At 41.9% G+C, this 72089-nt stretch overlaps 1 protein-coding gene and 1 pseudogene across 1 annotated transcript; one reads left to right on the forward strand and one right to left on the reverse strand.

Annotated features, from left to right (window-relative positions):
- The first annotated feature begins 18902 nt into the window (after positions 1-18902).
- Positions 18903-58240, forward strand: PPP1CB (protein phosphatase 1 catalytic subunit beta). The gene is made up of 8 exons (XM_084828596.1): positions 18903-19244; positions 41004-41135; positions 44072-44302; positions 44569-44673; positions 51594-51665; positions 52969-53120; positions 55724-55858; positions 56543-58240. Exons 1-8 carry the CDS (start codon positions 19193-19195, stop codon positions 56645-56647), a joined length of 984 nt encoding a protein of 327 aa, XP_084684722.1. The 5' UTR covers positions 18903-19192; the 3' UTR covers positions 56648-58240.
- Positions 54359-55469, reverse strand: LOC146359986 (uncharacterized; annotated as a pseudogene).
- Positions 58241-72089: the final 13849 nt, after the last annotated feature.

A 72089-nucleotide genomic window follows, 5' to 3' on the forward strand; every position in this document is an offset into this window, starting at 1 on the left:
CATTTTTCTTTCCACAAAGACAGAACAGCTTCACAATGCCCTTTTGACTGGTAGTGCTAGGAACTGTCCCTCTGGAAGCACCTTGAAAGTACACAGATGTAACACCCAGCCACAATAAATTTCTTTGTGTTGCACTGTTCCCAGAGGGAAAATGGGAGCATTTTATTTGAATACATGACATAACTAATTGAAATTTGAAATGATGGGATGGTTACAGTTCACCATGCAAGTATAGAGTTGTGCAAGTGTGCCTTTAAAAAGACATAATGAGAAAAGGCACTCCCATGTGGAAAAGTTACAATTATAGCCAAAGCAGGAGATATCAAAGCAGTTATCTTATATTTTTTATGCCCCACAAATCCTGATGGCTCTGTGAAAGCATGCTGCAATTTGGGATGCGTAATCAGCTTTTAGAACTCTTGAAGTGTGGATACTGGAAACAAACAGCACAGCTTTGGAGAAACCCTCCCACAGTGTGTTCTCAGAAAACACCCCTCAGTAACATCACAGTAACAACCACACCCCCAGCAAAATGCCAGAAAGTTATGATACCGAACATCCAGAACTGTGGATGTGAAAAATTAACAGATTTTCTGTGTAATGAGAAAAGATGGAATAAGTGAGAGGAAAGCACGGGAAGGAGGATGATGACATTGCATGGACCCCCTGTAAAATCCTATAGGCAAGGCAGTAGTACTTTACAAGCCTTGTCTGGAAGTACTCTTGGTCTGAGCCATTTGCTCAGACATAACCTGTTCCTTAATTCTACTAGGTGTATGTCTGTCCTGACCCACTATTTTGTACCTGACCAGTTGGTAAACCTTAAGATTCTAGCAAAAACAAAGTAGTTGCCTGAAGTTTGCATACCTGTAGTATAGCTGATCTACCCCAGAGTAGCCTTGCAAGCAGGGCTTTAAGCATGCAGAAGTATTGATGGCATTGTGTTTTACCTGAAAAGCAGCTGACTCAAGTTATTAGGAAACTGTATATGCTGTTTGTTAATGGAGCAAGAGTTCCACATTTATTTTGGAATAATGGTATTGGGGCTTGCTTACTCCTTATTTAATGGTAGGTGTTCTGAGTCTTTAGCCTGACCCTAATTGTGTCTGAACTGTTCTTGGTTCTGCCACCCGCTATCTCAAATGCACTAGATTCACCCATAAGAACAAAACAGAAGCACCTAAAACAGCTTGCTGTGTTATGATTGGTGAGATGGACAGTGAACCTAGAACTGGCAAGCAAAAGAGCACACTCGGTGTAGCTGAGGTTCTCTAGTAACAACACACATCCTAGCATGTGTTAATTGTGATCAAAGTTCCAATTAGCTAAAGAATCAACAGTTGTAACATGCCCTCTGTTTCCTCCAATCCATCAGATAGGAATGAACACTTAATAGAAGAATGGCTGAACCTGCAGTGTCGATACAGTGAGAAGACAGTGCCATCAGAAGCCGAGGGATTGGGTGGGTTAGCAGCCTGCACTCCTTCAGGGACCTCTGAGTTATTTGGAATGGAGGCCCCCGAGAATTATTATTCTCCCCTGTCTCAGCTTCTTAACATTTTAATTCCAACATCATATCGGCTCCTGCCTAAAGCATTTTAATATGAGGAAGAAAAGGCCCATTATGTCAGAGGGTTGGGTGATTTAAAAACAACAACACACATTTGTAATATGCTCAGTTTTGTATGCAGTAGAAAAGAAGGCATTAGCTGTGTAATCCTCTTTTTCTCTTTGTCTTCACTAAAATCTAGACTTTGTATGAAGCTCTGCCCTAGGAAAGCCATGACTAAGCATGGAATAATTTGAATTTCTTTGTTAGCTTTTCAATAGCCCATTTCCATGCAATGCTCCCCCCCCCCCGCTTTCTCTTTGATTCTAAACAACATAATGAAATCCATCTGTGTGGGTACTTTTCACTGCCCAAGGCTTTCCTATGGAGATTTACTGCAATATTATAATAGTTCTTAATTGTATTATTGATAAAAACTATAATACCAGCAGGAACATAGTCTGTGTCTACTTCTGATGACATGCTATAGGGTTTTTAATGCAATAAAATATTTTGGTACAAAGTGTACAATCCAGCCAAAGTCAAGCACTTGGAGTCCCATTGAAATCAATAGTGTTTACTTCTAAATAAACACACAGTGCAATCCTATGCATCTCTCATCAGAAGTCTCACTGAGATCCCAGGAAAGTGTATGTAGGATCAAGTGTGCATCAGCAAAGCACCATAAATCCCACTGGTTTTCATGGAAAAGTGAACCTCATGCTTGAAACTCTCTCACTGAAATCAATGGGACTTAAAGTTTCAATTTTGCTGCATTATGCCAAAAAGATTTCAGCCCCAGGTACAGCAAGACAAATGGCTTTCTAACATAAGAAGATGCCTTATACCAACCAAGGGGGTGTTTCCAGAACAACAGGAGGAGAAATGAATGGAGGAGCACTGGATTTTTTTAAAAAGGAATCAGCTTTGCTGCATTTTAGTCCATGCAGGGCTCCATGAGCAAGTGCTCTGCACCAGTAAAAATTGCTTCATAGAACATACTTCTAAGTTGGGGGTGGGAGTGGAGTGAACGTCATCTGACTGGCAGGGGCTGCTCAACCAATAAGAGAGGGTTTTATACCATCCCCCCCCCCTTTCTCTTTTCCCCTGAAGCTCCAGATGCACCTGCATTTCAGGAGCAAGCCTCATTGACCACAATGGGAATTACTTCTGAGTATACACATATGCTTGTGCTGGGAAAGACAGGGGGACACAGGGATGGGAAACCAGCCCCCTTTTTAACCTAGTGCTACACAGGATCCCTATAACGAAAGCGTGAAGTAGTTACTTCCTAAGGCAATAAACCAAACAATGGAGAATCAGAGCCTCCAGATCACGCTTTACAACTTTTAGGGAATTTATGCTTTAAACTGTGCCATTTCAACTGAGGGGGATCTCTATAAATTCTGATGTGGGCTTTCAGGGGACAAGCTTCACTGAGCACAATGGGAGTTACTTCTGAGTAGACACTAATTGAATTGTGCTGGGAAACACAGAGACAGGAAACATCCCTTGACTGGGGTCACGGTGAAAAGCACACCCCTGGGCAGGGCTAGCATACCCAAGGTAAATGCTGGGGGTTGGGGCACAGAACAACTATACCACAGAGAACCTGACTTAAGGAAAAAAAGCGGACTTTAAGCAGTCTCAGGAAATCTGGTTTTTCCCTGATAAGCTCTGGGGTGGCTGGCTGCTGGATGGCCACGACGTCATGTATCCCTAATGACCTCCAAACCCAGCCAGCTCAGAGTAAATGGCTCATGGAGACACCCCCCAAGTAAGAACATTGGTCTATCTTGCTTAGTATCATCTACACCAGGGGTGGGCAACTGCTTTGCTCCTGTGGGTCATGTGGGGCAATGGGGTAGTGGGTCAGGGGCCACAGCTACATTCACACACACTCATGCATATACCCACCACACACACATACTCCCCCCCCCATGCATACACATGCCTGCACAAGCACTCCCCCTCCCTCCCATCACAGTGGGTAAGGATGGAGAGGTTTAAACCTCCCTTCCCTGCATGCTGAGATTGTGCCACCTCCTCTCTTGATGCTCCTGTGAAGCAAAATGTGCAGGGATGGATCTCCTTGTGGCTGTGCTCTCTTTCCCAGGAGAATCAGGTTCCTGCCAGCATTCATGGACTGGCAGGGGCCCAATTCTGCTAGGAAACAGGGCATGTGGGGAGAATCATCTCCCTGCACCCTGCTTCTCAACAGAATGGTTGATTCTGCTGGGAAACTGGGCATATGGGGATGACTCTCCTTGCATACCCTGGGTGGTGGTGGCAGCAGCTGAGTGTGTTCATGAGAATTGTGGGGTGGGGCAGGGCACCTGTGATGGGCTGCATAGGCAGCCTCTGAGGGCCTTATGTGTGCCACAGGTTGCCCACCCCAGTCTATATTGTCTGAACACACACACCCCTCAGACACAGTAACTATGTATGTATGTATGCATGTATGTATGTATTTACAACATTTGTATACCGCTTCACATCCAAAACAGATTCTGGAGCAGTGAACACAAGAAGTACAACAGTAAAAAAAGATAAAAGATTAAAACACCATATTAAAATTATTAAAATCAGAATGCCAATAAAAACTATGGGTGGTCATTTACTTTAACCTCACACCTGCACAACAGGGGCAAAATAGGGACATAGGATGCTGCCTTATTCTGAGTTAGACCATTGGTCCATCTAGCCCAGTATTGTCAACACCAACTGGCAGCAGCTCTCCAGGGTTTCAGGCAGGAGCTTTTTTCCTGCCATACCTGGGGGATCGAACCGGGGACCTTGTGCATGCAAAACATATGCTCAGTGCCCCCAATGGCAAAATAGCAACAGTGATTTAGCAGGAACAGATGGTAGAAAATATTTTTTTCTGGTAAATAGGAACAGTTGAAGCATGTGGAACTACCATTACATCTGCCTCATGGAAGTAGTTTGAAGTAAAATAATCTATCAGGATGTTCACTTTCAACATTATTCATATCCTGCCCCACAACAGCATTGTTCTTCTGTTTCTCTCTCTGCAATTTGTTAAGTAATCAAATTTCACACTCTCTGTTGACTGCCGTTTCAGATGTGTGATCAAAATGAGCTGCCAGCTTGTAGACCCACAGGAGTTCCTGCTGAAGACATATTCTTAAAATGTTAAATTTGGGCTAATTGGAGGTGCCACCCTTTAATTTAGCAGACTGGAGCTACTAATACAGTTGATGAGATAAAACATGGCATTAGAGAAGATGAATCCTGAGCCCCTAAGTGATATCATAACTTATAATTATGCAAGTTCTGCTAATACTGAATAATTAAAATCTTAAGAGATTTTTGTAGTCTAGGGGGCCATAGCTATTTCCAATTTACATTGCTGTTGCTAGGTTTCATTGGCTCCCTAGTGTTGCAGGAGGAAATAAATGTGCAAAGTTAACAGACAGGATTCAAAATACCGAATGTAGATGAAATACTGGCCAAGGAAAACACCACAAATACCAGACCATTGACTGTTGAGATGACTGAAAGTGCCTCTTCCTTGATAATAAACATAAGTTATCTACTTTATTGGTACTGGGCAGTTTCTCTTCCTTATTTTTTTAAAGTAATTGTTCAAGGTAAGCTCAGCAGCTACCCCTTTTTAAATGAAGAGGCAAGTGCTTATTAATACAAAATCAGGCAAGGCTGCACTGTAAGTGTTCTATGCTTAACCCTCCAGTACCGAAAACGCACCAGTAGACCATATATCTTCCTTATGACTGTCATTTTCTTCCACCCCAGGGCTGGTCCAAGAAATTTTGCTGCCTGAGTCAAAGGACAGGATGGCACCCTCTTCCATTTCACATACAGAAGCTGAATGGACTGTCAGTTCAATTTTGCTTTAGCACTGGCAATGTGAATGTGTCCTCTACCACATGTATTTAGGGGGTGCAGGACAGGCTTGCATCCCCAAGAGAGGAGAATGCCCAAGAGGGCTCAGGAGAAATGGCTTGGGGGGCTGTCACTATGGCCCCCCAGAATCTGCTGCCTAAGGTGGTTGCCTCACTCTGCTTAATGGTAGGGCCAGCCCAGATGCACCCACTGCTACTAATGCCACTGGTTCTAGACAGACATAGGTTCCCTTCACGTGAGCCTGCAGCAATGTGGGAGAAGGTTCCCAGTGCTGTAGGATTCCACCACAGAGGAGCCTGTGTGACCAAGCCTATGGTGTAATACAACTCTTCAAATATATTTCAACAGGCTCCAAAATTGCTATCTAGGAAAGCACAATGGCCCTGGGGAGCCTTCTATGCCCATTGTTTCTTCAAACAGAAGTGGGACCTGCAACAAAATGTTGCAGTGTGGTATGTTCCTTTTCAGGGTTCCAGCCAGTCATTCCCCTTCTAGGGTACTCCATTCCATTCCCCCCTCCCCCCTGGTTTTCTGTTTTTTCTCTCCATCAGTCAGTCAGTATTCTATGCTTTCTGAGCATACTCAGGCCTCATTGGGCTGTTTTAGGAGCCCCCACCCACCCCAGATTGTTTCCTGAAAAATGTATACTTCTGCAGAGCCTGCTGACACAGATGGTGCTGTTTTACATACATAAAATTCCATGCTCAGGATTAGTATAGGAATACACATCCAACCAGAGTGGTATGTGTGTAGCTAAGTACTGACAGTTAAATAACATCCCTGTCTTGATGGTTACTCCTTTCCTGCCCCATTTGCAATTAAGAAAACATTTGGAGGGGCCAGTTTTAGAACTAACATCCCCATTGACTGGTCCCAAATTTACAAGTGACACAAGTCCCTGACTTGCAAGGACTTAAGTGGCCAATACTCCTCAAGCAAAATTCTACCTGCAAAAGCATCCTTTGAGAAGGTTACCCCCGCCCCCCCCCCCCAGGAGCAAGTCACAACTTACCCAGAACTGCTGTTTGGCATATTGTATACAAAGATGTTAGTGTGCTGTTTTTAGCCTAGCTACGTTTTTAGGGTAAGTTCAGCAAATTTCCAACAAGGCAGAGCCAGAGAAGTTACAACCATTATTTCTTTTGGTTTCTTTTATGAATTACATGTATAGTTGGTGCTTTTATCTCTCAGCATTTATCAATAAAAATACCCATTTGGGTGTAAATGCTCTGCAAGTTCAATAGACGCTTGAGTAACTTCACTCGTTTGAAGAGGTGAGTGTTTGGTGAGGTTGGGAAGGCTCTGCTCTCAGAGAATGTGTGTGGTTAGATCACAAACATACAACATGTTTCCAAAGGGGATACCCTCTTTGGAGTAGAGATAATCCATAGGGGCCAGATGCAAATCTGTGATATGCCCACAGAGGGAGAGACTTTTGCCAGGCCTCACAAGACCTTGAGTGCTTCCAGATGAGGCTTATTTCAATCATTCACAGAATTTTACTGAGAATCCAGATTACGTTGTCTTCAGTTTGTAACCCTCGAGAGTTTTCCCACCACTGCTTCCCGTTCTTTTCTTTCGGCACAAAAATCCATTAAGGAAGAAAAGACAGAATTCTGTAACTGCACAAGGTCTTTTGCCTGGTAGTGCTAGGAGCTGGAAGCCCCCTGTGTATAAATAAAAAGCATGATGGTTAATTTGCCATAGGTGAGCAGGTTCATGATAATGGCAGCCACGCTAGCTGAGTTGAGTTGATGGGATCAGGGCGGGTGTCAAGGGTAGGCATGGTTGGGCACCTGCTGAAGGCCCACACCCCAGCAGGGGTCCACTGACAAGAGCCCCTGGACTTGCTCCTTCTCTTCACCATTGCAACCTGCTTGTTCACCTGCCTCTCACTCTGGCCCAGAAAATGGTAGTGTGAGGAGGAGGAGCAAGAGATGCCACTGCCTGCTTGCTCACTGGCTCTCTACCTGTCAAGCAAGCAGGTGTAAGCAATGATGAAAAAAAGAATGAGGACCAATCACAGCTGGTGACAATGGCAGTGAGAAGGTAGACTCAGAAAAGGAGGGGACCCACTGAGGGTGTCTTGCCCAAGGGAGCTGGTACTGTATGGATCTTTCACATGCAATCTTTGCCCAGCTGGGAGGGCGAGAGGACAATGATTAGCTAAAAGAGACCAACACAAGTTATCCTGCCTACAAGATTACTTGATTTTCACATTTACTCTTCAGGGTTGTTGTATCACAGCATGAGAGCTTCTTCCCAATGGTGTGATCCTACATAAATGCAAGCTATACTGGGATTTGATTCTGTCAGTCCTTGCATTGATTTCTGCTAGTACAGCTGGAATGGGACTAAAACACCCATGGAAGGCACTGTTCTAAGCAGGGGCAATAACACCTATGATAATTACTAGTTCTAGTCCTCTGGCTTCCCGCTGAAATCTTCAGCTCTGGCCAGAGAGTGTTCCTGAACTGAACTGAGGTTGGAAGGGGTGTCTTCTCTTGATCACTAGGATAATGTTGCAGGATGCTTTGCCCTGTGCTTTTCACTGGTTTTAAGTTTGATAGGTTTTTGTTTCATAACTGTTTTTAGTGGCTGTATCATAAGATTTTATTGTATATTGTTTTGTATAGCGCATATTAAGTTTTATTGTGAGCCTCTCCAAGGGATTTTGGCTAAGAAGCAGGATAAAAATTGAATGAATGAATGAATGAAGGCTGGGGTGGGAGAAACTGCTGTGGATTCCGCCTCATTTCAGTTGTGTGTAAGAAAGGGAGAGACTGCTATCATGTTACAAATGAAAGGAAGGACTTCTTCACACAGCGCATAGTCAGACTATGGAATTCACTTCCACAGGATATAGTGATGGCCACCACTTTCAATGGTTTTAAAAGGGGATTGGACAAATTCGTGGACAATAAGGCTAGCAATGGCCACTAGTCCTGATGGCTAGATGCTATCTACAGTATCAGAGGCAGTGTGCCTGTGTACCTCAGTTGCTGGGGAACATGGGCGGGAGGGTGCTGTTGCATTCATGTCCTGCTTGTGGGTTTCCAGTGGGCAGCTGGTTGGCCACTGTGTGAACAGAATGCTGGATCCTTAGTCTGATCCAGTATGGCTATTCTTATGTTCTTTGCCTTCTTAAAAACCTTGGAAACTGGCCGTTCCAGGCTTGAAGCATGGCTGCCTCTTACTTGTGTGCAAGCAAGCAAGGAGGTGCTCAGCAGGTGGCTATTTTCCACCCTTCCTTACCTACCATTCCAGCATGTGTGAAAAGTAGCCATGGTTATTAAAATATCTGCATGATTTCAAGGGGCTCCTAGTAAAATTGCACTGCAGTAGCCTTCAGTGGGAGATGAAGGAGGGAGGTATGCCTAATCCTCCAGAGGTTTTTCTCTCCATGCAAAGGAGCTTGTCCAGAAAAGAGAAATTGACCTTGGTAAATAGGGACTGCAGTAGGTCCTTCCCACTTGGCCTGATTTTGGGGTGGGGTGGGGTATATGGCCTGTTTAGATGGCCACAAGACAGGCCATTATCCTGTTTCTCCTTTATTGGCCCTTATGCTATCATAGATATTTACACTCTTTCTACAGGTAAGAGTGTAGTATTTGTTGTGCAGTATTTTTGCAGTTCCGAGTCCTGGGACTACACAACTTGGTTGTGGGGAGAGGGAAAGTGCAGTCCTATGGGATAAGACTCTTTGAGGAAGACAGCTTCCTAAAGGAGCTGTGGCTCAGTGGTAGGAAGGGGCTTACAGGGAAAGGGCTGTAGCTCAGTGGTAGAGCACATGCTTTGCAGGCGGAAGGTCCCAGGTTCAATCCCTGGCATCTCCAACAAAGTAGGGCTGGAAAAGCTCCTGCCTGCAACCTTGGAGACTGTGGACAATACTGGTCTAGATGGACTCATGGTTTGACACATTATAAGGCAGCTTTCTGTGTTCCCACCTGGTATTAAAATGAGAGTATATTTGTCAATGCCAAATATTAATTGTCTGTAGAGACAGATGTTAGACTGCACCTGGTAGAATACAGATTATTCTGAAGTATATCAGGTTTTTTTTATTGCAGCAGTTTCAGATGCAAGGTCACTTAGCAATCTTGTTTATGCCAAGAAGCTGCCAATTCCAAACATTTCCATCTCTGCCTCTTGTATGCCAAGAGGCAAGCTGGTACAACTCCTCATGTAATGGACTTTGGAACCATATGTATTCTACCAGGTGTAGCCCATTATCTGTCTAACTTCCTATCCCCAGAAGTGCACTGCGTGTGGTTTTTTTAATCAAGAGACCTTGAACTTTGTAATTTTGTATGCTGTAAATGCCCACTTGCATGAGGAACTAAAATAATGATAGCAGTGCATGATCAAATCCCCTGAGTTAAAGAACACAAAACTGATGTCCAAAATGTGTTAGCATTCCATCACACCTCTGCAAGAGTCAAGTTATTTAATTTGTTGCTTTCATGTTCAGCATTCAAAATTCCTTTTGGTTATTTTTCAAAGTGTACTTTAAATTTTAAAGTTTATGGAGACATAACACTTCTGTCAGAATTAAAAACCAAAACATATTAGTTTTCATGTAAAAAAAAATTAGATAATAGTGTCACCTATTTTATTCCAATGATTCATCTCCTTTATCCACATTCACCCCTTACCCCTCTTTTTGTGTGTTTCGTTTCAATTGTTGAATCTTAATGAACTCCTTAATGTGGGCTATAAAAGAATAAAAAGACTGTGATCTTCAGGTTCCACAGCCTGGGGCATTGTCACCTGCATACTAATTGATGCTCACATTTGTTTTTGGGCAAAATCATTTTCTTTATATTTTATGAATATATATATGCATTTTGTTCTCCTTTAGTGTGAATCTTCCATACTGATCCTAGACATGGAAGATGTTCCACTGATTTTCACGTAGATGTGCTTAGGATCCACATGCGAATTGAGAACCTAAGAACAGCCATGCTGGATCAGACCAACGTCCACCTAGTCCAGCATTCTGTTCACACAGTGGGGATCTCTACACCTCAAATTTATTGCGCATTCATGGTTGCTGACTCACTGAATTGTGCAGGTCCACTACATGACGTCGTTATCCAGTCATTATTCCGCTATTTCCTCCCACCTATCCCGTATTTTCCTCAAATGGAAAAATGGGGTATTTTTCCAGAGATGCGCAAATGGAGCACCATGTCCTCCTGATGTATTTCTCCCTAGCGTGAATGAAGCGCCGAGTGTGGTTGTTGGGGGTGTAGTCATGATGCCGAAGGTGGTGATGAAGGTCTGATGGGCGTTCAGCCTTCCTGCCCCTGAGCCATTTTGGCTCCTCGCCATTTTCAGCCTGCCTGTTCAAAATAGAGCAGCAGAGCAGCAGTGCATGGTGGCGGTGGGGGGGTGGGGGCGGCAGAGCGGAGGCGCAGCTGAGAGGCTGAGCAGCAGGTACTGGCCAAAAGCATGGAAGAGGGAGGCGGGGCCTGGGGAGATCAGTGGGGGGGGGGCTGTCCATGTGTCAGTCCCCATCCACCACTAATGTGCAAGGGGAGGGAAAGGGGCAGGAATCCAGGAGCAATCGCTGAACCTGGAGCGTGTGTAATGCCTCTTTACGGAAACATAACGCTATGGGAATGGCTATCTACAGAGAAGGAAGCACGTGTAAAAGGAATAGGGTTGGCGGAGAATTTCTCCCCGAAACTTCAGGGGGCCGAGCGCCAACGTGTTCGGCCCCCCGAACACGTTTCGGGGAGAAATCCTCCGAACCCCCCCTGCCCCCCGCACCCCCCCGGGACGGGACTTACCTTCGCCGAATGTCCCTCGCGGCGGGTCCGGCTGGCGGTTCGGCGGGTGTTCGAGCGGGGCGGGAGCGGCAGCCGGTCTTTCGACCGGCTGCCGCCGCCGCCATTGCAATAAAAGAAAAAAAAAACGCCCCCTGATAGGCTACGTGACGATTAACGTAGCCTATCACGGCTAGATTTGCAAAGTCAGCCGTGATAGGCTACGTCAATCATCACGTAGCCTATCACGGGTGACTTTAAAAAAAAAAAAGTGTGTACGGATAATGGCGGCCCCCATAGGGAGCCGCCATTCCCGTTCCTTATTTGGTCGCTGTAGTCTACGTAAAGATTTACGTAGACTACGGCGAAAATAAGGGCAACGCTATTTGCGTTGCCCTTATTTTCGCCGTAGTCTACGTAAACATTTACGTAGACTACAGTGACTAAATAAGGAACGCGAATGGCGGCTCCCTATGGGGGCCGCCATTAGCGTACGCGCTTTTTTTTTTTAAAGTCACCTGTGATAGGCTACGTGACGATTGACGTAGCCTATCACGGCTGACTTTGCAGATCTAGCCATGATAGGCTATGTGAATCGTCACGTAGCCTATCAGGGGGCGTTTTTTTTTTTTTTAAACTTTCGCGTTCGCGGCCGGGCGAGGCGGGAAGCCTCCTCCCCGGCCTGAATTTCGGCCGGGGCGAGGCGGGAAGCCTCCCCCCCGGCCTGAATTTCGGCCGGGGTGAGGCGGGAAGCCTCCCCCCCTGACCTGAACTTCGCGGGGGGAGCAGCGAAGCGCCTCCCCCCCACCGCGAACGTCCTTCGAGGACAGGTAAGGGACTTTCGTCCACCCCTAAAAAGGAATCAGTTGTGATCCTGCATTTAAAACAGAAGTGGAAAACCCCATTTTAAATGCAGGATTTTAGGCTGGTGTAGAAATTAGGCTGGTGTAGAAATACTTCAAAAACTGAAGTACTTTGTCCAAATAATGAGAAGACAGGATACCCTGGAGAACATGCTAATGCTAGGGAAAGTGGAGGGCAAAAGGAAGAGGGGCTGACCAAGGGCAAGATGGATGGATGATATTCTGGAGGTGATGCACTCGACCTTGGGGGAGCTGGGGGTGGCGACGGCCGACAGAAAGCTCTGGCGTGGGCTGGTCCATGAAGTCACGAAGAGTCGGAAGTGACTGACCGAATATACAACAACAACAGAAATCCCCAGTGGCCAGCCAGCTGCCTGTGGCACATCTACAAGTAGGACATGCATAGCCATGTGACAGGTGATGCTCAAATGGAAACATCCTTATTTTACAGGCAAATAAGACAAACTCTGCTGGCTGACCAAATTATTGCATGCATAATTTTTGATCGGGGTTCCCTGTTATTAGAAGAGCTGTATATACTGAGCTTTACATTCTAATCTGTAAAGGGTAAAATTTAGCATGGCTCAGAATAGTTTGGTTCAATCTACTAACTGAAAGTCTGCTCACACAGCCATCCGGCTGACTGTAATGAGAGCACAAATAGTTCCCACAAACCAAAGAACTTGCTGTATTGGTGCATAAGGAGTCAGTCCATTGTGCTGTGCAGCATTGCAGGTGCAAGCGCTCCCCTGACTCCCTCAGCCCCAGCAAATGTCAGCCATACCACACCTGGTGCCCTCCAGTTGTTTTGGACAACAGCTCCCAGCATTCCTGATTACTGGCCATGTTGGCTGGGGCTGATGGGAAATGTGGTCCAAAACATCTGGAGGGTACCAGGTGGCCTACCTCTCCCATAGAGAACTTGTAGATACTTAAAATTTATAATCACCTTATGAATACTTCAAACAAATGATAACGAACACAAGGAATGGGCATACAGTTAGACAGCAAAGGAAAATAGGGCTGTTCTGCCTAATAGTTGTACAGAAGGGGGAACTTTGGGAGGTACAGCTTATCCAGTAGGGGTGAGAAAAGCTGTGCTCCCCATCTACCCAATTATTACAAGCACAGAAGCCCCATCCTCCTGGTCATCTTCCAAATGGACAGCTCTGAGCACAACTGATCAAAAGAAGATATTGTGGAGCTACTCTGTCTTTCCCTCTTTTGTGGATTTTCTGTGGTAAGAAAAAGGAAAGAAGCTGTGGGAAAACAAAGGAGAGCTACAAATGGAAGACATTGTCTGGACGAACACACACACAGGGTTAAATTCCGTGGAGGGGAGATTGTACAATAAAAGCCTTGTTGGAAGCACCTTTGGGCATCCTACTTGTTGTATAGCACCAAAGTTCAGTCTAATGTCAAAAATGGCTATGCTGTATATGAAGTAGCAGGGGAACTAGAATGATCTGGTCTAAGCAGTAATATGGAACCTTCGTTTTGACCAATGGGAAACTAGGCTTAAAGGAAGGAGAAAGAATGCTGGGGAATTTTCAGAAGAAGGGAAAAGGAATGGTTCAGGGCAGAGCTAGGAAGCCAAGATGCAGAGAGAATGGAGAAGAGGGAGGAGGAAAAGCAGAAACAGCTGGAAAAATGGTTAGGTGGCCAATTCATTCAGCAGCACTTACAGCATGAGAAACCTTAAGAACTAGTGAAACATTGATCACTATGACCAGATATATTTTTGTGCAGCAACAGGTCAAATATATAATGGGGAATGTTGAGGAAGCCCCTGTGGGATCCCAGTCCTTTTCAGTAGAAGCTGACCTGGGGAGGTGGGGGAAACAATTTTACTGGCATCTTAACAGTGCTGCCATACCTGGGACAAAGTAAACCAACGATCTCAGGAACACCTTTTCCTGGCACACCTTGTGCTCGCTCCCCCATCCTTCCTGTCTTCACATAGCCCAGCTGCTTGGTTCATTATACCAGCAGTAAATCAGGGAGGGGAGGCAGGAGGATATATTGGGAGGTACCCCCCACCCCACCCCCACTGCTGGTATTCCAGGGGCAAAGCCACAAGCACAGTATAGAACCTCACCCTGGCAGCATGGTAATCCATCATGTCCCATAATAAAACCATCAGGGATAATCAGAATCCCAGCTTTGAGACATGGTCCATCCCCCACCTTTGCAAGCTGTCAGGGTCCCGGCCAACCAATACCCTGCAGAAACCTCTTCAGAAGTCTTGGGACTACAGAGAAACTGAAGACCAGGAAGAACCTGCAGTAGCCCAAAGGCAGCCTGAAGATCCTCATCTAAGAGATGCCTCACCTGAGCCCCCAATAATTCCTCTTATCCTATCCCAAGCCCTACCTTGATCCTCAATTCTTCTCTTTTGCTCCCTGGCCCTCAAGAGTGAAGGTAGCAGCGGACCCAGTGGGAAGTCCAGAGTTGCCATAGGAGCAGCATCCATTTGGCTGCCAGAAGCATCTATTGCCAAAGATCTATTCAGGAGGAGGGGTCTACTCAGGAGGAGGGAGTAGTTCCAGTGGAAAGCAATGACCCAGCTAAGAACCAGGAAGAGGAGGGACTGGCAATAAGGCTCTCAGTCTCCTCTGGTACAGAAGCTCCTTTTGAACCATTACTTCTAGCTCCTTGCTGATGGACAGAAGATGCCTAGGCTTTATGGCCTCAGTCATAGCAGTGGAGTTCAGATTATTGGTGGAAGCTTGTATCTAGATCCTAAAACAGAGTACCTATAAAGAGTTGTAAGAAAGCAATGGTTATTCATTTGTCCATGTTCTCTTCTCTACCCACCTTTCCTGTTAGGTTTTGTTGTTTTTACAAAGCGCTCCCTCTTTCAGCAAAGTTCCCTATTACCGAGTTCCTACTCTTATATTCCTTGCTTTAATGGGGTCAGAATGAAATACCCCATGCTGCACATCTTGATATCTGAGCTGTGTTCCTCTGCAGGGGCTTATATGCTCCTGGTACAGTGTGGTGATTCACTGCTGAGTTTGTTGGTGTGGTATCTTCTGAAGTGGATGGGGGAGGCATGCAGACTGGGGCTGAGCGGCAGCTATCCTGGCCTGGGCTCTCCAACTCTGAGTGTGTGCATTTACCTATTACAGTTATTTTGCTGCTATAACTTCATGCTGGTGGAGAAAGTGGAATCTAGCATAGGGCAAGGGACTGGATTCTAACCAAATTGCCTCCCCTCTTCCTCTATCACACCCTAACTCTGCCCCTTTATGACATCATAGTTATGTCAACATAGTACTTCAACTGACTTACAGATAGGTATAATCCTAGGCATGTTTATTCTGAGGTAAGTCCCACTGGGTCCAATGAGTCTTCCCTCCAGGTAAGTGTATATAGGATTGTAGCCTTAACCTTACAATGGCATAACTTTACATCTGTTTAACTTGGAGTTGCTGTGACACAGAGGATTTAGTTGCAATCCTAACTTTGTCCAGTTGGTGTAACTCAATCACTCTCATTTTTTATCTTGATTTCTCCTTACCATACCATTCAATTCTGTTCATTACACAACTAACCAGCAGCACTATATTTTGGGGGGCTAAAGGCTAATTCAGATATGCAACCCTGGGTAAAAACTACAAGAAATTATGAATGTGGATGCAGAACCTTATCAAGAACAACTGGTGTGAATCCTGCAGAGACAGCCAGCTGTCATTTCCATTGATCTGCACAAATAGGAACTGGTTCAGTTGTTTCTGTGCCACTTGATTCACAAGAGCATTTCTCCATACTATCATGAAACTGTATCAGACTGCATGTGTGAACGGGCCCTTTCAGCCCTTATTTACAATCAGTGTGTGTGAACGGTTTTGAACTTAGGTGCATTCTAGTTCAAAATACAGCTCTAAGAATTCACAAGGTCACTGTGAATGCAAAGATGTCTCAAGCTGGAAGTATAGTAGATTCCACATTATGCTGGACAATGTCTTTATAGGGGTCATAAAAAGGTCTATGTATCACTTTTTATCAGGGGATGTTGAAATGGGTATTATTCTTTCCCTTACAAATAAACATACAAAAGTGTCACTGACAGGGCAATTGGTCCTGCTAAATTATGGCATAGCTTTGTTGAGGTCCTTATTCTCATCCAGCAGCCCTGGCAATACCACTACAATACCACTTGAAACAAAAGCCAATGTAGCAATACAAACAGTTATGCCTACAGCATATCTGGTAATCCTTCTGTCACACTAACCACACAAGTGCAGGAACAGTCAGAAGACAGGCTCATAATAAGGCTATTGTTGCCTCTCAGGGGCCCAGCCTATGACATGTGCTCATTAGGACAATAAACACATAGGAGGCTTCTGTTTGTGCTGCAGTTTCTGTTTATCTGATCCATGTGCCCTAGGTTTGATCTTGCAAGGAAAAATGAGTCAATAATGTTTGGTAACAGTGACAGGCTAGGTCTTCCATACCCCTGGTAGTGTGGTTCAATCTTATCATCCACAAACCAGTCCACTACAGCTGTCCATTGTTTTCACCTCTTTTGCAGGGGTCAAGAAAAAACCTTGAGCAAGTGTAAGATTCCTCCTATGTTTCTCCCCTGCTTTACCCACATTTTACCTTTTCTCCAGGCAGTGCTCCACCAGTGGGTTCTACCAAAGATATAGCATGTTGCCTGTGCAAGTCTATCACTTTGTCTGCATAAATATTTTCCACGGGTGTAACATTGTGTTCCACCAACCCAGGCAGAGTTACCAACAAATGTATGTATGTTTTCACCTCTGTATCTAAGAGCAGATGGGGGAAGGAGGAATTTGTATCAGGATGCCCTGGTCCAATCACATGCACCCGAGTGGCTATTTTTAATAAAAGAAAAAGATGCTGAGATTTGGGGCAAGCCAGACACATCTGCAGAAGAGCTCTGCTTCCTCCCATAGGGGAAATAGCTGTGGTGGGGGTGGGGAGGAAAGAGATTCAGATCTGGAAAAGGGTGTGGCAGAAAAGGGTTAATTAAAAAAACTCTCCCCCAGCACTACAGCCCTCACAGCTGTATCTGATCATAAATCTTACTGTTTCATAGATATTACTGTTTCATCTAGTTGTACCCTTAAGAGCAATCCCATCTCGCCCAGCAGGCTTAACTTGAGGCTTGGCTCACTTTGTGAAATCTTAAAGAGAATTTAGCTGCCTAATGTCACCAAGCCTGTCACACAGCAAATCTATGAGCAAACCCCAGAGATTCCAAATCCCTTGTAACCTGTTCTAATCATTCAGCACTTTTATTTGATGTTGTTAGAATATGGAGTTTGAAAAAGGAATCGCTCACTAGGATTGCCAGATTCCTCTTATTTGGAGGGAGGTATGTTCCTTGTTACACATTTCAATACCGGCAGAACATTTTTCCCCCAGATAAAACTCTCCAGAGCACATAGTCTTTTTAACACTTCCTTAAACATGAAAAGGGATCTTCTCTCCCACCCTAGTCCTTGTTGCATTAGAGAAGAGGGCAACTGAACATATGCAGAATGCTATTCCCTTAGTAAAAGAGAAATCACAACCAGGAGTTTTGCGGGTCTTGAAAATAGGAGAGAGGGCTTCAGAGTGAGGAGTGGCATCTATATAAAAAGGTAAAGGTGTCCCCAACCAGCCGTGTCCGACTCTAGGGTGCGGTGCTCATCCCCGTTTCTAAGCCGAAGAGCCAGCGCTGTCCGAAGACGCTTCCGTGGTCATGTGGCTGGCATGACTAAACACCAAGTTGCACGGAACACTGTTACCTTTCCCGCCAAGGCGGTACCTATCTACTTGCAATTTCTTGCTTTCGAACTGCTAGGTTGGCAGGAGCTGGGACTGAAGATGGGAGCTCACTCCGTCACGCAGCACTCGGGTCTCGAACTGCTGTCCTGCCGACCTTCTGGTCTGCCGTTCAGCATCTTAACCACTAAGCCACCGCGGCCCCTCGGCATCTATATAGGCTTGAGTAAAAAGAGTGCTTTCCACTTTACTCGTTAAGCATTAAAGTTATCAACTTTTCAATGTCTGGCATTTTGAGTTGCGTATCTGTTAAGTATGCGCAGAGTATGTACCTTTCCCGAGGTAATATCCCCTCCTCATCTGTAATAAAAAATATAGATTGCCTGTCGATCTAATCCTGCCCTTGGTCTGATCCAGCACGGCTCTTATGTTCTTATGCCAGTTCCATCTGAATGGAAGGCGTTTTTCAGAGGCAGGAAAGAGTGCCTGTGATTCTGTTCAAAGTACTCTCCCTCTCAAAACGCTGTCTCTTGTTTTTGAACAAATAGTACTTATAGAAATCAGAATATAATATACACGCAGAGTACACAACATCTCTTCCTCCTCTTTTTTTGATAACAGTCTGGTCAAAGACAACTGTGATCACTAGGCAACCCTAAGTAAAACTGTGGATGAAAACCAACGTCTGAAAACAACGTGGGGCTTTGCTTTTCAGCGGGGTGGGTGCAGAAAAAAAAAAAAGTGCGCTATCCAGCGCAAGAGCTGGTGAGTGCGGAGAGAAGCCAGCGTAAAGCTCCGGCTCCGCATTTAAGCACTAGGCCCCAGATCCCGGTTACCAGGATACACAAGCAGGGAAAGGGAAGAAAGGAAGGCGGGCTGAAGCGCGTGCGCGCCCACGTGAACGCGTGGCGTGCAGCGAGGCTCGAGCCCATTGCGCTTGCGCACTCCTCCCTGGGCGAGGAGGGGGTTTGACGGCGCTCCAGCCTCTCTGAGCCGAACCCGATACTCCCGCGCAGTTGTTGAAGTAAAAGCAACAGCGGCAAGAGGCGCGGGAGGGAGGATTGTGGAAAGAACGCGGGGCGCATGCGCGGCGAAGCCTAAGGCAGGCAAGAGGGTGGGGAGAAGGAGGAGGATTGGCGGTCTTCGGTTTCGTCGCTTTCTCGTCCCCCCCTCCCTGTTTAGTGGAGCCGGGGAAGGAGAGAGTAGAGGGAGACCCCGCTGGGCTGGGCGCTTTCGGGTGCCGCGCTCGGGCGAGTCATAGCCGCCGGCGGGAGGGCCCTTGAAGGGAGCTGTTGCTGCCCCAGCCGCCGCCTTCTCTGCCTCCTCCTCGGCGAAGCTCCCTCTCTCCGTCCCCGCCCGGGACTGAGTCCACTGGCTACAAAATGGCGGACGGGGAGCTGAATGTGGATAGTCTTATCACCAGGCTGCTGGAAGGTGAGTGTGTGTCCGCGGCGAGTGCGGGTGGAATGCAGATGTCTGACTAGGAGGCATTTCTCTGACGCGCGCTGCATAAAGTTCTCCCCTTTGTTCCGCTCCCTCGGTAGTGGAAGCGAGACGGTGTCTTCCTACAGCTCCTGCGAAGGGAGGTTCAGTGTTGCAAACGCGGGGTGGGGGTGGGGGGCTTATGCGACTGCGCCAACACATTCTTCTCTGCCTTCGGGGGAGGTGTCTTAGGAGGGTGTCTGGTGTCCTTTTTAGTCTTGGGAATTCTGTGCCATAAGAACAGCCCCTCCCCCCCCCCAGACCCACATGACTAATACGCTCAGATGTAAGCTCATCTAAGCATTCGCTCTCCTGGCCCTAATGTGGGTGTGAAAGGAGTGGTGGCGATCTTGGGTACTTTGACTAAAGTTGTGAGCCTTTTATCTCTGTTATCCTCCGCTTAAGGAATGGGGTATGTAGGTAGTGTTTCAAAATATGCAAAACCCTCACGCTAGGTTTTCTGTAGCCTTCGCTCCCTCCCCCCGTTCCATTTACTACAACGGCGAGTGAGGTAGAAAAGCGTAGGTAGAAGTAGGAGGTTCCTTTTTTTCTCTTCATCTGTCTGTTTCCTCCGTTCACCCCGCATCAGGTTAGTCGCTGTCGATCTTTTGTATTATTCCGACGTTCTAGAGGTATCCCTGTACTACAGAATGACATTCGACTTATAAACTATCAGCTTACACAGAAGGAATGCCCGGAATTGGTTTCTTTCTCAGATACCTTTTTGTTGTTAAATGTAACCGCTTTTTAGCTTTGGCGGGTTAGCTAATGTGCTGTGCATCCATCCAGTGTGGTATGATGACTTCAGATCTTGGTATTAAGTTGAATTTTTTTCATGCTTAGCATTTTCCTATAATGAAGGCTTGTACTCTTTTTATTCTTGCAACTGTTGAGATATATTTGGGAATGAAATCCATGTGTCCCTTCCACTTCTCTATATTATATATTCACATGTACACACGCTCCATTTAGTTTTGTTTTTCTGGAATCTGCTTTCATATTTCATAATGTGTCTTGTAGTTCTAAAAATGTGTATGGGACTTTGTTTTTACATTGGGTAAAATACAAGCAACGTATAGTTAAAAAAAAAAAAACATGGACAACTCAATTGAATGTTGATAAGGTATCTAAAGTTATTTCTATAGTAGAAGTTACAGTTTAGTTTTAGTAGAGATAAGTTCACACTATATTTTAAGTGCTAATATTACTCATATGTCAAAACTGTAGACGGTACAGTGCCGCTGTAGAATGAATGTGACTTCTGGCCAGTCATTCTAGTCTCTCATCCAGTGATGTTGACCAGCATGTGAATCATAGAATAGTAGGATTGGAAGGGGCCTATAAGACCATAGAGTCCAACGTGTGGAAAAGAGAGTTCCATATGTAGATCCGTTGTAATGGAAGTATAATAGGTTACTGAGCAAAGGCAAAATCTCTGGATTCTGCAACTGATCTATTTTATTTATTTATTTATTTAATTTCATTTCTATACTGCCCAATAGCCGAAGCTCTCTGGGCGGTTCACAAAAACCACATATTTGGTATGTGGGGGGGGCCAGCACCGATGGCACCACCCATATTGTATTAGTACTGTAAGAGGTTTCACTTAAAAGCCCATCACAGTTGTTCTGTGGAGTGCAAAAAGGGACAAGGCAGCACCTCCTATCTGTTGAGGTGAAACACCCTCTCAACACTGATACGAGTTGGGTGGTGGGTAGACGGAGGGGACTAGAATTTCTATTGAGTTGAAGCATTTTACTCTTGCCTGAGAACTCATTGGGGCTACAAAAGGCTTCAGCTCTGAAAAATGTGAATGTAGCAGTAGGCATGCAACATTCTGAGACACTTGAAATTTTCTGGATTGCGGTACCAGCCATGGTTTTCAGATGAACTGTGTCCGTATTGGGTTTACTTGTAAATTATTATTGTTAACCAGAAATAGTTGCAGCCAGTACATGATAGCATAGCTACTGCAATGCCAAGCTTTGTTTCGATGAGGAATTCTATTTTGGGGATTTCAAAACAGTGGATATGATTCTTTTTCTCAGTATATATGTTGTTTACTTTTCACATATTGTTATTATTATTATTATTATTATTACATTTATTAATCGCCCATCTGGCTGGTCACCCAGCCACTCTGGGCGATGTACAACATACAATAAAAGAGTTTAAAACAATAAAATTCTACAATAAAAACATTTTCTAAAATACCCTAACCCACCCCAAATGCCACATATCCCACATATCACTTCCTACCTTACTGATATACCATACAGTGTAGATTAGCCTGAACCCTGAGGATTTTTTTTAGCTTCAAGGATTCGCTTTATGTAATGAAGGCTGATGATAGCAGCCTAATTCATGTTTGATAATGCTGTTATGGTAAAATGAGCCTGAAGTAAAAATATTCTCTGATTATTAGAAGGAAATATTTTTTTAGTATATCTAAACCATGTATTATGGTACAGTTTATAGTTCTGCTTGATATCTTGGAAAGAATATCATAGAGCAGGAAAGGGGAAACCTAAATGTTTGGGAGATTGCAGCACCATCCCCATGAGAAATAGCTAAAGTATTTGAAGGTTTTTTAGTTTTGAAAAAAGTCAACTAAGTGGGGATGTGATAGAAACTTATACAATTATGGATGGTATGGAGAAAGTGCATAGGGAGAATATTCTCATAACTCTGGAAATCAGACACCCCATGAAATTGCCTGGCAATAGATTCTGGACAGACAAAGGAAGCTCTTCACACTATGCATATTTAATTTATGGAGTTCATTGCCACAGTATGTGATAATGGCCACTAGTTTAGTTGGCTTTAAAAGATGGATCTCTGGTTTGGTCCTCTTATGTAATGCCAAGTGGGACCCACAACAAAGTATTGCAGTGTATCACCACGCTCTAAAGCAGAGATAGCTCACTTGGTACCTCCCAGATGCTTTAGGCTACAACTCCCATCAGCCCTAGCCAATGGCTAAGGAGTAGGGAATTGTAGTCCAAAACATCTGGAGGGTGCCAGTTTGCATACCTCTGCTCTAAATAAATGCTTTGTTCCAGGGCTCCAATCATCCTGAAACAGGAGCCTTGTAGTCCTGTTCAGGCCGCATGAGAGGGAGGGCTTTAGGAGGAGGAATGCCCCATCTTCTCCTGCTATGCTATATAGCAGGGGTTCCCAATGCAGCACCCAAGGGCACCAGTGTGCCCCACAGGGACCCCCAGTGGTGCCCTTGAAGCTCTCCACTTCCTGTCCCCTTCAAAAATTTATTTTTAATGAAAAACTTGAATGTTCTCCTTCCTGTTCCTGAACCTGCCACTGATTAGCTGTTCAGTGAGCAGGAAGAAAAGGACGGAGTTGCTGCCTGGCCCCACCCAATCATTTTTCATTCACACAGACCTTTCCCCTTTGTGCATGCTTGTTCTCCCTCTCTCCAAGGCTCTAGCGGCACCATTCTTCTCCCCACAGCTCCTTTCCTTGCTACTACCCCTTTGTCTTGCTATTTCCCCCTCCCTCCCAGCCTCTGATGTTGCTATTTCTCTCCCTGCACCTCTTTATTTCACTGTTTCTCCCCCTCTTTGCCTCTTGCCTTGCTTTTTCTCTCCCCTTTATCTCATTGTTTCTTCCTCCTCGCAGCCCCTACCTTGCTTTTTTTCTCTCCCTTCCCAGCCACTTCTTTCCTTCTTTGTACACATACACAGCAATTTCCCAGGCAGGGGCTCTGATGGCGGAGGAGGAGGTAGGAATGTCAGGTGGGGAAGGAAGTTGCAAAGCCTGGGGTAGAGGTAGGAAAAACACTTTTGTGGCTGGGGACATTTTCCCTTCCTTTGGAAGGGAAAAGGTGTATCTGTGTCTTGATAGAATGAGCAGAGCACTCCTATTTAGGTCTACTCAGAAGTTATTCCCATTGAGTTCCATGTATACATGCATAAGATTGCAATCTTAAATGAGTATTTTGTTCAGCTTCTGTGGGATATGTGGATTGGCCTTGACTTCAGACCCTTCCTCTGTTTGTACTCAGTTTCTTGGGTGAATTACTTGTCTTTTGACTAGTCAGGCTGCCATAGCAGCCATTAAGTGACTAGCCACATCGTCCATGGGATCCTCTTTGTGGTGGTGCCCACAGCAGTTTCTCAAATTCCTAATTGTGCCCATGGGTCCAACAAGATTGCTATATAGGGTTTGATGGCTCAAGTTTGGGATTGGTTGCCATATCTGAAACTGAATATTTTATTGCTACATAGTTGTTTAAGAAGATAAAATTATGTTTAGATACTGTGCATCAATAAATTGATGAATTCTTTTCAGTTACTATCGTGAGTCTGTTCTCTTACACTGGTCATGCTTTACCCTCTGACCCACTGGGTTGTAAAGATGCAAAGTCGAACTCTGATTAGACCACTGAATTTACCAGTGTGTGTTGGTTTGCTTCTGGAGAGTGAAAAAAGGGAAATTGCTATACGTCCATGGGTGCTGACCGGGCAGCCCTTGAACTGCATTTTGGCTTTTTAGTTGGTGTGAATGACAACACAAAACTTGAAAGTATAAGGCAGAAGCTGCTTGTCTATATCATAGTAGTGCCTTTAAAAAATATCTTGACTTTGTTCTTTCGGAAGTCCACTTCAAGATCTTGATGAGTCAGCAGATAGTTGAAAACCCTGCCATGGGACAAATTAATTGTGCTAGATTCTAAAGTCCGTAGCAGAGATAAAGGATGTAACTTAGTAAACCACTACTGTAACTTGAACTATTATTGAAGTAATTGCCTTTTTATTAAAATCTTGCTGTTAAGACATGTGAAGTGACTGAAAACAATTGTTGACAAACTTGATTTATTGAACTGTTTTCAAGCAACTTTGCTTGCTTGCCTTCCTATGTGAGAGTTGTTAGCCTTAAAAGGTTGCATCAGGTTGACTCAATAAAAGGTATTTCCTTGCCGATATGCACTTCAACAATTGTGTCCTCTGCAGCCAGAAATATTGTAAATCTCTACATGCTGAATAAAAACAGAAATCTGATTTTATTAATGAACTTTGTAATCAGTGACAGAACTCCTGAAGGCAAAAACAACTGTTGGATTTTGGCCTATAAAAGCTTTTCTAGAAGAGTTTTATGACTTCAAAGAACCCTTTCCTAGTGGTCTTATTCTATGAAATACTGAAGTAACTTTATTTTTCTCCCACCATGTGGGAGATAGTACATGGATAGTACATGGTGGGGATAGCAGGGATTTACACCTGAAAGTTAGTGTAAATAGTGGCTAGCACTAAGCTGTGAACTAGGAAGTCCCCAGTTCAAATTTTGCCTCTCCTATAAACTCACATGGTTACCCTTAGGTAAGTCACTATTTCTTTGCTCAACCCATCTACAGTACCAGCTTTAATAGATTAGAAGGTTCTTGAAAGAATTACTGAGATAATATATATGAAATACCCTTGAAATGCAAGTATTGCCCTAATAGATGCTATAATGCTAGCAGATACACATGACCAGTTATTGTGCATTAAATTCCTCATAACATACTGACATGCTAATCAGAGCTTTGCTGAGATATTTATGCTGCGTTTCCGCTGTCACCTGTGCAAGCTAGTCAGTATCTTATCCTCAAAACTGGCTAATTTCCATCCTATCCTTCATTGTGGGTGGTCCCTTTACACTGGTGTTTGGCTAGGATTCTCTTTGTTTGCTGTGTACTCCTGATAAGTTTGCTTATTATTTTCCCCACAAATGCTTGATGTCTTGGCATGGGAAAAGCTTGTGTCCTGGCCTGGGGGGAGATGTCTGTGGGGGAATGTTAGGAAGTATTTGTATTCCTGCCAAATATGAGGTAGAGGCGTGTGTACTGCTTGTCTTATACATTGGCACTAGTCTTGTGTTTTGTGCTGCCAGTCTTGAACAGTAGCCTTACAAGGAATACCGCAAGGTGGGATCTCAATACTGCATAACAGTGAGTCTTGCATGTTCTTCCCATTAGGGTTCTGTGCAAGTTCTGATGTTGCATGGGTGCAGTTGGGATGCCTAAATTCTTTTTTTTCTGATGTAGCAGGATGGGACTTCTGGATGTATTAAGAGGAAGATTAGCTTAAGGACATTTATGTTTAATTTAATTTAATTTAAATGTATATGAATTGCTTTGATGCCCCCAAAAGACCCCCAAGGTGATATGCAGCTTTTAAAACAATCTCATGTCAAAACAATTAAATTTAAAAAAAGGTAATACCCTTTTAAAATGTTGAGAGAGTAGAATAAAACTATTTAAAACCCATCAAAAGTTAGCCTAGACAAAACAGTATTTGGCCTGCCTAGAACTAGGCAAAGATGGGGGTCAATCTGATGTCCTTGGAGAGGGAGTTCCTATCCTGTTAAGCCACTCTTTGCCCTTGGGTAGGGTTGGGGCTTTACCGTCTTCAAGAATGTGGTTAAGGCAGTCCTTTAAAAAACAAAAAACAAAAACCTGTTTCAGTGCATGTTTAGATCATTTATTGTTAGGAGGAGAAGAGATAATTCTGGAATAACAGAGTATGTTCTTGTGCATGTGCCCTAAACAAGGTTAGGTTGCTATACTGCTAGCACAGTATGTATTGGGAATGAAAAACAAAGTATGCCATACCTGCCCTGCATTGTAATAATGACATAGCTTTCATGAGGAGCATGTGATTATATCTGCTGGCTTTCTGCTGAGCTGTGTTTTGTTCTGTTGAACTGTGTATTAGCATTGCTTGTTTGGTTGTTGTTGCTTTAATAAAAGTGGATAGTGGATTGACTTGGTCATAAGACAGGAAGGCTGGGTATAACTGTTTTAAGTACCTAAAATATGAAGTACCATCTAGTCCAAATTGTCTGTCCTTATTCAATTATGAAATATCTGTCCTGTGAATCAGCAGCTACACTTGATTCAAAATGTGTGGGCATTTCTGTAAAGCTGTAGTTGTTGCGACTATCTCATCTGACTCAGCTCTGGGAAAATCCAGAATCTTGAGGCTAGGCAATGAACTATTTAAGAACTGCGAACTGCTTTGAGTGATCAATATTTGGTTATAATGGAAAAACCATTGGGTTTTGTGTTGCAGATCAGAAATCTGACCACTTCTATAGGCCTTCATTTATCCCATTGTAACTATTTTTGGATCTAGAAGAGGAAAAATCTTAACCAAAGCCAGTATGTAAGGTGCAGAGATGTGTGTTAAAGTATTGCTTTTAGCACATTGGGCAGTATCCAACAATGCCATTAGACTAATGCAAATTACATTGTGCTTTCATAAGGGCCATCTACCACATTGCCAGTAGTGTTAGTTTGTATGACAGGTTTCCTGGGGAATCCCATCATGCAAGCTAATACTATTGGAATTGTGATAGAGGTACCTTACGCTGCCTAGCACAACATAATTTGGGTTATCAGAATGACATAGTTGGGTACTGCCCATTTTTAACTAATTTCCAGCCTCTGAGGTGAATGGAAGTGACCTGCTGAGCTCTGCCATAGAGGAGAGAGAAGCTGCAGCTGCCCCTGGTTCTGCTTCATCAGAGCCTGAAGAATGCAAAAGCAATATTGGTGCTATCCTGTCTCTATAGCCATCGAACTGCTCAAAGGCAAGCTTCCTTCTCAGGGTTGATTGATTTTTAAATCAAGCCACCAAGAAAAGGGTTGATTTAAATCACTGATCCACATTAAGTTTCCCATCAAACTTCTTAATATATATCTTGAACAATGCTGCAAACCTGATGGTAAAACCGTATCAAGTTACAACCAAAGTATTATTTCCACTGTTTCATTCTTACAAGCAGCCTTTTCAAAGGAAAGTGGAAGTGGTGAGCGGGAGGGAAGCAGTGCTCACTCGCTCCTGCACAGCCCTGCCAATTCATGGGTTGTTTAATGCATGAAATGGTGTTACATGCGAACCAGTCCTGTCTTAATAAAAATCAGCCAGAACTGTGCCTTTTGGCCCTGGAAGATGAAGCTCAAGTGGCATCAGACATTGTCAAACTCTTTGACAGAGTGGTTTAAGGTTGAATTAGTAAGCTTGCAGAGAGACATATTTTCCACTTAGGCTACCAGAGAGAACTGAAGGCAGAGATGTGACTGCTTTCTTGGGTAAAATCCTTTGGGAGAGCCTAGACCTACCTGAGAATTACAAGATATAAATTGATCAGTCCTTTAAGGCTCTGGAAACAAGACGCTGAAAAAATGCCTCCCTAGAGCCATAATCTTTGAGCTCCTCAGATTCCCTATAAAAGAGGACTTGTGACATGCCTGTGCATGCTCTTGAAATGGGACCTTGACAAGTGCCCCATATTTCATATTTCTTTCCAAGATTTCTCTAAGTTGTAGACCAGTGTCGAAAATTCCGAAGAGTAAAATGCCTTGGCCAGAGAGAAATCTGGAATATCACTGTAAATGCCCAGCAATTAAATGCATCTTAGGGAATAATCAGCTACCCTGTGTTAAAACAGTGAAAGCTGCTGAAGATTTTCAGTCTCATTCTTCTGCTAAGAATGAGGCTGCATGTTTAAACGTTCTTATTTCATGAACATTTTGTAAAGCCAGAAGGATTGCTTTGCCTTTTCCCTTGAAAGGGAAAGGAAGACTCAGCTCTGTCTACCACTGTTCCAGGTCACCTGTTTCCTCCTGTTGCTTCTCCCAACCAGATGTGCAGGCATCAATCTCTTTTCCTTTCTTAGGACAGGGCTCTGGCATTAAGTAGGTGGTATACCTTGCTATTCTGCTGGACATGAAGGGGACTGGAAGTTGTTCTACCAGAGGCAGTAGGCATCTCAGTGAAGACATGGGATGGATTAAAAGATTCCTCTTGCTTCTTATTTACTGACTTCATTGTCCATATCCCCACCATAGCAGTGATAAAGAAAACTGTATTTAATAGACATGAGGTGAAAAATATCCAGGTATATAGTTTATATTTTATACATTATATACAAATAAAATGTTTTATTTATACATTATATAAAATACATTTTATATAATGTATTTTAATGGTTTTAATTTTTGTGAACCGCCCAGAGAGCTTCGGCTATGGGATGGTATAGAAATGTAATATAAATATAAGAAATGAAATGAAATATTCTTCTTAGAACTGTGTTTGAAACCAAATATACTGTTTAGCTGCTTTGGTATTGTATCTGTGCAGTTGAGTTGCCTTCATTTGTTGGGTTAATTTATTTGTTTTTATGCTATGCTGGACAAGCAAGTATTGTACACAGAACTGTCATTTAAATTATAAAGCTGTCATTTAAAGGTCTAAACGCTAGACTTTTTGTCCTGCAGACGTCTTAAACTCTGACCTAAAAAACAACCATGACTGCTCAGGGATGTGGTTTTTGCCCATATAACCTTTTCTGGTCCAAGAGTGCTGGTGATAAAGAGCCTCTACTATTCAAACACTCATCACCAACATGTGTTCTTTATTGCGAGGAAGGGGAATAATAATCTGTTTCCCTTATAATTTAACCCCTTGTGCTTAATAACATCCTGTCTTTTGCTTAATTTAGAAGCAGTTGCAAGAGAAGGAGGTTACTGTCCCCTTCCCCTGAAATCATACCTTTTTGCAGATTGATCGCAGCCTAACTGAAACTTTCTCCCTGTGTTATCTGGTATTCCCTCTTTAGGGTAGTTTCAAGATAGTTTCATAGAGTTAGAAATAGATGTTCTTGCTGTAGCCTTCAATCTTTGTACAAGGTTTTAGTTTGAATCCTGAAGACCAAAACAGTTTGTACAGGTTCTTCTTTCCTAAAATGGACCACACCCCCTCTGTTCTCTTCATCTGTGCTGCAAGTTCAAATTACGTTAGTGTCTGTTGAACAATTGTGGATTTCATTTACCTTGTAAACTTGTCAAAGTCAAGAATGTAGCCGTCTTCCAGAAGCATTATAGGACTCGTGGTGTTGAAGCATAGCGTAAGGTTAGCTGGGACTGACTTGTTTATCTGAATATGTTATAGACAATTTTATTCATGCTTGCTTTTTTAGTAGTCGTAATTTGCATGGTGCCCTTTTGAGTAAGAAATCCAAAATGAATTATTTCAAAAAGAATTATTTTCCATATTTTGGAGAAATCCAAAATAAAATATTTTTCACATTTAAATGAGCTGAAATGTGATTTCTTTAGTGCACATTAGGACAGTGTACCCTGTAACCACAGAGTTAGATTTCACTTTCCTTTTATCCTGGATGGATTGATTTAAATAAAGTGTCCTACTTAGAAATTAATATGTTTCCTGAAGAAGCATTCAGTGCAACCTAATTGTTATAATAAGGTAGGGCTGGTAATTGGACAAAATACTGTTTCCCAATGGGATGGAAAATAAATACCCATGATATGTACTTAGGACTTGTAAATATAATTTGAGAACTGAAAACATTGGAGAGATCAGGTAGTTGTAGGACCATATGAGTTCCCTAAATGACCCTGATTGTACACAAAATAACATCTCCTGGATCGTAGCATTAGTCTTGGGATCTCCTTGGCAATCCAGCATATTATTGTCATGTATAATGCTTTACTTCCCCCATATTCATTATTTGGTCTGTATTCATTCATTCATTTATTTATTTATTTATCGTATCGCACATTTACATCACATTACAATAAAAACATAGAGCATAATAAATATGAAATGTAAAATATAAAATATAGACAGGAATATTACAAACGTATGTCTAGGTAACAGATATAGATTTTTACTTCTGTTGTCACAGCCAGGAAATCAGCAAAGTCTCCATTGTAGGCTCGGTTTTGGCGCTCACGACTGAACGACTGAACAACAACAACACTATATTTGGTCATTATTTAGTTTTAAGAGAAATGTTTTTAAAAGGACACTTGTTAGAATTGAAATTGTTTTTAATAACCTTTTTGAAATCATTGAGTTTTATCTTTGCTGCTAGATAGGGTCTAGGAAATTATACTTCTCAGATTTTCCATAGTAAAAAGCTGCAATTTTAATATTTCCATGAAATATTTGTTTGATTTTTCAGGTTTTTTCTAAGAATAGTGAAGAATGCTGGAGGTTAATAAGATTGTTCAGGTGTTGGCTGCTATCCTGCTCTACTCCCCTATGTGCTTAAAACTCTTCTTCCATGCTCTTCTGCTACTCTCCCCTTCTGACTGAAGCTGCTTCTTTGGAGATATTTCTGGTACTTCTGTGGAGCTAGTAGAGAACACTGTACATAGCCTTTATACTGCTGTATAATTTAATATAGCTTTGCTTCCGAAGCTGTGGCTCACTTTTTTTCTGTCCTTACTAGCTAGTAGCTCAGGCTTAAAGGAAAATGAAAGATCCTTTATGCTGTCTTAAAACAAAGCAGTGTTAGAGCCATGTCTGCTGCTACCATAGCAGTCAGATGAGTACTAAATGTACAGATCTAGAATATAAACTAACAATGAAAAGCAAATCAACTTGTGAGATTCCTACTATGATGCATAATAGAATATGAACCAACTGGAAGCTCTTGCTAAGGCATCCATTTCTATAGGTACAGAGGGAGTTTGTATGCCATCTATGTAGGGACTGATGGTAGTTTACCGAAATAGAAGTGTGCTCTGAGGAGTAGAGGCATTTGTTTCTTTTGATCAATGTAGACATTGAACATTTCTATTGATTAGTTATATATGACCTTTAAACTGGATCATTCTTGATGAAGGGCAGTATATGGATTTCTTAAATAAGGCTTCAATCCTATACATACTTAATTAGAAATAAGTCCCACTGAACTCAGGGAGGCTTACTTCTGAGAAGGCATCTATAATTGCACTGTAAATAATTCGTGTTAAAGTTTTATTTTTTCCTCTTCATTTGTTTTGAATGTTGCTGTTTTAGTATTTTGCATTTGTTATGAATATTTTGTTTCTACCCTAGAATCTGATTGGGTGAAGGGTGGTCTAGAAAAATTTTAAAGAAATAAAAATAAAACTTCCTTTGGGGGATTAAATAGTGGCCCTGAGCTGTGTGTTTCTTATAGTACATCAGCTTTCTTTTGGAAATGCAAATTTTAAACCTTTGAACCGATTACATATTTGCAGTGTTACTCCTCTTCACTTTCACAGCAGTGCTATCTTCAGTATGGAATGTTTCTATTCAGTTATGAATGAGGCTACTGATCCAGCTCAGGTAGACATGATAGACTACATAGGTGTCCACACATATGCTTATTGTTTTGACCAGTGCTGTGAGATGGAAAATTTTCTTTCTCCATGGAAAACTTTCAATTTCTAAAAATGCACTACTTTATAAAATTAATTTGTGATACGATTAGGGAGCAATCCTAAGTTCCCCAGGAGGGCTGCTGTGGACATCACTCTCTGTGGCCTAGAGGAAGGTACATGGACAGAGGCCTTCCTTGTGTGGCAGCAGAAAGTGCTGCTGTGACTGACCTGCCTGCAGTGTTCCATAGGCGGTGGAGGTCAGAATGGAGCATGTGCATCGACAGTGCTTTCATTCATTAAATATAAACAATATGTAAGGAAGTGTACGCTATTGAGTTGTCATGTCTTAAAATATTTATATGTATTCCAGTAAAAAACATTCACATCTTTGGATATAATTACATTTAGTAAAGCATACTTGCTGCTTTAATTATGCCGCAAGTATGTTTTAGGGCTCATGAGAAACACCGGTTTGGATTGCCGGGAGAATTATCAACAACCTCAGATACGCATACGATACCACCCTAATGGCAGAAAGCGAAGAGGATCTCAAGAGCCTCTTGTTGAGGGTGAAAGTGGAGAGTGCAAAAGCTGGTTTGAAACTCAACATTAAAAAAACGAAGATCATGGCATCTGGCCCCATCACTTCCTGGCATATAGAAGGGGAAGAAATGGAAGCTGTGACAGATTTTATTTTCTTGGGCTCCAAGTTCACCGCAGACAGTGACTGTAGCCATGAAATTAAAAGATGCTTGCTCCTTGGGAGGAAAGCTATGGCAAACCAGACAGCATAGTAAGAAGCAGAGACATCACCTTGCTGACAAAGGTCCGTCTAATCAAAGCTATGGTTTTCCCAGTAGTAATGTATGGCTGTGAGAGCTGGACTATAAGGAAGGCTGAGCGCTGAAGAATTGATGCTTTCGAACTGTGGTGCTGGAGAAGACTCCTACGAGTCCCCTGGACTGCAAGGAGGTCAAATCAGTCCATCCTAAAGGAAATCAACCCTGAGTGCTCATTGGAAGGACAGATGCTGAAGCTGAAGCTGAAATATTTTGGCCACCTAATGCGAAGAGGAAACTCCCTGGAAAAGACCCTGATGCTGGGAAAGATTGAAGGCAAAAGGAGACGGGGACGGCAGAGGATGAGATGGCTAGATAACATCACCGATGCAACGAATATGAACTTGAGCACACTCCGGGAGAGAGCGGAGGTCAGGAAGGCCTGGCGTGCTATGGTCCATGGGGTCATGAAGAGTCGGACATGACTTAACGAACAACAAAAGCTGTTAGTTATATAGCGAAGTGAAATTTCATATTAAACTGATATAGCATGAAAGAACATTGGAGTTTACTGTTTAGTAACTGCAGCTTACAGAACTCTTGTTAACTGCAGTTTCAAGTTCTTTTCAATAACCTTATAGCTGAAAAAGGAGAGAATTACTGAAGAACATTCTGTAGTGATGCTGCTTCAAATTTTCTTGAAGCTCAATCTTTGCTGCATTATCTGCATTTTGGGGTGTGTAGAGATATTTGTGGGTGGGGTGGGAATGCTACACTCCATTATCTCATATGTTTTTAATATCTCTTCACATCCACTATTCTCCAGTCTGCTGCTGGGGAGGCAAAGCGAATGCATCACAGTTGTCCAGGCAATTTGGATGAACCTCCTTGTCTTGCTGTGCTGGCAGTTTCATTACCTGATAGTGCTGAGAGGCCAAAGTTTTGCCCTATTCAGCTCTAGTGGTACATAGTTACACATGACTGGATAGGGATGGGGATTTTATGCATCTGCATTGCATTACTATCAATGAGACATACATTTCTAAATTTGTTCTGTCTGTGGTCACTTCCGTGCTCTTTTGAAAAGTGTGTGTGATTTTGGTCGGGTGCGAAAAAACTTACGCAAGAGCTCCCCCGCATTTCTGCTTAAGTCCTTACATGCAGAAAAGCGGTATGACGTTGTAAAACCTAACTAACTTACTGTGTATTGACTTTTTGCAGACTAAAAAGTGTCTGAGGTACCAGAGCAGTATTTTTTTTCTGGATAACTGGCTGAGTTTGCACAACACGCTAACACATGCATCTTAGTTTTTTGCATCTAGTATCTCCAGACTAGATCAAAGATCACCAGAAGAAGATAAGCAGCAGTTCATAAATAACAACGACCCTGTATGCTCTCATGAAGATGTCAATATCCTCTAGGTGAGGAAATGCATCTTGGATTTGTGTGTTGTATATGTCTACTGCAGCCTTGCTCAACAAAGTGCCCTCCAAATGTGTTGGCCTGCAACACCAATAATTCCCAGCCAATCAAGTCTACAGTACATAGTAATTATCATTCTAAAATGCTATAAATTGCCTTACATAAAAATGTTTGCACTGCACATTTTGAGTGAGTAAAACCTTGTCTTATAAAGCATTCCACTTGCTCTAAAAGAAAAAAAAAATACTTTTTTTTTTCAGGGACCCCCAAAACTTTCAAATGTTTCTGGTTTTTTCCCCAGGGCTTCACATCTCTAAACCAAACTAGCTCTGTCCCAGTCACTACCAAGATAATTCCTGCTACATCACCTTAGGAACCCTTTGTCTCCCACAACTTTCTTTATGTACAGTGTTTTAGGCATTCATATAATCCCTCTATTACGTATAGCCCAGGACTGGATTTTTAGAAATACTCAGCACAATAGGGCCACATTGTCTTTGCGGTAATACTAGCCTTTAGTTCTTGTGCTAATTCAGTATTAGTTTGTTCTTTTAGCATGTGTTCCATTCCACTATGATTAACTATTCATATTCCTCCCCTTGATTTGCCCTTAATGTACTTTTCAGACTTTGGAGGATTTACTTTTTTGTAGTTTTGGGGCTGGCCACGTTGGTTGTTACCTCTTTTCTTTGTGTATCCACTTACTGGTTGTGTAGTCTTTTTTTAACTTTGGATTTAATTGTAACATTAAGAGGCCATAAACTTTTGAGCACTAGGGTATTAACGTTTTCGTATTTTTCAATATGCTCAGTGTTGTCATGTTTTATGTAGTCTGTGTCTGTACTACATAGTCTTAGAAATAATATGCTTTGTTCATCACTTTGATTATGATGAAACTTTTATATTATTTTTTCCTCCCTAGTTTATTCACATTGGAGGCAGGGAGAATGGATCTGATTGTAGTTGTATTGGTTTGACTTGTCTCCTTTGTTTTGGATGTCATTTATTTCTACCGGCTAAATGCTGATTTTGTTTGAAAAGTATATATCATTAAATACTTTTTAGCATCATGTACTAGAATTTTGGCTATTTTCTGACTAGATAAAGAATTATTGGCCTGTAAATGAGGCAGTCTTCAGAACACAACATGATTTAGTTATTTCAGTAAAGTTATAATCATATATGGGGTAGTTTATTGGTGTTGCTTGCCAGAGTTGTCAAATACATGAACCAGTTATCAGTAATTTGTCACTTCATTTCACTTCACATGACTGAACTACTGGCCATATTTCAAATGATGAGGACAGGAATCTTGAAGTGTGCCAGTTTCTAAGTGCTTATGACACATAGAAAACTAGAAATTTAAAGCTGACCATCGCTGTTACAAATAGAACATTATGCTTAACACTTGAACTTGCACTTTTTAAGTTAAATTAGCAGTTAAATTAAGTAGAAGACAGACTTCTGGAGCGGAGAGCATCTGATTTCCCCCATGGGAACCTTTTAAATTTTGTCTGGCTTTTTGCTGGGCCAGATCAAAGATGGTGTGCTAGGATTTTAGAAGTTGGATGACTTAAAATCCCTGTTTTGATGGTGGTTCAGAAACTTAATATGGCAAGCAATTTTGATAAGCAGTTTGCTTCCCTTCTCCATCTCCTTCTTTTGGTGTCTTAGAATATGCTGTGGGTGGGTCGGGGGAGCCCACACATTTTGGCTGGCCTTGGTATCTAAGCCAGAATTTGTAGTAGCCTGGATTTTGACCTTCCCCTTCAGTGCAGTCCTGTGCATGTCTACTCAGAAGCAAATTCCACTGTGTTCAGTGGGGCTTTATTCTCTGGTACGTATGTATAGGATTGCAACCTTAGGACACAATCCTATGTACACTTACTTGAGAGTAAGTCCCATTGAACTCGGGGTAGTATCCAGTGATAGTCCTATGTAGAATAGACCTTTTGAAGTTAATGGGACAACTTAGTCATAACTATATGATGAACTTTAGTCTCATTCATTTCAGTGGGTCTACTCTATGTAAGACTAGCATTGGATACTATCCAGTGCAACTTGCTATTTCTACATGGAACTGTAACAGGGGATGAGACTGTTGGTCCCTAATCTCACAGATAACACCTCCCTGGCTCAGTTCCACTCCCAGCTCCAAGTTTGGAGCTGGAGGGGTGGGTGGGATCCCCACAGTTAAGCGGGCATTGAATGGCCTTGGAAGTCCAGCACAAGTTATAAGTGCACTTCTTGCCTTTCTACAGAGTTGTCACTGGGGAAGAGAGCAGGTATATGTTACAAGGCTAGGCACTCCAGGCACTTCTGCTGCCCAGCATTCAAATGGCCAACTTCATCTTTCCAACTTGGGGCTAGAGAGGGGAGTAGGCATTTCCCCTGTAGTTGTGCTGTACCCTCTGAAGCTCAACACAACTGCAGATGACATCTCCACCTCTTCCCTAATTTCAAGCTGGAGGAATGTAGTCACCCTTGCCAGGGTCTGATGGAATGCTCACCAGGGCAAAGGTGGCACATGGTGGCACATTTTGTTAGGTTGACTGTGGGGCCATGTGACTCCATTTTTGTTTCTTTTTTCCTTTTTATTGACCCCTGCTTCACAAGTAAAAGCAAGACCAAGTAAAATCTCAGTCTTCATTTTTTTTTTCTGAACAGTCATCTGCCATCAAGGAACCCACTCACCAACAGGTGAGGAAAACTTTGATCTTGGTGAGCAAGAATGCTCAGGGAGGGAGAATGCATTACAGCAGCTGAACTAAGCTGCCAGAAGAATCTGGAGTAGATCTTTGGGAGAGAGTGTTCTCTAGTACTGAATGGCATCAGCAAGGGTTTTTCCCTTTCCCCACCTTTTCTTTCTGGGAATATTACAGTACAAATTGGTGGGACAGGGGCAGGGAGCTAGCCACACCATTTTCAGTCTCTCTGGTGCTGCTCAGTATTCATTTCTCGCTCTCATGGGCAAAGCTGATTCTCCCACGCAGTCTCTTTTGCTTCCTTCCCCCAACACTATCCTCCTCCTAGAATTGTGGAGGGAATTTGTCAGGGGATGCATGTAGTGGTGAGTGGCCACCCCTCTTCCCTCCGTTCCCCCCACTGGATCATCACCACACTGTGGGGCTGTTCACACAACAGGCTAACCCACACTCAGTGTTTGATTGTGGGGTTTTTGTTGAACCGTGGGTTAGCTTGTTGTCTGAACACAGCCATGGTGGCTTGTTAACCATTTAGTGTGGCTTAATTTTTCGAACAAGCCACCTTGAGAACCCATGGTTTGTTGTTGGGTTGTTCAGGGTGGTTAACAAATCACACTGCATGGTTAACCATGGTTCACCAAAACCCACAGTTCAAAACAACCTACACTCAACCACTGAGTGTTGAGTGAACAGCCTGTGTTTCTCTTTGTCTCTTTCTCAATCCTGAGAAAGAAACTGGGGTGATGATTATCTTAGGAGAAACAATGTTTGCTTTCTTTCTCTCTCCCCCCCCCCCTTGTGACACAAACACACATGGAATTCTTTTGAAAGCACACTTTCGTAAGCATACTTTCAAAATGCTCTTCTCTCCCAGGCTGGGAAGGCTTTTGAAATAGCCTAGCTTGTCATGGGTTGCCCACCTCTGTTTTAGTAGGAAGGAAAGGGCACCTTTTCCAGACCATCTTCACCACCCCAGTTAGAAAATGCTCAGATTTTAGGGCTGGCAGCCTCATACCATCTAGTCTGCCATTATCTACTCCACCCTTCCCCAATCTGGTCCCCTTCAGAACTGTTGGACTATGACACCTCTCACGATGGGAGTTGTTTTCCAATGTATTTGGAGGGCACCAGGTTGGAGAAGGCTGATCTACTGGTTGTGGTTTTCCAGGGTCTCAGCAGGTGTGTTAAGATCCCCGTCTGCCTACCTGATCCTTTTTAGTAGGGGAGGGATTTGGGTGTCCTTTTTTTTCCTCCTTTCCTTCTAACTCCCTCCACCCCCACCTCACTCCAAGCAAAAACTGAACAGCACTACAAGTCTTCTTTTTCCAGGCTGGCTGGAGTTCTAGAAAGGAGCACTCTTTTTAGGAAATGGTGATACAGTGCAACATTTTGCTGTGGGTTCCATCTGTAGTACACTAGTTCTAAATACACTTTGTAGTAAATGCTATTCATTTAAGTGGAATTTCCAAGTGAGCGTGCTTAAGATTGCATGCAACTTTAGATTCCATTTACCTATCATAGAAAACCTGTGATGTTAAGATCACATTTCTAGAGATTTCACAGCTATGTGAAAATATTTTCCAATCATTTTGGGGTGCATATGTGTGAAATATATAGAGTTTAGAACTATTACTTTTAAGAGCTTGAACATTATTATGTAGAAATTAACATTGTATTGTTTAGTATTTATGAAATGTAAAAGTATAAATTGCATTTGTTTTATTATAATGATTAATATATACAGTATTAGAGATGGAGTTGCGAGCTACAATAGCCTAAGCTACCTAAAAGTATATCTTAGATTTTGCCACTTCAGAAAATAGAAAAACAGTAGGGCTGCCTTTAATTAAGAAATCCTTTTTAGTCAGTTTAGGGCCCAATCCTATGTGGATAGGCAGCTGCCTCCGAACTCAGTGCTTTAGCTACCCTGCATTTGTGGCTAGACAGCCGATTTTGGCTGTGTAGCTGTGGGAAGGCAGAGTGGGGGAAGTGGCTGCTGGATGTTGGATGTGTCGTACGGGCATTTCCGCCTTCCCCGCCCTGGAATGCCCTAAGGACGCTCCTCTTCCGAGTGTGGAGCCGTTCCAAGCTGCTTGCGAGGCAGCGGGGCGGGGGGGTCAGTTCTCAGGGAACTGACGTATCCTATGGCCATCTAGCTGCTGACTAGCGGCCGTAGGATTGCTCCCTTAATTACGTTAAAAACTTAATTGACTAAAGGCATTCCTGATTAGCCAACTTATTTTTATTATAAGTATTGATATAGTGCAGGTGGCAAGTACTGTCTTAGAAGGGGAATGTTCCCATTCTTTTCCCTTGGGTGAGAATATGCATCTAAGATGGTGCCTGCTGCAGTATATGGATGCATAATCTAAAAAAGGAAGCTGAAGCTTTTTCTTCAAAACTGTTCTCTTATGCAAATGTATATAAATTTAATTGATTAAAACTTTGACTACAGTTTCTTTAATTGGGTGGGCCCCCAGGAAAAAAAAAAAGTTAAATGTAGGAACTGCTAGCAACATTATAGTAAGCAAGGGGATTTTTAATATCTTAGTTTAGAAAGGGTATGTAGATCTCTGCATTATTATGCAGAATTATACCAGGCATGATGACCAATACAGATATGTCCATTACCTGCCAGTATTTATTTAGCACATTTATAAACTACTTTCTGCCAAAGATATTGAAGGTGGTTTATAGTTTGTAATAATGGGTTCTAATCTAAGAGATAAGATATGGGAGTGAAGAGAAAAATAAGGAAATTCAGGTTTCAACTCTTCCATATTCTTGCATAATGAAGCTTCATAATGATAGAGTTGCTGTTGATGAATGCAGTACTGGAAGGGGAGGAGCCAAATAACAGTTGGTCCCAGCCAAAATGATCAAAGGGCCTTGCAATCTGCCCTCTCCTTCAAATGCAACCATTTGGAATGGCTGCTGTTGGGTACCTCTATTTGTGTTGTACCTACATGGCACTGAGCCTAGGTTCTACACCAGACCAAAAGGTTTTGAGTCTGGATTTGCGGACAAGGTAATGGAACAATTAATTAAAAACATTTCTACTCATTTTGTGTGTGTGTGTGTGTGTGTTTATACCCCTCCTTTCCATACAAAAATGCCCAAGGTAGCTAAGAACAATAAAATAAAAAAATAGGAAATAACTAATTCACATAACAATAATCACACAATGGAACCATATAAATACAGAATGAAAAAGTAAAAATAGTTAAGACATCTAGTTAAAAACAGAATTAAATTAAAAATACAGATTTCTGTCCTGTCTTGCAGGCGATAGGTTCCCCAGGATGAGTTACAAATAAAAACAAGAATTATTTAAATGACACAAAATTCTAGTTTGAAAATATGTCAGCACTTTGCAGCATCAAAATCCTGCCAGAAGAATAATGTTTTTGCAGCTCATTTGGAAGCAATTTTTATAATCCTGAGGGCAGGCCTTGTATTTCTGTTGCAGGGAGGGGGACTGATGTATTGTCTCTCTCAGACAAAATATTTGTCTGAAATATAGGATAAAACTATAAATTAAAATTTGTTAGGGAGCTGCGAGGGCATTCCACAGTCCAGGTGCCACACCTCAAAATGTCCTATGTCTTGTGCCTACCTGCAACTCTTCTCACAGCAGGGCCTCAGTTGTTGATCAGGTTGCAAAGGCAGGTTTGCACAGGTAGAGATGACCATTCAGATAATTGGGTCCTGGATCATTTTAGGGCTTTAAGAAAGCTTTGTTAATAAGCCCACAAAGATTAAGAACGTAAGAAGTGTGCTGGATCAGACCAAATGCCTATCTGCTCTCACAGTGCCCAACTAGATGCCTCTGGGAAGTCCACAAACAGGACATAAGTGTAGTAGCAGCCTCCCACTCATGTTCCCTAACATCTGGTATTGAGCAGCATATTGCCTCTGATACTGGAGGCAGTATGTAGTCATCATGACTAGTAGCCACTGATAGCCTTGTCCTCCATGAAGAACATAGGAAGTTGCCTTATGCCAGATCTGACTAGCTTTCCTAATAACTGTTCATCTAGCTCAGTATTGTGTTCTCTGACTGGTAGTGGCTTTCCAGGGTCTTAGGCAGAGGTCTTTCACATCACCTGCTACTATCTTTTGGGGGGACAATAGAGGCTTGGTAGTGATATATACACACATTGTCTTAAATTCTAAATGAAAATATTTCATAATCCAAACCTGTTAAATTTTTCAGAAAAAAAATTCCTTGGAAAAAAATGTTTTCCCCTTCCATTTTTTCCCCCTGGGCCTTCACATCTCTAAGTCCCACCCTCCATTTCCCCAGCCTCATTTTTAATCTGGGTCTTTGCTTTGCAGTTGTTTAACATAGATAACCGAACAAACATTTTCCTACCGAGAGATTGGTTCAGTTTCCTCTGTCTCCACACCTTTTGAATTTGAGCTAATCAATCACAAACTTCATTATCCCCTCATTATCTGACCAGAAGAGGGAAGGTGATGGTCATAATTACTGGCGAGTGGCTGTGTTGAAGCCTGAACATAACATCTAGTTAGCAGTTATTAGGAAAGCAAGGGGTTTAGTATTTGAAACACCATTTCCTCCCATTGTTTTCCTTGACATAGTTTCAGAGACTCAAAATTTAAAAGCATTTAATTGTCTTTCAGTGCGAGGATGTCGTCCTGGCAAGATTGTGCAGATGACAGAAGCCGAAGTTCGGGGCTTGTGTATAAAATCAAGAGAAATCTTCCTTAGCCAGCCCATTCTCCTGGAGCTAGAGGCACCACTGAAGATCTGTGGTATGTGCTGATTTATCTAATCATGGTATCTACTAATGAAGAAAAGGATTTGAAATTTGCACAACAAATTTACATAAATAATAAGATGTGAAGAGCATCAACAATATTTAATATAAATCGATGTGGTGCCTGCACAGCTGAAATGTTTTAGTTTTGCACAAATCTTACTATATTGAGCAATGTATATCCTAAATATCCTTGCGAAGTCTTACATTAATTTAGACTCTATCATACAAAGAAAGGTGTTTGTGTTTAATCTGTAATTTCTAATCTTAGGTTTAATATTAATTCCCATTCCATTAAAGCAATTTAAAATATAAGGATAAGTACTAAAATGCTTCACAACTTCTGCATTCCTTCTTAGTCTAGCTTTAAATTGCATTTAATATACAGGTTTAGCAGAATTCTAGTATTTTTGTTAGATGCATTCAAATTCTGATACGTTAAAAACAAGCATTCACGCTCTAATGTGTGCCACTGTATGTATCGCTGGTCTGAAATATTTGAGTTACATTTACTGTAGAGAAGAGTCCTAGAGATTTAAACATGGCTAGAAAAAGACGTCATCATTTAATTTTAAGCCACCAGGATTTTCAAAGCCCCATTCTAAAAAAAAAAATCTGCGTAATATAAAAATCTTCTGTTTTGCAAGAACTGTTGTGTGTGCAAAATGATAAAAATGAGTAGACAGCATGCAAAGATATAGTAACAATAACAGTGGTACACCCAGAGATTGCAAGATTGCATTATTACAGAAAGACAATGCTCTCTCACTGTTGGTGGTGGTATAAAAGTGTATGAGGGATATTCTTATGGAGGCACTAGTGCACCAGTTGGAACTCTTCAAATGCCAAGTGAAATTTAAACTTTTTTTTGCAAAGTAGTTACAACTGGCATATGAAGAATGCAGTATTCCTTGAGGCCAAGAAGGTGGGTTTTAAACCTCTGCCCCAGCTGTGAAATAGCTTCTAAATATTTGATACAATCCACTTGTTGATCATATCCTAGTCTTGCAGATAACAGTAATAAAATACCAGTCTACTAACTCTTGCCCTGTGTGTTGGAGCACCCTGAGGGCAGTGGGTCTGTAAAGCAGGTTACGTGGAAGAGATGTTGACCATATCAGTGCTCTCCCAGGCTCTGTTTGGACAATATTTTGTATCCGGAATTAAGGTAGTGTGTGTGTGTGTGTGGGGGGGGGGGGGGGGGAATAGGATTCTGTGCTTGCAAGCTTGCTTCCTTTCTGTGGTGAGAAATGAACAATTAAGTGGAGAAACCTGCATTTATTTGAATGCAGGCTCTCACTGATCTTGTAGGATAAAAGCAGAGTGGTTTCAAACTTTGATGCGAAGCATCCTCCAAAAAGACCCTCAGTGGCTAACTATAAGACTGGTATGGTTACTGGTCAGATCATGGCACAGTTTGTCATAATTTTATTTCTGTTAGTGATTCTGGACATCAACAGAGTAACTATCTCTTTCCTTCCTTATATACTGCAGAAAAAGTTGTAACACAGCTTTCCCTGTAAATTTTTCTCTCTCTGATTTGAATTGGTGGTCAAAAGTCTCCAGTAGGTGTGATACAATTTTCAAGCTTTACCACTGAATTGCGCTTGTAGGATTTTTTGTTCTGGATAACCATATCGGTTGTCATAGCAAGTGGTATTCCATAATAGCGGTGAGTGCTGATTACTTGCTACAGCATTTTCAGAAGCAGTTAGCATTTTTCAACTCTGGACTAAGTGTTCAAAATAACTTAGTTTTGTAATCATTAGGCAGAATCCAGTGGGGTGCTTCTGCCCCTGCCAATTCCTTCCACAGGTGGTGGTCCCCCCAATTCTTTTGTGCACGTGAGACCCCTGCTTACACAAGGGAGATTTAGTACTTCCTAGAGGAAGCCCTGAAACGAGCAGAAACACTCATTTTTGGAATGAGGCAAGTCAGCGGAGCTCCCGTACGTGAGCTCTGCTGACCTGCCTCCTTCCAGAAACAATAGTTTGTGCTCATTTCAGGTTGCCGTGGAAGTGCTAAATTGGCATTGCACAAGTGGTGGGGCTGCTTGTGCAATGGAACTGGTGGGGCATGAGTGCCCCATTGGATTCTGCCCATTACCTTATAATTCGGCACTTATAGTGATATTTGTTTTCTGAATTTAAATCACTAAGATTCAGACAAACTTTATTTTTCTACCTTTGTAAAATCATGATTTAAGGGAGGCAGGGCTCTCCTATCCCCACCCTTTAATGCTGCCTTTTTGTGGCTGTTTGTAGGTGTTCGTAGCCACTGTTTTCCGCTTTCTGTTGCTTCTTCAGTGCCATTTTTCCTCTGTTCCATTCCATCAAATGATCCCAGCCACTTTGAGATCACTGCTGGATGTGATAATATCACAATGCTATTTACCCAGATTTGGCTATGTGCTGGCACCACTAAGGGAAAATAAGCCTGTTTAGGGTGAGCTCAGTGTTCTCTATACTACCCACATGAGTGGTCCTAGGCAAACAGCGATCAACAGCAATTGAACACTTTCACTGGTCTTTTATAGAGACTTCTGAAAAGTTGTCAGGAGGGGCGGGTCCCCTTTTAGCATTGATGAACTTTTTTGTGGAACATCCCTCTCAACAGATTAACTTCGGCTCAGTCCTATTAATCTCAAATATTGTGGTAGACAAATGACTTGCTTTCTGATTAGCAGAATAGTATAGAAATTAAAATTTTCAAGATGAAAAGTGAATGGGGAAGAATCTTTAGCTCAGCCCTAGAACTTAGTATTTTACCACGGAAACATCTGAGACAGAGAATCTATTTTTAGTTTTTATTACAAATGCTTTAGGATGACTGTAGTCTAATAATAGCTTCGTAGGATGACTAATTAATAATAGTTTCATAAGATGACTGTAGTCTGATAGTTTCATGTTATCTGCACTCTCAATTTTTTAGGTGACATTCACGGCCAATATACAGATTTACTTCGATTGTTTGAGTATGGGGGATTTCCTCCTGAAGCCAACTATCTTTTTCTGGGGGATTATGTGGACAGAGGCAAACAGTCCTTGGAAACCATCTGCTTATTACTTGCATACAAAATCAAATATCCAGAGAATTTTTTCCTCCTGAGAGGAAACCATGAGTGTGCTAGTATTAATCGCATCTATGGATTCTATGATGAATGTAAGTAAAACTTGCTATAAATGATTCCGGGGTTTACCCATTGTATTAAATGTCTGTACTGCTTTGAAACTTGGTAGAAAAATTTGCCTGAATTGCTTGAAATACTATTTATGGTTGTTTCTAAACATATGAAATATCCTCTAAAACAACTTTCTACTTAAGTAATTGCTAGATTTAGGTGATTTATATCACCATATTGAATGGGCATGCTGCAGTGTATAATGTGGGGATGGACATACAAAATGTTTTTCTTCCAATTTTATCAGGTAAACGGCGATTTAATATCAAGCTCTGGAAGACATTTACAGACTGCTTTAATTGTCTGCCAATTGCAGCCATTGTAGATGAAAAGATATTTTGCTGTCATGGAGGTAAGAAAACTTCCCTTTTATATTGGTTATATTACTTTAAGTCCGGAAAAAATTCAACTGAGAATATTCTATCTCTTTCCTCCTAACTAACCTCAAACAGAGTGGATTTGATATACATTATGAACCTGTATTTTTAGAATACTCCTGTTTTTCATGAATCTATCCAAGCAAATCCTGATGAATTGGCAGTTCAGCTCCTTCAAGGGGGAGCCTTAAAGCTTACCAACAGAGTATGGAAGTTTAATTCAACCTCTGAGGAAGGCCAGAGTTTATAGATTTGAAGAGGCCAAGTAGGTATGTTGACCTCTGGGCCTTTTGATTTCTGTTTTTGTTTCATCATTTTCAGTATTGGTTTTTTACTGTTTGTAAAATGTCCCAAAGCACTAGGGAAGACAAAGATTATGGTCATCTTTGGTAGTACTTCTGGGACTAGAGAGCATACCCCGTTCACTTTGGCTTTGCAGAAAGGACACCTGCATAGGAGAGCAGCCTGTTGATCAGTTGAAGGATCTAGAAATTGAAACGCAGCACAACGTTTTTAGTGAACTGGAATTTTCAAATTGCCGAATGCTATCTGAATGACCGCAGCACCTAGGTGACATTTCCAGTTTTGCCAAATGCTCCTGTCTTTCAAGAAGGAACTGCATTTTCTAGTCCAAATCAAGCGTATTGAACTTTAGGGAGCACCGCTATCTGAACTCATGGTCCTTAGACTTTCAGTGATTGTTTTTAGGCGTTGTATTCAATCTCTGACAGAGAGAGATAGTATCCCTATTTGTAGTCCACAAACCACAAGAAAGAACCAGGTTATCAACCAAGAAACCCTTCTCTTGGGTGGAAAGGTAGATCTGTCTGATCCATTCATATTAGGGGCAATCAGGAAGCCAGTTGGTTCAATCAAAGGGAAATGAACTTGGGATAATAGCCATAATACAGTATTTCAGAATGAATGTGAATTAGCTCACCTTCTAAACTGATATCAAAGTTTGACTTTACTTCACCTGACAAAGACTAGTAAGTGTAGGAATGGATACTGAGGTTTAGAGGTGGCCAAGGAGACTCATGCATTTGTTCCATTTACTCTTTAAAACAAGGTACTGGTTTTTTTTAAAGAAAGATGTCATGGTCATAAGACCTGTGAACCATCCATCCCAGATAAAGAAGTAAATATTGGCTGAGAAGTGTTTTGCCAAGCAGGTTCTCATCAATACTATATTTTGTTTTATTTTATTCTCTGGATGGCTCACAAACAGAAAATGATAAAATACAATTAAAATATCATATAGTATAATGCAATATGAAATATTCTATAAATAACATTATCACAAAACAACTTGCAGTCTAAAAATTTCCAGCAGCAAGAAGAATAAAACCAGATGGCTGAACATTTTCAAATATATGAATAGTGGTTTAAGACAGTAAAATTACACACAGCTTTGGGTAGGGGTGTGTATGTGTATGGAAGAAAGTGATTTTCCTTGTATCCTGGTCCCAAGCTCTTACGGGCTTTAAAGGTTAAAACAAGCACTTTGAATTGGGCCCAGAAACGGACTGGGAGCCGGTATGCTAATCATGCAGCACTACTATATTATTTTCAAATTGCCCAGTCTGGTTAGCAGTCTTGCCTTCCTGTTTTGGATAAACTGCCATTTCTGGACTGTTTTCAAACATACTGCACTAATTTAAATGGGAAGTTACCAGAACATGGGTAACTGTGGCCAAGCTGTCTCCATCCAGGTATGGCCACAGCTTATAGTATTAGTTGAAGTTGATAAAAGGCACTCTGAGCGACAGAGCTTCTACTGGCAGTGCTGGATCAATAGGCACCCTCAGACTGTGAGCCTGATCCTTTAGGAGGGGTGCAGCCTCCTGCAGAACGGGCTGAACACCTCTCACCTGGGTTGTGTCAGCATAGAGATGAGCCATTGGTTAACTTGGATTTCCTTTATAAATTGTTGGTGAGTTAGTTATGTAAATAACTATTTCTGGGTTAAGTAGCATAATGGAAAATACGCTGTCACTTTCAGATTGAAGAATGGTGGCCGTATTAGTATCCCACTGTGTTGCCATGTGGGGCAGCATAATTGCGTACAATGGTTGCTGTGTTTGCCCACACTCCCCTTGCAGAAGAAAAGTGCTTATCTGCAGGGAGTGGGAGGTCTCAAGGGAAAGCCTACCTTGTCAGACTGTACTAAGTAGTGGTATTTGTGTCTACTATAAGCTGTTGCAGGCCCTAGAGTAAAACTCTTGCGAAGACTTGGAGTTCTGCTTGCGTTATGCTAGGGAGCTGAATGCTGAATGAGTCTAGCTGCTGCGGAGTGAGTCTAGCAGGCAAGTGGTATTTTCAGTGAAGTAAAAGTGCAAGGTATTACTAGTTATAATGTGCCTCTATGCTGTAAGGTAAGTAAGCAATTCTGTAGTGCTAGGAAATCTACACTCAGTCCAATCTTGAAAGAGGTTTACAAACATTCAAATGGCAAATTTAAAAATTATGGCTACCACATGGAGGCTGTCAGAAAGCAATTATTAAAAAATTATTGGTCTATTATAGACCATAAGGAGTAGGCAGCATGGTGCATAGTGCCCTTGGGACTTGCCAAGGTGCCCTACTCCCACTTTTAAAAAATTACCACATTTTCTTACTGGCAGCTGAGATTGCTGTGAAATAGGTTTCTGTTGACACGTAAAACTATGGGTTCTGAGGAGAACTTTAGTGTGTTGTGGCTCAGGCTCCACTTCTGCCTTGTACTCAGTCTTTTGGGCAGGTTACATGCCCTTTGCCATGCCTCCCATGGCAGCCATGTTGTGGTGGTGCCCAGGACAGTTTCTCAAATTGCCAAATGTGCCCACTGCTCAAAAAGGTTGCCTACCGCTGCCATAAAGGCACAGCATCAGCACACCAGTGTGCTCACAACCTAAGATATGGAGGGCTGACATGCACATTCTGCAGTCATATGGGCTACTGCACAGGAGTCTCTTTGGGCTACCTTGTGGAGTACTGACAAGGGAAGCTCCTTCATTGAGTGAAGAAAATGTTGATACGGCCCTTTGGAATTGTCTCACTAACATAAACTAAGGTGTTCTGTTGTTAATTGTTTTCTCTGATGCTTTTGTATGCGGGGGTGGTGTGGTGGTTGTATTGAAGACTTATAACTTTGGAATGAACATAGTCGGTAAAATTCAACAGTATAGATTCACCAGCAAAACACTGTTGACAGTATTGATTTCTTTTCCCTGTGCAGCCCTCCTGTGTCCCCAGATCTGCTCCAGAGGGTTGAGGGGTGTGCAGCGGGGAGGAGAGGGAGGGGAACTCCTGCTGTGCGAGCAGCAGTCCACTTGCGTGATGTTGGATGTTGCCCGGTTGAGCATTAGCTGGAAAGTAAGCAGTCTGCTGAACTGGAGTGCAGACAGAATATGACTTGAAACACCCACCAAATTTGGAGTCATTGCATGGGACCTTTTAAGTCTCGTTGAATTATTTTTCTTAAAATTTCACTTCATATATGTTTTATTTGCTATGTTACGTTGTCAATCCAATATCTATTTTATACTCCAGGTGGTCTGCAATATTTGTTTATGTAGACGTAATACCGTTTTCTTATGGATTCTTATGTTCCCACATAGTGTCAGAACTATGAAGTAAGCATCTTAGTTGTTGAATAGAGAATGCATTGTTCAACTTCAGTTGAACTTGGAGAATGCATTTCACAGCATGGAAATGGAAGATGTAGGACACATCTAAAATGATGAGCATTGCCTTTAAACCTTCTCTGATTACCACTATCTAGCCATGGTGATACCTTGGGTCTGTTTGACAGAACAGACCCAAGTTTCAGTACTGATCTATGGAGCCAGACTATAGGTATAAGGTGGATGCTGTTTTAAAACTATATTGTGCATTTTTGCATAGTTTATTTGGAAAAAAATACTCCAGGGTATTTAGTAAAATCTTTGTAAAGCCATGCAACATAATGTTAAAAACACGCACACCTTAAATAAATAAATATCCCAGTTAGTTTGACTCCAGTGTCTTGCCTTGTTTATCCTTCTAGCTAAATGTTGACTTTCATAACTTGACTCACATGGGTGCACTGACAACCATAGTTCCCAGATGTTAATGATCTTGCTTTCCGAGTGTTTCTGTTGAGTACTCTTGCTTGCATTGAGACAAGTCCCATCGCTTGCCTAAATGCTGTCTTGCTGTTTCACTCACTTCCTCAGCACTTCACTTTATTCTCTCTGTTTAATATGAGCCATGCTTGGAAACAGCTCCATAACTAGTTTCTGTGGATGTTGATGATGAAACATAATTTTTCTGTTCTCTTTGATTGTTAAAGTACTTCCATGACCTGCTTAGTTGTGAAATATTAGTGAATCAAAAACCTGTAGCTGTACATTGACTAACTTTTAAAAAAATCTTAACTGTACTTCACGTTTCTGTGCTGTGGTGTTTTGCCTTTGTGTTATCAAGTACAAATTCATTTTCAATATGTATGTTAGTATTGCATTGTGTACCTGCTTGATTTAGAACTTGCTGTAATTGCCCACATTAGCTGTCTAATTTCAGTGGCTGTTCAAATGCCTAATATAATTCACTCCTCTTAAAGACCTATTACTTACATGGGATGTAGTACTCTTCTTAGAAGAAAATGCCTTATTGCAGGCTTTCCTTTTTTTGCATTTTAGTCAGTTATTATAAAGGCATGCATGTATTTGTTGTTGCTTTGGCTGTATTTAAATTGTGCAATATAAATCTTGTGTCCTGCTGGTGCCTATCTTTTACCCTTTTAGTTTCTAACAGTGCAATCTTATGCATGTCTATTTAAAAGTAAGTCCCATTGAGATCAATGAGATTTACTCCCAGGTAAGTGTGCACAGGATTCCATCCTTAGTATATTTTTCTATTGCAAGTTCTGTCTAGATCCTAACAATGCCCAGTGGCTATTTTACTGATGGCCACGAATGTGGATGCCTTTAAAAGGGGGGGTAAACAAATTCATGGAGGATAAGGCTATCAATTGCTTCTGATGGCTATATGCTACCTCCAGTATCAGAGGCAGTATGCCTATGTACACGAGTTGCTGGGGAACATGGGCGGGAGGATGCTGTTGCATTCATGCCCTGCTTGTGGGTTTCCTGTGGGCAGCTGGTTGGCCGCTGTGTGAACAGAATGCTGGACTAGACGGACCCTTGGTCTGATCCAGCATGGCTCGTCTTATGATCTTAGATACTAATGTCTTACTACTTTATTCTGTATTTGTGCACAGCTTGGCAACCTATTACTGGTGTGCATGTTCTTGTAGCAAAGCTTTTTTTCTTCCTGAACTGTGACTCCCTTGTGCTGCATTGGGTGCAGCTTCTGAAAGTTAGGGCAGGTTGTTTGGTTTACAGACTGTATTTCCAAGGGTGCTGCTGGTTAGTATGCAAGATAAAAAGGCCCATCGAGCTGCATGGATCTTGGGAGGGGCGGTGATGAGAGAGGGATGAGAAAGAGATGGAGAAAGAAAATTGAAAAACATGCTGGTCAAAGTAGAAAGTTTCTTGAGCATAACTTGCACTAGGTGCATGTTCTGGATAGCTCATATAATGCTTCAGGTGCTCCAGATGTTTTCCTAGGAATCTGTATCAGAACTGTATTTCAACGAATACTCTTGGGCCATATCCTTGAATAAATTGCCATAAGTGTTGTAGGAGCCAGATTCGGAAGAAATCCTCAGGGTTGCTGTGCCTGCTCTTCCCACTATAGAAATAATCATTATGTGGAAAAACTGGTATACACAGTCTTTAGTGAAGAACTGCATAAACGTTTGCTTTGCTCACAAGTCAGGAGGTTGCTTCCCAGTACACGTGTGGAACACATGTGTTGCATGCCAAAATACCAGAAGAGGCTTGCAAAAGCAAACACTGATAGGCAGTTTTAATTTGTCTAATTTCTTCCATAACTCTTATATATCAAGTTGTACCAGTTAGACTTTGGTACATCAGTACTAAATGCAGTCCAAATTATTGTTTTTGCCTTTCATAAGTTGGAGAGCCATCCCTCTCTTGCTTAGACACAGTAAAAAAATGTTCAAGGTTTAGTATAGAATAAAAACAATTCTAAAAACCTATATGTAGGACGGAGGCTGTTGTGTATTAAAATTGTCATCTTTGGGTGGTCTTTCATTATGACTGCTGCTTGAATTAGAGATTCTTATTTAGTCAAATATTTTTTCTTGACCTCAGAAGTAAATTATATTGCATCTGTTTAAAAATAAAAACAATTACTAGTAAGGAACATTTATCTTAAATTCAAGCTCCTTAACTATGGGGAATGAGTGTTCCTTGGACATCTTGCACACCTTAAGTGGTTCTGTGTAGCTGTATCAAAGAACACAGCAGTCAAATGGAGAACTTTTTGTGCTTCTAACTAAGCTTGAATGTTTCCATGCAGTCTGTGCCTGAATACTGAGAACACAATTGGATGTCCTCTGTCAGCAGAACTGTATGATAGAGCTTAGTTTTATATCCATTTATAAAATGTTGGAGATAGCCATGTCTCTAGGAGTTCAATTCCTATCACTCATATCTTTTTGTAATGTTTCAAAGGTGGGTGGGTTATATTTAGTAGTATAACATCAGTTGTTGTAGTAGCCGTGAGGTCTTGTTGTTGTTCAGTTGTTAAGTCGTGTTCGACTCTTTGTGACCCCATGGACCATAGCACGCCAGGCCTTCCTGTCCTCCGTTCTCTCCCGGAGTGTGCTCAAATTCATATTCATTGCATCAGTGATGCTATCTAACAGGATATAATTACAAAAAAGAAAATCAAATATGTATGGCTAATTGTACTTCATTACAGTGGAAAATAAAGGAGGTTAGTACTTCTTTTATTGACCATATTCCGCAAACAAAATGAGTTTAATGTCCATTGATGTTGGCAGGACTATCGCCAGATCTCCAATCAATGGAACAGATCAGAAGAATTATGAGACCCACAGATGTTCCTGACACAGGTGAGACCTGCACAAATGGCTGCTCGTCATAAATTATTTTGAAACTGTCTCACAGTCTATAGCAGTAGGAATGTAGAGCCATTTCTCTGCAATTGCAGTTTTAAGTAGCATGTTCAGAGGTCATTAGTCTTCAAGCCCTAAGACATTGGGAACCCCTATAATATGTGTGCTACTGGGAACTAAAAATACTTAAGTTTCACCAGTTGAGGATTGCAGATTGTAAAGTGCCCTGAAGAAGTTTCCTAGTTCTGACCACTATGGTTTGGATCGAGTTGCATTTCTGTCCTGTTGGTTTCAATGGGAACTAAATGAAACCAGCTTGGTCTTAATACTACAACCCTATGCAATACATTTTTTTTTAGATGTGAAAGAAGGTAGAGGGAGACAGGGTGTGTGTGTGTGGGGGGGGGGAGATGGCAGGTGAGGATTCAGTCAAGCAGTGTTGCTTAATCACTTGAACTCTTGGTTATATCTGAATGTAACTAGCTTCTTTAACTATATTACTTTCTAGAACTTGACTTGGAGCAAATAGATTGTAAGGCAGTGCTTACTGACTATAGCCCTGGAAATTATATATAGTAAAATATGTAAGTGTGTGTAGTATATATAAGTGCTTTAGAATATGTTCAAAGTGTCTCACTTAAAAAAGCCCTGCAAGGTAGGTCATGTTACAGGTGTGAAGCTAAGCAATAGTGGCCTCCTTAAGATTATTTACTGAGTTACCGCAGAAGCAGAGTTTCAACAGAAGTACTCCTGACTTGACGTTCAATCTGAGTCACTGTGCTAAGTAATAGAAAGTTGGGCATAAATATGGAGAAAGTTTTACCTTCTATTGCAGCCGTAATGCTACTCCAGCATACACAACTCCTTTTGGGAAGAAGGATTTAAGGAAATAGCACTTCAGGAGAGTGAGACATTGGAGTTGCATCCATCTACATGAGGCACCCATAAGCCAGGACTTGTGATTTATTTTTTGGATCTGTGAAAATTCATTAAATCATAGGCATTCTAAGCCACATATGCTGTTTCCTGTTAGTGGAAAATGAGAGATACTGACCATAGAAAAATGTTGCATTGTCAACTCATATTTGTGTTCACTTAACGGGTGAGACTTTGAGCTTCAGTCCTGCTTTGTTAAAATCAGTAGAGTAGGAGTTCATTCAGGATTGATCATTTTTATGCAATCAAGTGCACGCAAAGCATGCTTACCAAAATTGTAACCTTGCTAGGTAATATATCCTATTAAAGACACACATTTGGACCTAGTTTCTAAGCCAGTGTGCATGCTTTCTCTCTTTCTAAGGCTTGCTCTGTGACCTGCTATGGTCTGATCCAGACAAGGATGTGCAGGGTTGGGGTGAGAATGACCGTGGAGTCTCTTTCACTTTTGGAGCTGATGTGGTCAGCAAATTCTTGAACCGTCATGATTTGGATTTGATTTGTCGAGCTCATCAGGTATGAACCTACCGCTTCTTAAATTCGGGTGTATTTTTTTACCTTCTGTTTTCCAGAGATTTGTCCTCTTGTATTGCCCCAGCCATAGGCATCGAACTCTTAATTTAGAGGTGCCCAGATAGTGATAAATCAGATCCAGGTTTACTTACAAGGAGTACTTTATTGAGTAACTTACAGCACATAGGCGTACCCAACAGTTGGATCAGACAGCTTTTCTGAACCCAGAGCCATGGGGTACAATGGGTTTTATACCATACATGTTAGCAGTAGGGACACCACAGACTCCAATGAGGCTGAATTCCAGGGAATTCAGCTTCCGGAGTCCATGGCGGAACGTTCCCACTCAACTCCGCCTCACGCCAGAATATCGCGGAGCCGAATCCTCCTTGCCGGCGGCTCCATCCCTCAAGTGATACGGCTGCCATTACCGTCCGTATCGCCGCTGCTGAGAAACAAGAAGTGATCCGGATGCAAATGATGTCCACTACGCCATTTGCATCCCTGTTTCTTCTTGCGATAGGCTACGCGTCTGCATTTGCGTAGCTATTTATGTAGCCTATCGCAAGAAAAAACGGGGACATTTTTTCACACTATAGGCTACGTAAATAGCTACATAAATGCAGACGCGTAGCCTATCGCAAGAAGAAACAGATGTAAATGGCATAGCGGACACCATTTGCGGCCGGATCACTTCCTGTTTCTCATCAGCAGCGATACGGCATGGCAGTGGTGGCCGTATCGCTTGCGGAACGGAGCTGGCCGGCGGCTCCGTGGACTCACCATGGAGCAGAGCTGGCCAGCAAGGATTCCGGGGGGGAGGAATGGATCACCTCTCCCCCCCCCCCCCCGCCCCCGCTGATCCCAGGTAAGGGGATTCGTACATCCCTAGTTAGCACTGAGGCAGCATGACAGCAGCAGGCACCCCCTGGCGTTCATTCCCAGCATAGCAGCACAGCCACTTGCAGCTTTAAGACAGACAAACTTCACTTCCCAGGCTGGTCTTGATAAGATCTTCTAGCTTGTTAGTGTGGAATCTATCTGCCTTTGACTCATCTCACATGCTCAGAGGCCTACTAGCAAGGGAATTGCACCAATAATGAACTTAAGCAAAGCATTATACAGGGTGTTTCAAAATGATGGACCCAGTTTCAAAGCAGTATATCTCACGATGACAACATGATACAATTATACCAAAAGTTACAAACGGTTTAATGAGTTATCAAGTTTTACTAACCATTTTATAAATGTTCTATGTGCCCTCCACCTGCTGTACGAACAATATCGAGACGATAGTTGAATTCATCCCGAACGCCTCTCAAAGTGTCTTCTTCCACTGAAGTCACTGCTACCGTGATTCTGTTTTTGAGGTCATCCAGATTAGTCGCTAATGGTGGCACAAAAACATGTTCTTTGATGCATCCTCACAAGAAAAAGTCTTTTTTTTCGTCAGGTGTAATGTCTGGAGATCTTGGGGGCCAAGAGTGTAGCACTCAGTCTTGGGCTCCCGTGCAGCCTATCCAACGTTGAGGCAGTGTCTCATTTAGAAAATGTCGAACCTGCATGTGCCAATGTGGCGGTGCTCCGTCTTGCTAAAATATGAAGTCATCGGAATCTTCATTAAGTTGTGGCAAGAGCCAGTTCTGCAGCATTTCGAGATACGTTTGCCCCGTAACTGCATTTCCCTCGAAAAAGAAAGGGTCATAAACCTTTTTTTTGAGAAACGGCACAAAACATATTCATTTCGGGGAATTACGCTCATTCTCTATTGTTTCGTGTGGATTCCGTAATCCCCATATGCGCACATTGTGACGGTTAACTTACCACTTAGATAAAACGTTGCTTCATCACTAAAAATCAAACCTGGTAAGAAGCTGTCGTCCTCCGTGTTCTGTAACATCGCATCACTAACTTCTACACACTTTTCTTTGTCACCTGCACGTAGAGCCTGCACCAATTGCAGCCGGTATGGCCTCATGATTAAATGTCGCCTTAACACACGCCAGACAGTCGTATGAGAGATCGCAAGTTCTTGGCTGGCACGACGAATGGACTTGCACGGGCTACGCTGAAAACTCTCTTGAATTCTTCTCATGTTTTCCTCTGAAGTGCGTGGTCGCCCTGTGCGCTTCCCCTTACATAAGCAGCCTGTTTCCTCAAATTGTCAGAACCAACGGCGAATGCTCTTTGGCGCTGGCGGATCAATGCCAAAACACTGTTGAAACACACGCTGCACCGCGATTGCGGATTCAGAACGCAATTTAGCCTTGTGTTGTGGGGTCGCCATCTTGTGCATGACTGAGGCTAGGGGCTGTTTGTGCGCTGAGAGAGGCATCTAGCGGTAATTTGAAACTCTATGCCCCACCCTTTCAAGTGGTAGAGTTTCATGGGCGGTTAATGGTTGCAGAGATACAGCAATTTCAAATCGGGTCCATCTTTTTGAAACACCCTGTAGATCTCTGATGCTACAGGTAACTTGGTTACAGGCCTGGGCCAATGCACCTCTACATGCACAAACTAGCCAAAATGTTTACTGCATAGCTTGTAAACTTAGATGACAGAAATATTTTACATTAATCTTGGCTATGTGTTTTCCTCACCGACAGGTGGTTGAAGATGGCTATGAATTCTTTGCTAAACGACAGCTGGTTACCCTATTTTCTGCTCCTAATTACTGTGGAGAGTTTGACAATGCTGGTGGCATGATGAGCGTGGATGAAACTCTGATGTGTTCTTTTCAGGTATGGTAAATTAGGATTTGGTGAGCTGATGTGGAACCAATTAGCTAGGGAGGTGGTGGGCTCTCCCACACTGGAGGCATTCAAGAGGGTGGACAGCCTTCTGTCAGGGATGCTTTGATTTGGATTCCTGCATTGAGCAGGGGGTTGGACTCACTGGCCCTATAGGCCCCTTCCAACCATATGATTCTATGTGTTGCTCTGTACTGACTAAGTTTAATGTGCCTGGTTCATTGAAGCGGCCTTATTCAGAGTCAAATCATTGGTTCATCTCGTCAAGTATTATCTACTCTAACTACTAGTGGCCCTCCAAGGTCTCTGGCAAAAATCATTCCCAGTTCTTTTAACTGGGGAATGGTGGGGATTAAACATGGGACCATCTGTGTAGAAAGCATGTGCTCTGCCACTGAGCTCTGGCCCCTTCCAGATGTAATTAGCAGAATGGGTTACTAGCCTTACGAGCTGTATTGTTGCGATTAGTTGTATTATGAGATTAATTGTGAATGACCCAGAGAGCTTTGGCTATTGGGTGGCATAGAAATATAATTAATTCATGCATGCATGCAATGGCTTTTTTGCACGTTCTTTGCAACTGCATATTTAAAAGCTGTTGGAATGGGAAGCCACTTGATAACATAGGATAGCAACTTAATGCTTTTCAAAAGATTTTTTTTTCTTTCTCTTCAGATTCTGAAACCATCTGAAAAGAAAGCAAAGTACCAATATGGTGGACTGAACTCTGGACGTCCAGTCACTCCACCTCGCACAGCTAATCCTCCGAAGAAGAGGTGAAGAAAGGAACACATAGAAATACCATCAGATCTATTAAGGACAAAACTCCACATATACAGTATATAATAAGTGTGCACTGTAAAACCATCCAGCCATTTGACACCCTTTATGATGTCACATCTTTAACTTAAAGAGACGGGTAAAGGATCTTTAATATTTTCTAGTTGACAGATGTGCAACACTGTATTGTAACAAGTATACTCCAAGTTCTAATAACCAACATAGAGTAAAATCAGATCTAAACAAATTATTTTGGTTGCATATTCACATCACAGTTTTAAAGTTGACCAACATCCCAATTTAGGCTTGCTGTAATAGTTAATTCAGATGAGAGCATGATGTTTCATTTGTGTAATGTGGTCTTACTGTTGCTTGATTGCTTTTATTTCTATTATTTTGTAGCTAGAATGATGGCAAAGTATCTAGTCATGTTCCTTGGCTGAAAATGAATTGTGAAGGTTTTTTGGGGGACAGCTACTACTGTTCTCTCTCTTCCCAATAATCTTGCTGACTAATTGTGTACCCCTCTAATAGGAGTATAGTGACTAAAGACAAACCAAGCTCAAACTAGTGACTTCAGTAATGCTCCTTGTCCAGACAGCCCAGCAGCCAACACTTCTCATGAGAAAGAACTTCTTGCTTTTTATCTTAGATTGCCACAAAATTAATTGTGCACTGCACCATTTTAAACTCACATTACACTCACAATAGCACTTCATTTAATTAAAATAGGGCAAGAATGGTATTATTAGTTGGTAACTTGATTATGTGGTACCTTGCATTAGATTTTATTAGCATGAAACACCTTTTGGCATGCTTAGCTTCCTCGTAATGCCATACTTGCATTAAAGTGCATTTTGCATAGCTCACCAAACATGAAGATCCTTCCCTGACAAGCCTTGAAAAGCTAGCCCTTGTCTCTTCCCTCCACCCCATCCCCTGGCCAGTTCTTCAGGAGGGTTATTTAAATGAATGTTGATAAGTGAGCAGTAGGTTAACTATGGCTAGTGGTGGTTGGACTGTCTAGTATTGCCATGTGAATGTTCTACATGATTGTAAGGCTTATGTCACTAAAGATTATATACTCTGGATTTTCATGATCAAGTTCATATACTATTGTAGAAACTTCTGCTTTGTAGTGTACTCTAGTAGCAATAATTTCTGTACATGATCAAGATTTGATGCAGTAGTTCTTTTCCTGTTTTCCTTTCTTAAAGGTTTCATATTGACAAATGGCAAAGTGTAAAGATATGTGCAAAGTTTGTAAGAGGATAAAAACGGAAAGGCAGAGATTTTGATGGATAAGAATTCAAATTTTTATTGAACATTGTCAAATTTATAAGATTCTTTACAAGGGAAGCTTTCAATTTATACCATTCTAAATGTGCAACAATAAATGTAAAACTCTTTATTGTCTTTGCAAATGTTAAATTGAGGATTCTGTTAACTTGCATTTTATGAAATGGCACGTATTATGCAAGATTTCTGGCAAAGTGAGAATTTCTTTTGAAGTTAAGTCTCTTTTCTAATTCCATTTTGTTTTAAACACATATTAAATGTAGGTTTTTTCATTTAGTAAAGTTGTTTAATTGATTTGAAGTCTTGACTGGTTATTCCAAACTTTGTTCATGAACTCATTTGCCCTTGATGGCATACATTAGGTGCCATATGGACACAAACTTAATCTTAACATGAAGATAAATGCTCATGCGTGGATAGTTTAAAAATATAGTAGCCCTGTGATCCTGTTCTGAAATGATAGAACCCAGTAATGTATTAGAGGGAATGTGCAATGCCAAGCAGCTGACAAAATGTCACCTGCAGATTAATGGCTGATCCTCAGTTGTGGCTCCTGAATAGTATTCTCATCTGACTGCAGAACAGTGAACTTCTTGAGCCATTACTATATGAGAAAAAATGTGCAAATGCCCACATTAGGAATGTCACAAGGTGTATGCAAAGCTTTGCCATAACCAGCATTTTCATGTAAAGTGGGTGATGTTTTGTTTTGTCTTTTTTACACTACAGGAGCGCTCTCATTTCAGAGAATACATGGAAGCCCAAAATGTGTTTAAAGTCAATAGTTTAATGTGTACAACTGGGTTTAAGATTCTTCCAGGAAATTGCTGTTATAACACTACCCATGTAAAGCCGTCTTGAAAGACAGTAACATTTTTACTTATGGTCTGCTGTAATTGGTATTCTTTCTACCAACTCACTTGTCACTTCTTAATCTCTGATAATATATATTGCGATTTTAATATCAGTGAAACCAGTGAATGGCTAAAAACCCCATTTATGATTTTTACATAATATTTCTGGAAGCATATTCTTTGAAACTACTTAAAGACAGTTCATGATCAGTTTTTAGATTTTGTCCATGAATACAAATGCTGGTCTCTGTAGGCATGAAGGTGAACTCTGGCCCTTGCTAACAGATGCCCACAGAGTTCGGTTGAAAAGGTCAAGTGAGATGTGTCATTTTCTTGGCTTTGCAGTTTGCTTTAAATGTTTTGGCCATGGGTATTTATCCCCTCTGTGTAACCAGGATGGAAGTAGTGATGTAGTGAGCATGATTCGAAATATTACTTTACTATCTGTCCTTTTTCCCCTTTTTTCTTTTTGAATAAAAGGAAACAAAACCCTCCTACTGCCTCCCCCAAAGCTTGTGGTGTCACTTTTCGGTAGCATTCTCCCACATTTTACTGGTAAGTGACTTCTGTTTACTGGGGGGAGGCTTTAGTTCCTACCATTGTTCCATCAAAATGTGTCATGTAAGCAATTTGTTTAAAGACAATCTTGTGCAATGAGGATGGTCTGCTGGATTCCTAAATAAAATTATTTCACAGGATAGTTTTTGAACAAATTGTACAAATGACCTGGTTTTTTTTTTCACATGTGTGAATGCACGGAAATCGGTTGAAACCCATATTGTGGATGCAGAACATCACATCTGAGCTGGCTATGTCCTGCCAACTTGGAAGAATATTGAGTTTTAGGAATAAATATTACTAAACCTCTTGATCCTGTATTCAAGTCTTTTATTCTGCACATTTTACTTGTCTCAATATTAGACCAGAACACATTTGGTAGACAATCTCCCCATTGCACGTACCTAAGTCAATTTGCCAGTCTCATGTTTCCAAAATGAAAGTATAGCTTTAAATGCCACTGACTCTATTAGGTCTACTCTGGGACAGGCTAATATCTATTTTAAGTAATGCCTGGGAACCTGAAGGTGAGGTTAGACTAGCCTTCCCCAACCTGGCCATGCTGGCTGGGGATGATGGAAGTTGTAGCCCAACATATGTGAAGGGCACCAGATTGGGGAAGGCTGGGTTAAACAAACATGAGATGAGGATGGCAGGGATAATGTGTCACTATTGAGAAAGGAGGTTGATAAAGCAGAGAGGCTCTTTTAAGACAGTTCAACAGCTTTTTGGCCCCAAGCGGGTCACATCTGGTGTTGGCAGGGGCCCTGGGGGCTGCATGTACATATACATGTATGCATGCACACTCTGCTAGTGGTGTTTGCATGTATCCACTTTCATTGATTATAATTCCATTTAGATATGTACTTTTTAATTGGTATTCCTCCATCTCCACCATTTCTTCCAATTGGGTGATTTCATTTAACTTTACAAGTTAATTAATTTTCTCTTTCCCTCAGACTGCCCATGCCCCTCCACCACAGTGAATTCTTCTAAAAAGTGTGTTGTGCCTCCTGGCAGCAGCAGAGCAAAACAGAGTCATAGAGCCCTCTGACCATGGCGGCCAGATGGTCTTCTAGGAGACAATCTGGCAGCTGCTGTCTGGTTCCTGCCCTCTGATCACGGCGGCCAGATGGTCTTCTAGGAGACAATCTGGCAGCTGCTGTCTGGTTCCTGCCCTCTGACTATGGCTCCTAGAGCATCCTTCCAGATGTGGGAAGATATTTTGCAAGTGAAAGGAGCAGGAGGGAAAACTGAGAAGGGGGGGTTGTGGCAGCTGCTTTCACAGCAGCAGCTGGAAGTCTTGTGGTTGTGCACCCCTAATTGAAAGTGTGCAAATGTAAAGGGCACATTTCTTTAGAAACTTTATCTAAGATAGTGCTGTTGAGAAGATTAAATCTAGAAGTGTTTCTTCCCTGAAGATGGCAACTTTTCTTGGAACAAAAAACCCCACTCGCACATTTAGGAAAATCTAAAAGTACTTTGAAGATTCAATTCCCCTATCTGAATGTTGAGGAAAATCTGAACATTTCCCCTCACTTAAATAAACACAAATTATGGTTGGGTATTCCTCAATAGTACTAAGTGGAGTGTAACTTCAGTGTTCGATCTTCTGAAATAGACTAGATATTTCTGGTAATTTGGGTATATGGTTGTTTCAACATTTATGGAGCATCACCATATATGATCTTGGCAATAATATCCCTGTTCAAAACAGTTGTATTCAGAGCAGTGTGTCAAGGGCCTCTAGAAATTATCCACCGTATTTATAGGCAAAGAAATTGGGAGGACAATTTCACTGAATTTCTTCAGGAGGAGGACAGTTTCTCATAATTAGGGCTCACCATGGGCAGGGGTTGTAGCACCGCTTCTTTTTTCCTAAGAGTTTTTGTGCTGTAGCGACAGCATCCCCTGTGTTAGCAGCCTACTCCCTGCCCCATCATTTTGCATCTTCCACAATGCAGGTGTGAAGGGGAAGTGTGTTCAGCTCTAAGAAAGAGATGGAGCTGGTGCTTTGCCAAAATCTGTCCAATTTCCTGAACGTTTTCTTCCCCATAAAAGAGTTCCATTTATTTCTTGCCTCATTCTCGGGGTGCTTTAAATTGTATTTTGGAGGTTTTTGAGCTAAACTAATAACTGCAATTTGGCCGTGGGTGCTGTGTGTGTGTGTGTTTTCTATTGCACATCTCTCCATTGCTCCACAGCTTCACAGTCTACCTGCACTTCCTGGGAGGAACCCTATGGGAAGAACGACCTCATGATGTCTTTCCCTGGCCAGAACAAAATACTCTTCTCTGCTCAAGTCATGCTGGCTTCAGAATGCTGGGAGCTGTAAGACTTTTTTCCCATCTAAACATGCATCGGATTGTGCCATTGGAGGTACAAATTAGAGAGACAAAAAATGCTCCCAAGGATTATTATACAAGCGCTGTAAAACAGATTAAGATGCTTGGGTTCAAGGCAACCCCCAGCACAAAAATTCTGGAGTGCTGGAACAGCTCTATGTCTCCCACCTCGATAAGCAGTTAGCTCATTCAAAGATAGTTTTGTGAATGCTTTTCCAAAGATGTGCAAACATTTGGTTTGTGGAATAATCCACATGTTGATAGGGTTAAGCACAAAAGATAACAGTGTATATGTAGATAAACTAAATTTAAATCCTTTTTCAAAGGACGCCTAATAGGTGTCTGCTTTTTCACTGGAGAGTCCTCCCACGTTTCATAAGTGGGGTGCTTTGGGGGGAAGGCAGGGGCTACTGTGGGGTGGGAGAACTCTAAAAGTCTCCGCTCGTGCAGAAGCAGTCTCTCATTTCTTCAGGTCTTAGCTGTAGAATTGAATACTCGGATCTTAATGTCTGATGCTATTGCATGACTCTTAATTCTGGACCTGATACATGTGTAAGTGGCCAGTGGAGAGGAGATAGCTCTGAAGGTCTGATGAAATCTTCATGCAGAATAGTACTGTCTACTGCAAATTACAAACATAAAATTTCGTTTTCTCAGGCTTGGGGTTGCTTTAGATATGAATTTCCTACATGGACAGTGCTTCCACTTAATGATAGCTTCCCATGTACAGTGTGTGCACATGCTGAGGAACAGCCTGGTGGGGTAGTCATGTCCTGTTCTACACAGAACCTGTACACTTTTTTCTTTCAATACTAAGGACTATCTCTGTGTAAGTTGTGTTCATGTTTCAAGCAGCTCTCAGCTGACTGCTGATTATAAACATTCAGCTCCTCGCACCCGACCCTGCCTAGGTCAAATACAGCTCTGATGGTTTTGACAGATGTGCCCACAACATATTACAGATGAAGGAATTTAATCTGGCAGACATTAGCTTGCAATCTAGCAAGTCCCTGACTTCACTGAAATATGGCCCTGTGCCCAAGTCACACAATTTTCAGATTACTCTTGGTCCTGTAAGTCAAAACAAGGTTTTCCAACAAAATACAAATGGCTTATACAATTTAAACAAATGCTTCAGCCCTATAAAGTAGGGATGGGGAACATGTGGCCCTCTAGATGTTGGACCTCCAACTCCCATCATCCCTCACCATTGGCTCTGCTGGCTAGGGTTGATGGGAGTTGTAGTCTACCAAGATCTGGAGGGCCACACATTCCCCACCCCTGCTATAAAGATGCATAATGCATATTGCACAAAGGATAAAGGAGGATAAAAGTGTACTAAAGTAGCATTAGACCAGTGCAAGCTAACAGTGCAAACTTGTGTCTTGATGATGATATAACTGGGAGTGGCTTTGCAATATATCTGTGTCATCAACAGATGGTAAGGACACCACAGAAAGAGAAAGAAAGAAAGAAAAGTGCACTTCCATGCTGCTGCAGAGGAGAGAGACAAAGCTGGAACCAACTTTTGGTTAAAGAAAAAAGTGGGTGGGGGGAGATCACCAAATAGGGCAGTGCTGTGGGGGTGGGCAGATATGCCCTGCCATTTCTTACAATGGAAGGACCATCGGTTGGCACTCCCATAGCAAAACTCAGTGGCCCTATTTGCTACAGGTCTGCGGTATGGAGCACAGTTTATATAGCTATTTTCGACCTTGTTTGCTCCTTTTAGGAACTTGGGAAACAGCCTTATACAGAATCAGAGAAATACAATAAGGGCGCAGTCCTATCCAGATAGGCAGCCGCCACCGAACTCTAAGGCAACCGCCTATCCAAAGCAGGGCAAGAGAAGCACGGAGGGGATCATTCCCTCCGCGCTTCTCTTGCCCTGCATTTTCAGCTAGGCAGCCGATTGCGGCTGTTTAGCTGTGGGAGGGCTGAGCGGGGGAGGAGGCTGCTGTACGACACTGGATGTGTCATACAGGCATTTCCACCCGCCTTGGAACACCCCCAGACACGTCCCTTTTCGGCTGTTCTGCGCTCCTCTTGTGAGTGCAGAGGATGGCTGTTCCGCATTGCCTCCAAGTCAGCGCGGAAGTGTGTGGAGATTGGTTCTCCCAGCCATAGGATTGCTCCCTAAGTGTATAAAAAAACACAAGATAGTATGAAAATTATATTCAAAATATAATTCAGCGTATATACGTATAGAACCCTCAGTTCTAGAATAATGCAAATAATAATGGTTCATAAACCAGGGATACATGAAAAAAGAAATACAAAGCATAGTAGTCCAAAAACCAGTGATTCAAGATGACAACAGGTATCTGGTACAGTCCCATTTCACTTATCTTTTTCCAGAAGTATTCTCAGAATCACACCAATGAATTCTGAGGAGTATCCAACTCTCAAATAGTTATTCAAGGTTCTTAATACAATCATTTAACATAATTCAACCAGAATCATTCAAGAATTCCAAATACAAAAGGAACAAACAAATCAGGTGAAACAACCTAAATACTTATACAATTTCCTCACTCAGTGTTTTCTATGTTTGTGGGAAGTCTTCTATCCCTCTGTTTCATGTAAATGTATCTGTATCTAAGAAATACAGCATACATGCATAAAAATAGCTATAATGAGCTGAATACACGCACGCACACACGTAAAACAATTTTTTAAAAAAATACATGCTTTTTACTTACAGAATATAATATGGCTCTCCACAAGCAGCAACAGCTAATTACATTATTATGCTGGCTCTGAAAGGAATAGCCACTCTACCCCCAAATTATAAAAGCCTGTCTAAGAACCTGCAGTTGTCTTAACGAGACAAGGGTCTAGAAATCCTCACAAATTAATAATGCTGGCAATGGAAGGAGACCCTTATATAAAAGAAGAGTCAAATGACTAATTTAAACCATTGGGAACACTTGACTGTAGAGAATAAATTCAATAAGCTTCTCCACTGAGTGAGAAGTATACAGGGATCATGTCCCTTATGCATAGAGATGACAATACTTTCAGTGACAAAAAAACCCAAAATTATCCGGAGAGTGTTTCTTATCCCAAAAATGAGATGTTAAAAGGGCTTCCATATTCTTAATTTTTTAATTTTACTTCTGTGTTGGTTATCCTGGATCTCAAACATCTCCTAGTTATACAGAGTCAGATAATCCTGGATCTCTAATGCAGTTATATCATAGAATCATAGGGTTGGAAGGGGCCTACAAGACCATTGAGTTCAACCCCCTGCTCAGTGCAGGAAGCCTGATTCCCAGGTGGTCTCCTGTTCAAGTACTAACCAGGGCTGGCTGACCCTGCTTAGCTTCCAAGATCCCACGAGATCAGGCACATCCAGCCCTTCTTATACGGAATCCATCTAGCTCAATAGGAGTGTTCCCAGTTCTAGGAGATGCCAGGATTGAATCTGGAACTTTCTTTAGGCAAAGTATGTACTTTACCACTGAACTACAGCCCCTTCCTCTGTTTGTATTTGTTGTTTTATTGTCTGTATTGCTTTAGTTCTGGAGTTTGTTTTTTTATTCATTTTATATTTATATAGTGAACTGCCTTGGAAGCCCTGATATATTTAAATATAAATAATTAATCCAGAAATGCCGTTGGTTTGTTTAGAATAGAATCAGGGCTCTAATATGCTTGTGTTCAGGCCAAACGGGATTAAATTGCAGTCTCTCCTGTATTTGCAGTCACTCTGTGCAAGCCACTGATCTAGCTAGACTAGACTTCAGTTTTGACAGTGATCTACTAGTGCCCCCTGGTGTCCAGCTAACTGTGTAAAGTTGACCTAAGGTATTTTTTATATAGAAAATCTACTGAATCATATGAACAAAACAGCAGCACATTCAATATCTTAGGGTGCAATCCTATCTAGATAGGCGGCCTCCAGACTCGGCGGTGACCACCTATCCAAAGCAGGGCAGGAGAAGCATGGAGGGGATCGTTCCCTCCACACTTCTCCTGCCCTGCTTTTTCGGCTAGACAGCCAATTGCGGCTATCTAGCCACAGGAGCACGGAGCCGGGAAGGAGGCTGCTGTAGGCAGCTACGCTCTCCCCACCCCAGAATGCCCCCAGCCACGCCCCTTTGCAAGCGCGGAGCTGTTCCGCGCTGCCTCAGAGTTGGGGGAGGAAAGTTCTCCAGGAACCGACCCCGGAGCACAGGCTCCGAGGTTGATTCCTGGAAAACAACATATCCTATGGCCGTCTAACCGCTCTCTAGCGGCCATAGGACTGCTCCCTTAATAACTGAGATAGCTAGACACTTGGATCATATTACTCCTGTGGCATATGCTTGGATCATATTACTCCTGTGGCGCATGGTTCAGAGATTCTCTCAAACTGTACTGTCAGTATGTTGGCGACCACTGACCTGTCTAGTGTGTATACAGTCGGATTTCTCTTACAACCAGATACCATCTAGAGTGAGTTACATACTTCACTTTGATATAGGTAATTCAGAATTCTAGTTCTTCAGAAACACTCTCTCAGACAAGATTTGTCTTTTTGTCTTTTACTATAAAGTATTATCACAACAGTACAAGAGCTTAGGCATGCATAAATTCAAACACAAAACATCTAACATCTTTCTTAACAAGGCTTCTAAGCAGAGTCAAATACATTTGCTAGTTCTCAATGATAATTAATATCAAGCTTACCACGTTGATTCTACAGGCAGCACATTAGGGAAAGCTGATCCTAAAGTATAGCTTCCACTGTTGCGTGTTCTGATTCTCCTTTATATACTTTTTGGATGCTATAAAATATGTCCAAACTATTTTTACTACAGTTTATACTTTTTATCCAAGAATTCCAAAGATAACTTTTCCACTCTAAATCTCCATATGTCTAAATAAGAGTATCAAATTTTGACATTTCTTATCGAGATTAATGTGCATATCAACATACTTATCTAAACATTTAAGCTTTCTCTGACATGATACAGGTCAGACATTTTGTGTCAAACACAAAAATATTTACTTGACATCATCCTGTCTTGTGAGCTTGTTTTTCTTACATATTTACAGTCTCCGGTCAGGCCTTTCGGTCACTTGTCTGAAGACCCATCTGACCTAATAACCTTACAAGACTCTACTCAGTGAAAGTTGTAAACCTAAATTTAACATTGACACTTCTTTATCTGGTTTCCTTTCTAAACAGTAAAAGGATTTGATGATCTATTTCTAATGGCCTGGTACAATTGCCTCTCATCTGGCAAATTCCAGAGCTAAGACATTTTAATCACTCTTGGGTGAGAAGACCATACTGGGTGATTAGGCACTGGAGTCCCATTTTAAAATCCAGAATTCTCTTGGAGGCATTTGATTATAGAATTTCCTAATTGAGCAGCAGGGATAAGACCATGCAAATATGAAAGATTTGCTTGATCTGCCACACTCCTATTCTCTATTGTTTCTATTGGCTCCCTGTTAGTTTCTGGGCCCAGTTCAAGCTGCTGGTTTTGGACTTTGAAGCCCTGAATGGCTTGGGACCGTTTTATCTGAAGGACAGCCTACACCTATATGAGACTGTTCAAGCATGAAGATGACCATCTGAGACCCTTCTGTCTGGCCCACCAGCAAGTACCATTAAGGAGTGGTGGGTGCTAGGGATAGAGCTTTCTCAGTGGTGGCCACACACCTTTAGAATGCCCCAAGGAGATATGTATGGCCTCATCACTGCTAGTTTTTAAAAAACATACACCTGAAGGCGCATTTATTCCCGTCTGCATTTGGTGCTTAAAAACTATTAGCTGCTGCTGCTACTGCTGTGCATGTGATTTTTTAAATCAATTTTTATTGTGAATTTTAACTAAACAAAACAAAATATTTTTAAAAAACCCAAAATTTAAAAATATAACAGCATATTCCAAAATCCTCAGTTTCAAATATTACAATATTACAATATACAATGAGAGAAAAAGAGAAAAAAATGGTTATACATAAACTTCAGTAAAAGCAGACCAAATATCTAAATATAAGTCCATTTGCAAGTGATGCCTATATACCACTCTTTCAAATGTTGCTAGTGTTGTTAAGTCTTCAATCCATTGCAATATAGGCGGTGAGCTTTTATCCTTTCAGTATCATAGTATCAGTCTTTCAGCATCCACAAGGACATGAAAGATCCATTTACACTGACCATGTGTCACATTCCAATAAACAGGTAAGTAATTTAAGAGAAATTTACATCAGTAAATATTAAAGAGCTTTCCAATACAAAATGTATCCATATAATAACTTCCTCCCAAAAGGAGGCTACTATTGGGCATTTCCCAAACGTATGAATTAGAGAAGCGTTGACTACATTACACCTTCAACAATTAGCCGAATTTGACAAGCCTTTGTTAAAGAGACATTGTGTCATCCAATAGACCAGAAACAAAAGTTTTTGCCGAATAAGGTGTAACCGAAGAGAAATATTCACTACTGCTGTGTATGTGTGTATGTTTAACTGTAATTTGCATGTTCATGTTATTATAATAACTGTGGGTTAAAAATTGTTTCAATAAAAATAAAAAATAAAATGCACTTTTGTGCATAATGTGTAGTTTGGCCCTTTTTAATATGGTAATGTGCCCTTTTACCCTTTATAAACAAAAAACCCTGTTCTCAACAGAGCCATCTAAATCACATTAATTACATTTGACATGATTAATTTAATTCTTAAAAATTAAAATCTTTGACAGGTGTTTTGCTTTCTGCAACTCCACTAAATATCACACCTCCCAAAAATTATTTGCAAAAAAATGGCATTTCCATTGCTGCCGCTCTGCTTCTCTTATCTTTTGCTCTACCTATGTATTTCTAGATATATGGAGATCTGGGACCTTTTAAGCATATTTTCCATACTGTTGCACGGCAGAAGCTTGCTGACTTGGATTCAAGATATTTTTTTTAAATCAACCAGATACTGTTTTTTGAGAACATCAGCATCAACATTAAGGCTGGCTCCAGAAAGCAGGCTTGGGATTCCTTGGTTTCTATGACAATCATGGGTCTATCCCAGATGATAACTGGCTGAATACAATATGGCAGGTGTTTACATTGGCCTGGAAACAGGTCATCACTGGTTGTCACATTCCTACCTTTTGAAGGCATAGATGTCTCTCTCCACACTATGAAGAAAATGGACTGGATACATTGGCCCAGGCTGGGAACTAATACATCTGGAGAAACTACTCACGGACTTTCATGGCAAGAGAGATCTTCCCACACCTTTTAAATCAGAGGTATTGTATATGGAATCTCTTTCAGCCCAAAGCCTGAATTGCATTTCAGAGAAACTCTCAGGGGCCACATTTCAGCAGTGGGTGGGGCTGAAGGCAAAAGGGGCCAGGCCAAAAATACCAACATGTTTTAGCTTAAAGCTCTTACTTACAGTAACTGAGAGACATTTCCATCAAAGCTGGCCCTCCAGGGTTCCCCAGATGACCTTGGACATTTCCCCTAGCCCCACTCCCTTTTCCCCAACTGCGTATTGCTTGTTTTCCTGGCTTTTGTGCAATTTTCTCCCACCTGCCCGCCCATTCTAAAATGTTGAAATGCCTCTCCTAAGGCTTTGTCATGTTTCTTCGTCCTCCCCCTCTGCAGTCAACACACTCCAGGAAACAAGGCTTCAGGAAAGAACAATATTGTTTAGGAACCTGGAATGTAAGATCAATGAATCAAGGTAAGCTGGAGGTGGTCAAACATGAGATGGCAAGATTGAACATCGACATCTTGGGAATCAGCGAACTAAAATGGACAGGCATGGGCGAATTTAATTCAGGTGACCATCATATCTACTACTGTGGGCAAGAATCCCTTAGAAGAAATGGAATAGCACTCCTAGTCAACAAAAGGGTGGGAAAAGCAGTACTGGGGTACAATCTCAAAAACGACAGAATGATCTCAGTACGAATCCAAGGCAAACCATTCAACATCACAGTAATTCAAGTCTATGCCCCAACCAAAGGATGAAGAAGCTGAGGTTGATCGGTTCTATGAAGACCTACAACACCTTCTAGAACTAACACCAAAATAAGATGTCCTCTTCATCATAGGGGATTGGAATGCTAAAGTAGGAAGTCAAGAACTCACCGGGATAACAGGCAAACATGGCCTTGGTGTACAAAACAAAGCAGGACAAAGGCTAATAGAGTTTTGCCAAGAGAACACGCTGATCATAGCAAACACTCTTTTCCAACAGCACAAGAGGCGACTCTACACATGGACATCACCAGATGGTCAATATCGAAATCAGATTGATGATGTCCTTTGCAGCCAAAGATGGAGAAGCTCCATACAGTCAGTCAAAACAAGACCTGGAGCTGACTGTGGCTCAGATCATGAGCTGCTTCTTGCAAAATTGCGACTTAAATTGAAGAATATAGGGAAAACCACTAAACCATTCAGGTATGACCTAAATCGTATCCCTGATGAATATACAGTGGAGGTGATGAATAGATTTAAGGGATTAGACCTGATAGACAGAGTGCCTGAGGAACTATGGGCGGAGGTCTATAACATTGTTCAGGAGGCAGCAACTCAATCCATCCCAAAGAAAAAGAAATGCAAGAAAGCCAAGTGGCTGTCTGATGAGGCTTTACAAGTAGCTGAGGAAAGAAGGGAAGCGAAAAGCAAGGGAGAAAGGGGAAGATATATCCAACTGAATGCAGAGTTCAAGAGAATAGTAAGGAGAGACAAGAAGGCATTCTTAAATGAACAATGCAAAGAAATCGAGGAAAGCAATAGAATGGGAAAGACTAGAGATCTTTTCAAGAAAATCGGAGATCTCAAGGGAACGTTTTGTGCAAAGACAGGCATGATAAAGGACAAAGAAGGCAGGGACCTAACAGAAGCAGATGAGATTAAGAAGAGGTGGAAAGAATACACAGAAGAACTATAAAGGAAAGATCTTAATGTCCCTGATAGCCATGATAGTGCGGTCACTGAATTTGAGCTGGACATCCTAGAGAGTGAAGTCAAGTGGGCCTTAGGAAGCATTACTAACTACAAAGTTAGCGGAGATGACAGTATTCCAGCTGAGCTATTTACAGTCCTAAAAGATGATGCTGTTAAAGTGCTGCACTCAATATGCCAACAAATCTGGAACACTCAACAGTGGCCACAAGACTGGAAAAGGTCAGTTTACATTCCAATTCCAAAGAAGGGCAATGCCAAAGAGTGTTCAAACTACCGTACAATTGTGCTCATTTCACATGCCAGCAAGGTTATGCTCAAAATCCTACAAGCTAGGCTTCAGCAGTATGTGAACTGAGGACTACCGGAAGTACAAGCTGGGTTTCGAAGAGGCAGAGGAACTAGAGATCAAATCGCCAACATTCGCTGGATCACGGAGAAAGCAAGAGAATTCCAGAAAAAATCTATTTCTGCTTCATTGACTACGCTAAAGCCTTTGATTGTGTGGATCACAACAAACTGTGGCAAATTCTTAAATAGATGGGAGTACCGGACCACCTTACCTGTCTCCTGAGAAACCTGTACGAGGGTGAAGGAGCAACAGTAAGAACCGGACATGGAACAACCGATTGGTTCAAAATTGGGAAAGGACTACAACAAGGTTGTATATTGTCACCCTGCTTATTTAACTTATATGCAGAGTACATCATGAGAAACACCGGGTTGGATGAATCACAGGTCGGAATTAAGATTGCCGGGAGAATTATCAACAACCTCAGATACGCAGATGATACCACCCTAATGGCAGAAAGTGAAGAGGATCTCAAGAGCCTCTTGTTGAGGGTGAAAGTGGAGAGTGCAAAAGCTGGTTTGAAACTCAACATTAAAAAAACGAAGATCATGGCATCTGGCCCCATCACTACCTGGCATATGGAAGGGGAAGAAATGGAAGCAGTGACAGATTTTATTTTCTTGGGCTCCAAGATCACCACAGACGGTGACTGTAGCCATGGAATTAAAAGACGCTTGCGCCTTGGGAGGAAAGCTATGGCAAACCAGACAGCATAGTAAGAAGCAGAGACATCATCTTGCCAACAAAGGTTCATATAATCAAAGCTATGGTTTTCCCAGTAGTAACGTATGGCTGTGAGAGTTGGACTGTAAGGAAGTCTGAGCGCTGAAGAATTGATGCTTTCGAACTGTGGTGCTGGAGAAGACTCTTACGAGTGCCCTGGACTGCAAAGAGGTCATATCAGTCCATCCTAAAGGAAATCAACCCTGAGTGCTCATTGGAAGGACAGATCCTGAAGCTGAAGCTCAAATATTTTGGCCACCTAATGCGAAGAGAAAACTCCCTGGAAAAGGCCCTGATGCTGGGAAAGACTGAAGGCAAAAGGAGAAGGGGACGGCAGAGGATGAGATGGCTAGATAGCATCACCGATGCAATGAATATGAACTTGAGCACAC

Source organism: Heloderma suspectum, chromosome 1 (genome assembly GCF_057233095.1).
Source record: "Heloderma suspectum isolate Gila_16-S chromosome 1, 16-S_ref, whole genome shotgun sequence".
Classification (NCBI taxonomy): Eukaryota; Metazoa; Chordata; class Lepidosauria; order Squamata; family Helodermatidae; genus Heloderma; species Heloderma suspectum.

Coding starts and splice junctions, on each gene's coding strand:
- PPP1CB (XM_084828596.1), top strand. CDS start 19,193: ATGGCGGACGGGGAGCTGAATGTGGATAGTCTTATCACCAGGCTGCTG. Junction 44,674..51,593: donor GATATTTTGCTGTCATGGAG/GTAAGAAAACTT, acceptor TGATGTTGGCAG/GACTATCGCCAGATCTCCAA. Junction 53,121..55,723: donor TGATTTGTCGAGCTCATCAG/GTATGAACCTAC, acceptor CCTCACCGACAG/GTGGTTGAAGATGGCTATGA.